The sequence below is a fragment of the Nomascus leucogenys genome, chromosome 22a, assembly GCF_006542625.1.
Source record: "Nomascus leucogenys isolate Asia chromosome 22a, Asia_NLE_v1, whole genome shotgun sequence".
NCBI classification, from domain to species: Eukaryota; Metazoa; Chordata; class Mammalia; order Primates; family Hylobatidae; genus Nomascus; species Nomascus leucogenys.
The window spans coordinates 23851710-23923798 of record NC_044402.1 but is presented as its reverse complement, the minus strand read 5'-3'; the positions used below and the strand labels follow the sequence as shown (position 1 = coordinate 23923798).

Here is a 72089-nt window from a genome sequence, read left to right as displayed (position 1 = left end):
CTCTGGTTTACTGCTGACCACCGTTTTCTCACCTTCTGTTCCCTTATTTGGTTAGAGTTCTTTCCTAAGTAATTTCCTCAGTTGGGTTCTCTGGGTGACGTGCTCTCAGAATCTTTTATATGTCTGTAAATATACTTCAGTCTGGATAAAAGATGATTTTCTTATAATCTTTTTACATCATTAGCCAATAAAACTTATTCTTCTGTTTTCTAGTATCTAAAGTTACAGATGGAAAATTAGTGTTAGTTTCTGTATTAGTTTTCTAGGGCTGCCATAGTAAAGTACCACAGACTGGGTGGCTTATGTAATGAAAATTTATCTTCTCACAGTCCTGGAGGCTGTAGAAGTCTGAGATCAAGGTGTAGGCAGGGTTGGTTTCTCCTGAGTCCTCTCTCCTTGGTTTGCAGATGGCCCTCTTCTGCAACAGGTCTTCACATGCTTTTCCCTCTGTGTGTGTCTGTGTCCTTAGTTACTGATATGGTTAGGCTTTGTGTCCCCACCCAAATCTTATCTTGAATTACAATCCCCATGTGTCAAGGGAGAGAGACCAAGTGAAGGTAACTGGATCATGGGGATGGTTTCCCCCATGCTGTTCTCATGATAGTGAGTTCTTGCAAGATCTGATGGTTTTATAAGTGTTTGGTAGTTCCTCCTGCATCATTCTCTCTCCTGCTGCTTTGTGAAGAAGGTGCCTGCCTTCCCTTTATCTTCCGCCGTGATTGTAAGTTTCCTGAGGCCTCCCAAACCATATGGAACTGTGAGCCAATTAAACCTCTTTCCTTTATAAATTACTCAGTCTCAGGAAGTTTTTTATAGCACTGTGAGAATGAACCAATAATTACATTGGACTAGGGCCCACCCTAATGACTCCTTTCAACAAAATTGTCTCTTTAAGGTCCTGTCTCTAAATACAGTGACATTCTGAGGTATTGGGAGTTAGGAGTTCACTGTATGAATTTTGGGGTAACAAAATTCAGCCCTTAACAATTTTATTCTTTTCTTTTTGTAAATATACCTCTCTTTCCCTCTCTCTCTTGCTTGCTCTCTCCCTCCTCCTTTGCATCACTCTGGAACTCGGCCCTTTTAATCTGCAGCCTCAAGTGTTCAGCCAGAAACATTTCCTTAGTTATTTTTGCCTGTTCTCTAACTTTTTCTTTTTCTCTTTCTGAAACACCTATTACTTGTCCATCTTTTAAGACTTTTTTCTTCCTTATTTCCATCTCTAGGTGTATTTCTTCTAAGTTGTGAGGTATTTCTTACAATTAGTCTTCTAGATCACTAATTTTCAATAATAATCACTTTCAATTAATATATTCACTTTGTAAATTTGAAATGTATGTTTTCTAGTTAAGGAATACTTTTATTGTGTGAACACTGATTTACTTTCATTCTATTTGATTGCATTTTTGTTAAAATCCTCCTCTGGAAATCCTATCTCTCTTCAAAGTACATAATCACAAATTTCTATGTTTTTGTCCACTCTTAGATTGCTGGGTTGGTTCTCTTGGCTGCATTGTTAACTTCATTTACCTAGGTTTTACTTATTCTTAGTGCTTGGGTAAAACTAATGAGTACTAGTGCTTGTGTGCTTGGGTAAGACTAATGGGAAGCCCATGAGTGATGGTCACCACTTCAAAGACAGAAACAAAATCCATGCTCACTGTTCTATCTCATGCTCTTACCTCCATGGTGTCTCACATTTGAAAAGTGGCAGATTGGACTTAGAAAGGGCTGACATATTCTGCACTGAAGATTGAAATGGAAAGAAAGTGATAAAGATTTGGAAGTAGGTATAGGTACAGAATTAGAGATGGTTACCACATATCTGTAAAGGAAGCTTTGGAGTCACCTAGTAACCTCTGAATCTAGAAATGGAGTTAGAAAATAGCAGTTTAGCATGGGTTATGATACCTGATCCAGAAAGTAGCCCTCTGTTATGACTTTGTGTGGTTATTTTCTGGTAACTTTTATGCCCTGCAATGGACAATTCACTGCTTCTGTTGAGCAACCTCTAATATTCTGTAGCTTTCTTTCTGGGATTGTGACCTCTACTCATGCACATTGGTTTGGGTGGTTGAGACCCTGAGTGATGACAGGTGTTTCAGTTTCTGCAATGTGCTTTTGTTGTGGAGTCGTGCTTAAGGACATAATCTGCAAATCCGTGATATCATATGTGTGGAAATAGGCATGACGAAAATGCCTAAGGAATTTATCAGAAACATTTAGAGGTATCCCGAGAAAGATGAAGAAGGAAAGCATACCATTTCCCATTGCTTATTTACTGATCAATACAGGAAGTTTAGCATTGAAATTATGACCTAACTCTGTTTTTTAATTGCCATTACAATAGATTTTGAGATCATGGGCTTCCAGAGATAATCCTTAGCTATAATTTCATCTTCATTAGCTTGGGGGAAGTTTCACAAACTCTTTAATGTCAATTGCTATGTTGGTAAAGTGAAAATAACAATACAGGCGGGATATGCTAAAATAATGCAGAGGACCTTTTGACTGGCACATGGGGCACTCAATAGTATCAGCTATTGTTTTTTTTAATTTTATTGTTTATCTTACTGTTACATTAATAAATTATGCTTAGAATGCCTGTCTGCAAACGCTGGAAAGTCAAATTCACTTGGCTTAAGCAAAAAAGGAGACATTTATTAGATTATATAATGGAAAATTTCAGGAATAGATCAGACTTCAGGAATAACTGATTCACACTGATACAATGTGACAAGGATGTCTTTCTTCCTTCTTTATTTCTTGAGCCATAATAACTTCATTCTCAGTCTCTATGTGGTGGCAAGATTGTTCAACCAGTTCCAAGACCCATGTCATAAGAAAAATTCAGTATCTTAGTCCCAGCGGGCATAGATATGTGTTCAGAGTCTGACCAGCCAGCTTGGGTCAGTTGCCCACCTCTGAGGCAAACTACAGCCTCATGCACTGGATCAGATGTGGGAATGGAGCCCACCCTGACGGTGTTGGCTGAGGATAGGGCAGAGCTGTTGAGAGAAGGGGGAATGGGTGCTGGGGGAGATGAGCAACAAAGATCCAATCAGTTAAGAAACTGGAAGAGTAAGGAGAATTCTTCCCCAGTTGAACTTATAGTTCATCTTTTTGTACATTTGCAAATCAAGGATGGAAGAATAACTTCATAATGATCTCTGAATGTAAGCAATATTAAAAATTGGGGTTGAGGGCCTGTCATTTTCCATCTCCACTTAGGATAGCACTAACCAATGTGGTGACAGGCGAGCATTGTGAATTAATGAAGAGCTCAGGGAGGCAGTGGGAGACTTTTCACTTAACGGGGCCATTCTAAGCAATGAAATGGAAAAATGCAGGCATCGCCAGAACACAGGCTGAAAGGATTAGATGAATTTTGATCAGATTTAATTGTGACCAGATTGTGGGAGTGAAAGTTTCAGTTTGAGTCAAGTTAACTGTTTTATTTCATGTCCCATATTTTTTATGTTTCCATACAGCCCTCTTGCTTTTTCTAAATTACATGGCTTATTGTATTTGAGTTCCTCCTGCTTTTGACAGCTCCATGGCTTCCAATTTTGCTTCTGCTGCTTTGATTATTATTCCTGATTTTGTTGTTGATGAGACATGTGGTTTTCTTCAATTAGCTCTGTCACTCTTACAAATGTGTGTGTCTCGCAAGTGTCCTAATTAAAGTCAGGAGGAGGAGGGGGGAAGATTACAGGCAATTACAACAGTGCCATCCTCCTCTCTCAATGTGCTTTTCTCATCATTGGGGCACATTCTTCTGTATCTCCATTTTGCAAGCACATTGAGCAGCCTCTCTGTTTAAAATCCCATTAATTTTTTCAGAACGTGTTATGCAGCTGTGTCAGTGTGTCATACATTAGCTCTCAGGAAGCCCCATAGATTTCATTTAGTTTTATTAAGTACCACCTCCTCCCTACCCATTTCCACCATGCTTTGAATTCATCCTGAGACAGAAGGCTACCATCACCACCACATATGGTCCTGCAAAGTCTCCCCAAATCTGTGGCCTTGTGAGTTCAGTCTCCTCTTGTGTGGGCTCACATTCAGCTCACTCCAATTCGATATTACAAATATTTATTGAGCATCGGAGCCTACATAATGTGCCATGCATTGTGCTAGGAGCCAGAACTACAAAGATGAATAAGTGCACAGAGGTTAAGATGATGTGGGATAGTGAAAAGAGGTTGGATTTCAGAGGCAGACAAGACATAGATTCAAATGCCTGCTTTGCCACATGCTAGCTTTTTGGCCTTGGGTAAATCACTTAGTTGGTTTTTCCATCTGTAAAGTTATCCTAATAATACTTACCTTGCAGGGTTGTTGTGAAGATTGGAGATAATGTATGCAAAGTAGCCAGCTTAGTGCCTAGTATAGCTCAATAAATGGGAGCTATAATTATTATCATGAATAAGATATAGTGTACTTAAGGAAGTCTACTCAAAGAGAGAGAAGAGTAAATTAACTTTAGAATATATTGTTATATGTATAATAATGGAAGTATGTAGGTGGTAATGGGGTAGACTCCCTAGGGCTCTCCATGCTCTCTTCCACCCACTTCTCTGTCTCCTACTACTCTACCCGCAACATACTCCAGCCTCCTAACCCCTCGTTATCTTGTCTCTTTGCATTTGCTCTGCTTCTTTACCTGAAAGCCCCCTTCTCAGGTCCTTACCTGGCTGGCTCTTCTCATTATTTAGATTTCAGTTTAAATGTCACCCTCTAGAGAACCTTTCTATCACCATCCAATCTAAAGTAGGCCCATCCCTTCACCCTTATTTTTTAAAACCATTTTTTTTTTTACATCATAGAAATTATCTGCAATGATCGAATTTGTTGATCTACATGTTTATCTTGTGGCTCTCCCCACCAGGATGTAAATGCTGTGAAGGCGGGGACCAACCTTGTTTTTGTCCATAGCTGTATCTCCAGTGACTAGAACAGTGGCTGTGGCACAGCACATGCTCAATAAATATTTGGGGTAAACAGAGGTGAGGAGATGTAAGCCAGAGATTACAAACAAAGGGGATTCTGTAGTGGTTTGTCTGCATTTTGCTGTGGCTGCCAATATTGAGAACTACCTACTACCCTACACATCCTCTGTCATGGACTCCTACGTCTAAGGCAAGAGGTCAAAGTGATGATGATACAGGAGAATTCCCTGACCTCCTTGTGGGACTTGCAACAGGGATGTGGCTTGTTTGTTTAGCCCCTTACGGGAGAGGGAGCATGCAAACTGGCAGGTGCAGGAGCCAGGGTGAGTGCTTTTGGGCTCCAGCCCCATGGTAGTGTCTAGGGATGTGTTACCATTAATGATCCTTTAGCAGTTGCTGTCTGAGGATGGCTAAATGTTCACTAGCTCAGTGGAGAGTCAGGGTGACAGCCTTTTACACCCCACCCTCTTGGTACCTGGGTCCTTGTCTGGTGTCCAGGAAGAATCAGGTCACACGGACTTGGAGGATGGTGAATGTGGGGATTTTATTGAGTGATGGAGGTGGCTCTCAGCAGGATGGATGGGGAGCTGGAAAGGGGATGGATTGGGAGGATGATCTTCCCCTGGAGTGCAGCTGTCCCGCAGCTGATCTCCTCTTTGACTGTCCCCAGTGGAACTCCTCTTGATGTTCAGACACTCCTTCTCTTCTCTCCTTCTCTGCCACACTGCTCTGTTGCTCTTCTGCTCATGGAGCCTGGGATTTGAGGTTTTCATGGGTACAGGATGGGGGGTGTGGCAGGCCAGGGTGGTTTTGGCAAAAGCAACATTTGGGTGGGAAACAGGGATAACTATTCTCATTCAGGGCCGTGGATCCAGGCTTGAGGGTGGAACCCTTGCCAGAGACCCTGCCCTCCTGCCTCCTGTCTGTATCAATGGGAGGTTTGCAAGGTGGTATCTGATTTTGTATCATCTCTCAACCTAATTTTGGAAAACTGGATTTAAATAAACATCCTTCTTAGGTCATCTGCAAAGTGATTTTTTACATGACTTAGTCATTGATATAGGACTCAAATCACATTGCCTACAGGGACCTGATCTAGGAACCAAAAGGTGGCCCAAAATAAGTTCTCATGAAATCCATCTTTTATTGACACTTTTCTTACAGCTTACCAAGGGGAATATGAGAACGTTTATAGGAGGAAGGTAGGTTGGAATTTGGGACTTTGAGGCTGAGTATTTAGCTTTTTAGCTTTATGAGCACTAGGCATGGACTTCTTGAAGCAAATGCAACTTTAACAGCTGATATTTCTCCCCTAGCATTTGAGTTGGGCTTATAATGTCAAGGCATCAAGGAGTCCTAGCCACACATTTAAAAATGTGCATGACCTTGATCAAAAGCAGAGACTGCAAAAGATACAGAAGGCCCAGTAAGAATCTATTCTACTGGTAGGAAAAACAATTAAAAGGTAAGAAGCACACATTGAAGCTTCCAATATACTGAGAAGATCAGTCACACCATTTTCCCATAAAGAGGACAAAGTTTTTTAGTTCTACCAAGGTTTGCATCTCTTTTATGCAAAAGTATCTGCAAGCCATCCACTTAGCTTCCAGTAAGTGCTCAAGTACGTCTTTATGGTTACTTCATTGGTGCTTCTGGAGCTTCTCCTGACTCACTCACAATTTTAACATGCATTCAAATATATTTATGCTTTTTCTTAATTGTCTCTCTGTCTCAATCCAAAAAAGAGCCTGAAGACTTAATGCAACTTAAGTTTTATCTTTGCATGATTACATTTAAGTCTAAGTATAGGTTTTATTATGACATGGGGCAAATAGATAGATATGGCTAGAACTTAATCTAATTCATTGCAATTCATCTTTAGGCCTTGGCACTGCCATAAGCTGATCATAGTCTGGCTGGCTTTATGTGGTCAGCTGTAGTCCTGCCATGGGATTTTCTTTCTTTCTTTTTTTTTTTTTATTATACTTTAAGTTCTAGGGTACATGTGCACAACGTGCAGGTTTGTTACATATGTATACATGTGCCATGTTGGTGTGCTGCACTCGTTAACTTGTCATTTACATTAGGTATATCTCCTAATGCTATCTCTCCCCCCTCCCCCCACCCCACGACAGGCCCTGGTGTGTGATGTTCCCCACCCTGTGTCCAAGTGTTCTCATTGTTCAATTCCCACCTATGAGTGGGAACATGCAGTGTTTGGTTTTCTGTCCTTGCGATAGTTTGTCAGGATGATGGTTTCTAGCTTCATCCATGTCCCTACAAAGGACATGAACTCATCCTTTTTTATGGCTGCGTAGTATTTCATGGTGTATTTGTGCCACATTTTCTTAATCCGGTCTCTCATTGATGGACATTTGGGTTAGTTCCAAGTCTTTGCTATTGTGAATAGTGCCACAGTAAACATATGTGTGCATGTGTCTTCATAGCAGCATGATTTATAATCTTTTGGGTATATGCCCAATAATGGGATGGCTAGGTCAAATGGTATTTCTAGTTCTAGATCCTTGAGGAATCGCCACACTGTCTTCCACAATGGTTGAACTAGTTTACAGTCCCACCAACAATGTAGAAGTATTCCTATTTCTCTGTATCCTCTCCAGCATCTGTTGTTTCCTGACTTTTTAATGATCACCATTCTAACTGGTGTGAGCTGGTATCTCATTGTGGTTTTGATTTGCATTTCTGTGATGGCCAGTGATGATGAGCATTTTTTCATGTGTCTGTTGGCTGCATAAATGTCTTCTTTTGAGAAGTGTCTGTTCATATCCTTTGCCCACTTTTTGATGGGGTTGTTTGATTTTTTTCTTGTAAATTTGTTTAAGTTGTTTGTAGATTCTGGATATTAGCTCTTTGTCAGATGGGTAGATTGTAAAAATTTTCTCCCATTCTGTAGGTTGCCTGTTCACTCTGATGGTAGTTTCCTTTACTGTGCAGAAGCTGTTTAGTTTAATTAGATCCCATTTGTCAATTTTGGCTTTTGTTGCCATTGCTTTTGGTGTTTTAGTCATGAAGTCCTTGTCCATGCCTATGTCCTGAATGGTATTGCCTAGGTTTTCTTCTAAGGTTTTTGTGGTTTTAGGTCTAACATTTAAGTCTTTAATCCATCTTGAATTAATTTTTGTATAAGGTGTAAGGAAGGGATCCAGTTTCAGCTTTCTACATATGGCTAGCCAGTTTTCCTAGCACCATTTATTAAATAGAGAATCCTTTCCCCATTGTTTGTTTTTGTCAGGTTTGTCAAAGATCAGATGGTTGTAGATGTGTGGTATTATTTCCGAGGGCTCTATTCTGTTCCATTGGTCTATATCTCTGTTTTGTTACCAGTACCATGTGGTTTTGGTTACTGTAGCCTTGTAATATAGTTTGAAGTCAGGCAGTGTGATGCCTCCAGCTTTGTTCTTTTCTGTCATGGGATTTTCTTAAACTCAAGCTTGGAGAGAGAAACACTTTTGTCTTTGAGTCAGGTAACTGTTAGAATGTGAGTCCATTGATCTAGGCAGCCACATTTACCACAGTGTGGAGGAAATCTGTTTACAGTAAAAGAAAATCAAAGCTAGTATTCAGAGAGAAGCAGAGACAAGAGATCTGGCAGCACTTTGAGTGTCTGGTCTGGTCATCCCAGCCACACCTTTGTCTGTGCAGGACATATGAGCCCATAATTTGTATTTGTTTGAGGTAATTTGTGTAGGGACTTCTGACAAGCAATCAAGGAGTCTTTCGCTAACACAAACGCCAATTCACACCAAAGAGTCAGTAGGAACAAGGTTGCCCTATACTGCCTATGAAATCAGCATAGAGCATTGACACTTTGATTAGGATAGAGAAAGTGAAACACAAACCCAAAGTTAGAGACAGACAAAACTTTGGGCATTTTATGAAAATAACAAAGGCCTGGAAATAGAAGGAAACATTTCCCCACATATGGTAAGTAGAAACCCGGGACTACTTGCTCAGATACATGGGCTAAGTAAGGTTCCTACCATCCCACCGAGAAGAGTTGCTGAACATTTACACAACCTTCTGCATACTAGAGCTATTACATAGCTATAAAGAAAATTGTTAATACCCAAATGGCTTTTATCTGTAAAGCCTTTTTATTAACTTTCGATGGTTGCCTAATGTCTAAATTCTTGATATTTTGAATTTGTCAACCAATTATTTTTAAGCAATAAATAATAAACATTCTTTTAAATATTCACATATTGGTAGATTATGATAGATAAAAACATACTGATTTAATGAATTTTCCCAAATTGTTAGACATTGGCTGCAAACTTAAATTTGTCCCATAAAACCCTTCTGATGATTTAATTAAAAGCACACATCTCCAGAAGTTTTTCAAAATGCTTTAAACATGCTAGGATGCAGACAGAAGACACACAAAATACTTCAATGATTAATAAATTAGCACACTTAAAACTTATTACCATAATGCAAATAGCATGAATTGAAATGTCATGTTCCATGTCTTTATTCTCATGTTATTTTTATTCTTATTTCTATTTTCATTGTAATTCTTATTTCTATTCTTATTCTTACACCTTAATTTCGGTTTCTTCTGAGTTATCTTTCTAGGATTACAGTAAATTTACCACATACAGTATTCTATTTTCATCCTAGGCTTGTGATAATCTTAGCACCCTCAACTGAAAAATAATAGTCTCCCAGACTAGCTAAGATGAAGAGTTTGGGCTGCTGACCAATTGGTTGCACAGACCAGAATTAGACATGAGTGTTGGGAAAAGGTGAAGCTGCTGCTTTTGGATCATTGACAGGGATGGAAAATATATTTACTGTTTAAAATGATGAGTTCAGATTGATTATTTCAATGTAACAATTTCTATTTCTGTCTTCCTCTACTTTAAGTATGGATTTTCATTTTTCACTCAGACTCTCTATCATATTGAAAATTCATTTGCAGTTTCATGTACATTAAAATATATTTAGTTCTTGTTCTGTAAGATAGTAAATCCAGTCATTCTCCAAAATCTTCTGCCATCTTCATGAATCCCAAGTTATATTGTGATAGAGGGGTTCTTTCACCATGCCGGGTTGGGCTTTCTTCACTATTGGAGAGAAGCCTGAATTCAGCAGTCTTCTCCAGCTGCTTTATTTCTGTCCAAGTGTGTGGGACAATGGCCTTGCACTTAGAGCTCCATTGACTTTCTGCAGACAGATACTCATATGAAAATAGGTAGGTTTCTGCTTAAGGACCTGAAATAAAACTATCGCCTCATTTCCTGGATGTAGGTCAATCACATTCCCTATTTTTATAAGAACTTTGGAATACCTCCATAGGAAAGTTACCATGGAAATGAAAAGTGCAAACGGCTAGTTATTAGTTTTTATTGCCCTGTGGAATGTCTAAGTAGAATGTTTTAAGAAGGAAACCAAAGAGGAGTCAGAGCCTTTGTCTCTTCATAAATTCTGGGAGTAAAACTCTTGTCCTTTTGAGAGTGACCACAGAGTCTGAGATGCCTTGGAAAGATGTTCTGCAAGGCCATATGTACAATTCCTGCAACCAGTTGCTGCTACAGCTCCTTACACCAGTAGACCCAGTTTTCTGTCTCAAGAGTTTCAAAATGCCACACTCCCTCCAATTCTGATAATCAGTCCACAGCTTGCTCTAAATGTTTTCATTTTATGTCTGGAAGTTAATAAGAGCATGGTTTGTTACATGCAAAACACATTTGGACTAATGAAAAATGGATAAGACCACCTGGTGGGCGTTCCCTTAATCTAGACCTGGGGCTCATTTCTGCCCCATTTATTCAAGGTTGGGGCAGAATTCTACTTGCCAAGTACAACAAGTGCAATCATTTCTGTTTATTTTTTTTCCAGCCTGTACATTTTCTGACTTTAGTCCAGGTGAATACAGATTTAAGAAAAGGCAAAACCAGAGTATGTGACTTGAAGGAAGCTTCAAATTCATTCAGCTCTGCCATTAGGTGGCAGCAGTACAACACGGAAAACGTTTAAGGCACTAATGGAGTAAAAATGGTGATGATCATATCATGATGGTGAGGATGGTGATGATAGTGAGTGAGGCATATCTTCTTGGTTTTTATACACTGTCTCTATTCTAATACAATGTATCACTGTTTCTTATTGATTCTCACAACACATGGAAGATGGAGAACTTAATCTTTATATATATTTCATGATGAGATTAATTAAGCTCAAAGTTGTCGAGTGACTTCCCTGATCCAGTCCTTGACTTTAGATCTTGGGATCCACATCCAGCATTTCTATTCACCTGCACTTCTTTCCACAAGGCATTAATCCTTTTGCATGGATTTAAATTTGCCAATTATATTTCACCGTCTAGATACAAGAACAAAGTAGAGGAAGGCATGAATGTGTAGGGTTAAAAAAAGGATCTGCTATGCCTAAAAAAGTGGAAGAAAAATGTTGTCTTAGGGTAACAACATCTGTGAACTTTTTGAGGCCAGATCGCCTAGTTTACTGAATACCAGGCATTTGTAGTTTCAGAGTCTGTTTCTTCCATGTCATTTATGACACGTAGGAGTTCCTGTGTGACCTTCAGTCCACCTGAAATAACATTTGGTGGCCTATTGCAGGGGCTGGGGGTTGTAGGAGTGTATAATGCTTATACTGGCCAATGGATTTGCATAATGGAAGGAAAGAAGCAATGCATGTAAGAGGGCAACAAGCCACCCTAAGGATAAGAACCACACTTCTCCCACATTTACTTTGCAGTCTGTGAGTGGGATGAACTCTGAACCACATCCGGGTATCAGGTGCCTGGGCTTAAGGGAATTGGAAATAGAAAAAGTTATCTTTAGTTTCTGTTTTCATTCCTCGCTTTGATTTTGGAGTCTTGAGTCCAAACCAGGAATTTTTTCCTCCTTTTGAGTAAAAGTCCAGTCCAAGATCTGTGTCATGAACTCATAAAGGTAACATCAGGGTAGCTGGAAGCAGAACCTTTTCCAAGTTTATTGAGAGGTGCTATAGCACACACACAAGTGGGAATGAAACAGTTAAACTACAAAGGCTGAGGCACCACAGGTATGTTAAGGCCTTTGGGCAACACATCATTTAGTAGTCAACGAAAGAACCTCAACTCAAAAGAACTTAAGCAAGAGGGAGAGTTTATGACCTACACTGATTGCTTTCTTTGAACCACATTTCACATTTCTATCAAAAAAAAAAAAAGCTACCCTAAGTGCCTGAGTGGAGTGGCTTCATCTTGAAGGCTTTTGTCTTTCTCTCTCTTTCAGTGTTAGACACTGATCAAGTAGAGGGTTGATTGCTCCTAGTTTGCCCAGTCCACACCCCACGTGTGTATATAGGCAATGCTCATTTACAAGTCTTTCTTTCCTAGTCATTTTTGGTTTTATCTTTTTTAAAAAAATGATTCATCTCATCATTAGACTTAAAGAAATCTCTGCTTATCATCCTCCACATTCTTCTTCAAAGCCATATTGAGAGGTGAAGCCAGCTGGACTTCTGGGTCGGGTGGAGACTTAGAGAACTTTTTGGTCTTACAAGAGGATTGTAAAATGCACCAATCAGCACTCTGTAGCTAGGATTGTAAAATGCACCAATCAGCACTCTGTGGCTAGCTAGAGGTTTGTAAAATGCGCCAATCAGTGTTCTGTAAAAATGCACCAATCAGCGCCCTGTAAAATGGACCAATCAGCAGGACGTGGGCGGGGACAAATAAAGGAATAAAAGCTGGCCACCCCAGCCAGCAGTGGAAGCTTTGTTGTTTTGCTCTTCACAATAAATCTTGATGTTGCTCAATCTTTGGGTCTGTGCCATCTTTAAGAGTTGGAACACTCACTGTGAAGGTCCATGGCTCCATTCTTGAAGTCAGCGGGACCACGAAACCACCAGAAGGAACTAACTCCAGACACAATATGTTTGGGAAAATCGAAGTAGCTACTCAATAAAAAAGAAGGAAAGTTCTTTCAGACTTACTGCTTGGTTCTCATTGTATCCTTTCCTACCAGACAGACCCTGAAGTAGGGATGCTTTTGTGTCACTGATTTATCAATATAGAACTGAAACTCCACATGTTTTGGCCCATTGTCCCTGTGGGATACTTTGTCCCTGTAAGTCTAGATGTCCTGGTGGTGTCATTATAATATAATCCACAAGGGAAGAGTAAGGAGTTTCCCTTTTTTTTTTTTTTTTTTAGATGGAGTCTTGCTCTGTTGCTCATGCTGGAGCGCAGTGGCATGATCTTGGCTCACCGCAACCTCTGCCTCCGGGGTTCAAGTGATCCTCCTGTCTCAGCCTCCTGAGTAGCTGGGATTACAGGTGCACACCACCGCGCCTGGCTAGTTTTTGTATTTTTAGTGGAGACGGGGTTTCACCATGTTGGCCAGGCTGGTCTTGAACTCCTGATCTCAGGTGATCTGCCCGCCTTGGCCTCCCAAAGTGCTGGGATTACAGGCATGAGCCACTGTGCCTGGCCAGGAGTTTCCATTCTTAAAAGCTGAGTGGATGGTCCTGATGCCCTGCTACTTTTGGGGCCAGTGATTTGAAGCAGACACCTCTTGTCTAATCTTTGCTCTTTCTCTCTGGCATTCACCAGTGCCTTAAACCTATACTTGTCTATAATGGAAGCACTGTGTTTGTGGGGTGTGCATCCTCTGCAGTGGAAAATAGATGATGGGAGTTTTGATTGCTGTGATCTTCATTGACTTTGGGGTGTCTAAACTTCTAGAGGAATGTCCTAAGGTTAGAGATTTAGAATAGAGTAGAATGCAACATGAGTTTGCATAATGTTATTCATAGAAGCTGTGTCACAAAAATGCTTCAGCTGTAAGCAGAGAGCAAATGGAGAATGCATTATAGAAGGCAGCTTGATTGAAGCATTTATAAAAAGTGGAAGCTGCAGAGAGCAATGGAGAGACCTGAACAAAGGAGAAAGATGTGCTCCCTGAGATTTTTTCTTTTCCCATTGGGAAAATAAATTATTGACAGTTAGCAGCCCCTAAGTGAGCAGAGAGGGAGAAAGGGAAATTCTAATGGCTGGGTGGGGTTTGGATGGCTGGTAAATATGGTGAAGGGGTGGGGCTCTGATCCAGCACCTAAGGACATCCTGGCTTGGGGCTAAGATCTTCCCAACTACTGTGCTACAGGGAGACCCAGGTATTCATGTCAGGCTCTAGGAAGGGATATGGCAGCTTTGAACAAGAACCCCATTTCCTCTGACCACGTTTGTGCCAGGCATTGAAATGATCATTTTACTTACATTATCTCATTTAATCCTCAGAACAAATATATGGGGGTAGATTATTTTAGTCCATTTCTACAGGAGAGAAAACTAAAGATCTGAGAGATTCATTCATTTATTCAACAAAAAATAATAATTATAATAACAGTTAACATTTATTGGGTACATGCTATGTGCCAGATACTGTTGGAAATACTTACATGAATTATTTCATTTCAATCTTCATAACAACCCCAATGAAATAATCACCATTTGTATAACCACTTTACAGATGAAGAAGCTAAGCAGAAAATGTTTAAGTAACTCACCTCAGTTCCCATGGTAAATGTCAGCCAGAGTTCAAATCCAGACCGTCTGACTCCAATTCCAAGACCTTACTATGACATAGCTTGAGTGTCAGTCATGCTCCCAGAACTACGCTGGGCACTGGGGACAAAGCATAAACAAGGCAGACAGGATCCCTCCCTTCATGAAATGTGATTGTCAGTGCCAGAGAGGTTAAGTGAGTTGTCTGGGGTCAGGCAGATATTCAGGGTTTGAACTGAGATGTCTCAAAAAAGCCACATCTTACAAGACAGCTACCTCTCTGCCTCTAATATTCCACGCACTTCTGATGGGGATGCTGAGCCCTCAGAGCTCCCGGAAGCCTTCCTTACTTTCCTAGTCTTTGCTCTGCCATTTTGCACTGTGTTTTCATCTTCCTTCTGCTTGTGCCTCTGACTTTTTCTCATTTTCCGTAACCGAATGCAGCAAACCTAAAGCTCCTGGAGAGCTGTGTAGGACTTCTTAGGGGGAAGAGATGCATTGCAGTTTTTTTTTTTTTTTTCCCTCTGTAGCCTGAGGCACTTTGGAGCATACAAACTTCCCGCACTGGGTCCAGCTCTGACATTATGACTTTAGGTGTGTGAAGCAGGTATACCTCAGTCTGAATGAAACAGCCCACTATGCTCAAGATAGCTCCTCTCAACAGTAACCTCCTAGGAGTTAGCTACACTCTTCTAAGGACTTTCACGCTGTCACTCAGTTACTTACTCTTCCAATTGCCATTTATTAAGCTCTTACTACATACCAACCAAACACTGAATTGTAATCACAACGAAGCCATTGATGGTGCCCCCAAGGAGCTCACTTTCTAGAGAGGCTGACACCCTTGATTAATGCCACATTAGAGAGACAGAGAGAGAAAGAGAGAAAACACACTGTGGGATGGTAAAATATAGCTATTATTTATTGAGAGGTTCAGGCAACCTTGGAAATGCATTGCTCAGACCTTCCTTCAAAAAAGACCCCAAGGTAAGAGGCACAGTTAGCTGACAGTCTCCAGCTCCACCTTTGGGGTCCAGGGCATTGTTCACCTTAAGGCCACATTCTCCCTAGTTTGCTCCCAGCCAACAACTGAGGACCTTGGGGAGCTAGAGGTGGGATGTTTCTGCACAATACAGGACTACCCTGTGGGCCGTCTTTGCTTTGGAGTTCCCTTGGCCTAGACCTCCACAGAGCTGCACCATACAGTCTGAGACTCCTGCTACCCAATCCTCCACCTCTGCCCTCACCTTCTGAGTTTGTCAGACCTGCATCACAGCCTCCAGGCCCTCACTCCTTACTCCTGCTCCCTCTCCTCTTTATCTATTGCAGGGGCTTCCTCCCATAAATCTCTTGTGCTTCTAACTCTGTCTTGCTGTCTGCTTCTTGGAGGACTTGAACTGACCCAGGGAACATTTGTCAGAAAAGGCTTGACTGTGTTGCAGTAACAAGTTAATTTCAAAATCTCAATAGCTTAATACGAAAAGGTTGATATCTCTCATGCTGTATGTTTGATGTTGGTGGGTGGGTAGGCCTTGCTTCTCATAGATGCCCAAGCTGACAGGGGCCCAGGCCTATACATGACTTCAAGGCTTGCCGGAGAGATATGGAGGAAGAGAGAACCTTTATAGCAGGGTCTGGAAGTGGCTTAAATTACTTCTGCTTGCATCCAGAGCTCAGTGTCATGGTCCCAACTCTATTAGTCTGTGACATGCCCTCTTCTTTGTGCCCTGGACAAGGCAATATAGCAGGAAACAAGCATATTATTTGCCTTAAGTGGTAACCATGTGCTAAGCTCTATCTATTCACTGAGTGCTAAGTTGTCGTGTTTTATAAATGGGGCACCTGAGGTGGAGAGAAGCCAAGTATTTTTCCCAAGGTCACAAGATTAGCAAGAGATAAGAGCCCGAATTTGGAGTCACATATGTCTGACTACAAATCATGCCTTTATCCACTCTGCTATGGGTACAAAAGAAATGACTAAGTGCCAGAGGGTTGTTGGTGGCTGACAGGTCTCTAAATCTAGACTATCCACACCCTAATCTGTCCAGAGTATTTTGAAGCTTCTGTGAAATGTCTGAGGCACAGGAAACAGGTCTGAGATTTATGCCAACTCCATTAGACCAAGTGCCTTCCTTTACTGTTACGTGTTCATTTGTGAATAGGAAGATAGCTTTTGAGTGACTCTTCTCCCCACAGCTCCCTATTCTGGGGGCAGGATGAGAATATCTGTTTGGCTTTCACTTCTTTAAGTAAAACAGCCTAAGTGTCAAAAAAAAAATTGTTGAACAAGTTTGGGGATTTTTTTTTTTTTGGTCTTTTTTGATTGTGTTTAATAGTTTTGAAGAGTGCTACAAAATAATGTTGCTGTTGAAAGAAATGCTTTTTGCCCAATTTCTTTCTGGCCACGGTTTTGAGAAAAGAAAACTATAAATAGCTGACAATAAAAGAAAATTGCTGCTGTGATCTGAGAAGAAAGAAAGGGAAATACAAAAGGACCGCCCTGAGAGGTTTTCAAATAAAAATTATGGTTCCCCTCCCAGGGCCTAAGATTGCTACTTCTTGGAAGACAGAAAGGGTGAGGATGTGCTGGATGTTTCATCTCTCTTGTTTGTTTTCAAAGATGTTTTGACTTAGTTGCTTTTTTTCTACAAACCTCAGAGCTCTTCACATCTATTAAACATTTTAAATGAGCTTAATTTTCTCTAAACACAGGTAATTTACAAATAGAGGTTTATTATTCATAAGGCAGCCATCCAGTTCTTTTATTTCTCTGTCTAAATTTACATGTTTCTCCTTTCTTCTCCCGTTCTTACTTGCCTTGTAGAACAGATATGTTGGGTGGAGGACAAGTAAAAACTAAGGTGGAAGGAAAAATTGGCGCCAGTTTGACTGTTAAACACATAATGCCCTCTTGTTTATTTCTCATCAATAAACCATTTTCAATTTTCTGCCAAAATGTTTGTCATTGATTAAACTTTACATTTTTATTACCTAGAGTTGACTATAATGCTTATAAAAATGGAAGGTGGAAAGAGACAATTTCTCTGCGAGTTGTTATATTTTTCTGTAACCAAAGCCTCACTAAGCAGAACCGTCTCCCTTCCGTTTGAAATGCAGTTCTTATCAACTGGAGGTAATTGGGCCACAGTTCAGATGTGCAGCCACTGTTTTGAATATCATATGGAGCTCTTTTGACTGAGTGTTTTCCGTTTGATATAAAAGTTGGTTTCCAGAGGTTGTCTTAAAATAGTCCGGGAAACTGTGATCTCCAGATTCAATGAAGACAAACTGCTTTTGGTTTTTATGGACCCATTGATATGCATACACATTTACCCTTTTCTTTCGAATTACATCTATCTTCTGTGCTGGGGACCCTCCCTGCCCCTATGGAAATTGAGCAGGGACTGATCTTAGACTTGAAAGAATTAATAGGTTTCAGTAGAACTGTCTCATGGTGGCAGGTGGGAGTCAGGAAGGGAGAAAAAGTGTGTCTCTGAGATCAAAGTCATCCTGACAATTTGACATGGAGAAAGGAAAAAAAAAAAAAAGGAAGTTGAAAATGAGACAAAGTAAAGTCAGAGAGGAAACTTGCCCAGGGGCATTTCAGACACAGATCTTGTGATATTAACATTTCCTTTATTTTTTAAAAAATGAAATAAATTGCTTCCCAGTGACCCTAAAGGTCATTAGTACCAGCTGCTTTGTACTGCTGAGAGCAAATGAGTGAGGAGAAATGATGTAGGTGAGGACTTGGCAGCAGAATCAGATGAGTGCACGGCTTAGTAAGCCTGAACATTTGCAGCAAGTTCAGAATGATTCAAACTGAGCTGTCCCTAGAATCCAGTTAGGTGTCACCTCTGGGTCCAATTAGAGGGCACACTGGATTAGGAGGCAGAAGACAGGGATGTAACCTTAATTCTGTCCCTAGTTGTATCATTTGTTGTATAACTTTGCATATTTGTGTCTCAGTGTCTTTATCCATAAAGCTAAAGATTTGGACTAGATAATGAATAATCCCTGAGGTTCTAGCTAACTGTAAGATGGAGAGATCTATATGATTAGACTTATTATTTGTTTTTGTTAAGAGGCTGATCAGAGAACGCAAATACTTTATGCACTTTCTCTGTGCTAGGCACTGGTGGTGGGAAGGTTGTGTAAGGAAATAAAGAAACCTCGTTCTTATATGTGAGACAGAACTGTGACTTTTTAAAACCACTGTGTCCCCAGAGCCTGGCACAGTGCCTGACATGCAGAAGTCACTCCAGAGATATCTGTTGGTTGATGAAGACATATTATTTTGTATCTAATTAGAGAGATAAGACATAAAGAAAAGATGCCCAACAATGCAATACTTACAAAATTGGTACCAAATCAGAAGGCACAGTGTAACTGTTAAAGAACTGCTGAGAAGGTGGCTGTCTTTGGGGAGAAAGGGTATGAACATTTTCCATAGAGAAGGGGAGATTTATCCTAAATGGCTAAAAACCAGACATCAAATTCCTTGTGGATCCTGGAGGTAGAAATCAGTTTCAAAGTTTAGACAGACAGATGGCACAAGTCTTGTTTGGCTACTTTCTTACCACAACAGGTATTCAGGGCTTTGCAGCCTTACTTTGTTATACAGAATGGATCGCCGTGAGACTTTGAAGATGTAAGTCTGGGGACTGTAGGCAGAAAGCAGCAAATGTTTTCTATATCAAGATACAGACAGGTTTATTTCTTAGGGCCGATTATGTGAGAGTGATGGACACACTTAGGTCCAGGAGTCTCTCCATTAAGTATCAATGGAGCTTGGGTCACCTTCTCATGCCCCTTTTCTTCATCTCCTCTCTCCTTTGCTCTGGGCTTGGACATCCCTGTAGGCCAAGCATGGTGCCAGGTGCTAGAGACATAGAAATGAGAAAAAAATATGGTATCTCTCCTGGAGAGACTAGGTCAGTGGAGGAGGGAGACATGAAATCAGAAAAGCGACAATGCTTTGGGTGCCATAATAGATGTAAATAAATAACTGCTGAGAAAGCTGGGAGCTCCAGGGAACGAAGGGCCTCCGCAAATTGGGAAAGATGTCTGAGTGCCAAACTTGTGCTTAGTGTGGTGAACAAATGCAAAGATGCAGTTGCCATGAGGTGAGTTTGCTGCCTCCCTACCTGGCATCTGAGGCACACTGCTTTGAGATGCCTCTGCAGTGTGCAAACAAACACTGCATGTCATTAGCATGGGGAAAAAAATCAGTCCATGCTTTTTCTTTGTAAAGGGACCTTATTAGTTTTCTATTTTGCTATTGTAACCAATTACCACAGATGTAGTGTTTTAAAACAACACAGATGTATTCTTGTGTAGTTCTGGAGGTCCGAAGTCCCCAAATCAAGGTTATCAGAGGGCTGTACTCCTCCAGGCGGCTCTAGGGAGAATCCATTTCCTGCCTTTTCTGGCTTCTGAAGGCTGCCTGCTTTCCTTGACTTATGGTTTCCTTCGTCTATCTTCAAAGCCAGCAGTGTAGAATCTTCCAGTCTTTCTGTGTCTCTGACCCACCTGCCTTCCTCTTATAAGGACCCTTGGGATTACATTGGGTCCACCTGATAATATATGAGAATTGCCCCATCTTGGGATTCTTAATGAAATCATATCTGCAAAGTTTCTTTCGCCATATAAGGTAATATATTCATCGGTTTGGGGCATTAGGGCATGGACATTTTGGGGGGGCCATTTTTCAGCTACCACAGTACCCAAGTGTTCTCCTGAGAGCTGGCTTCTGCTTCCTCTCTCCTCTCCCTGATTTCTCAGTTACATTATCTGGATCTATCCACAGAAAATGTGGAATGGAAGCATAGCTCAATGGGTTCTGGATTCAACTGCTAGTGCAACAATGGACAACTGAACCTTTCAGAGCCTCAGCTTCCTTATCTGTAAGGTAGCAATAATAAAGGTGATTATTCATAGGACTGTGGTGAGGAGCGAATGAGGTGCCATATATAGTATATATTTTTTTGGTTCAGGAGTCTTGCAATGTAGAATGTGTTCAATTAATGTTGGTTATTATTTTTGTTATAATTATTAGGAAGCAGGGAAAGGATATAGACAGAGAAGAAGAAGGTCTCCCCAAAACCTGAACTGTACTTAGAACTCAGCTTCATCTTGGTTATGGTTTCATAAAAGCCAATTCCCATTAACTCCTTCCCTCATCATCCTAGGTATAGAAAGTCAACTTCTTCAGGTTGTCATCACCCCATCCTGCACTCCCAGTCGAGCTTCGGGGACCTACAAAAGAAAGGGTCACTTTAAGGCTTTCGGTGTTGTGGGAATTTTAATGCTAGATGCTCTTTGGAAGCATCCCTACATTTATCTTCTGATTTTAGCCTGATATTATGGGGAAAACAGTCTTATTAATTTATTCACTCCAATATGTGCCTATCTGATAGTTCAGCAACACTTTATCTTTTTATAAATGTTTGTCATTAAACTAATAAAATCTCTGAATGGTGAGATTTCAAGAAGAATAACAAAGAGAGACAAACATAGTCTGGAAATGTAGAGGAAAACATATTTCGGCAATGTATCTGCCTGGTAATTAGGTATGTTTTTGCCTAAGGGTGCAGCTCTGGCAGTTGGTTCCTTTGAACTGTTCTTGCTTTTTCAACTTCTGCATTCCTCCAATTTTGTGAACCTACATTTTCTCTATTTCAGTTTTGTCAAAGTGGTTCCAAAGCTGAGTGAAAACTGGGAGGAATGGGTTATTTAGCACTTGGGATTGGAGTGATGGTGGGTGTCTCTTTGTAAGAATATTGTAGATCCTGAGTTTGTAAGTAAAGGGCTTGCCTCTTCTGCAGTTTGCTTCCTGTTTATTTTCCTCTGCTTTAACTGAAGATGTTTTAAATTCTGCTCAGTTATTAAATATCCCATATCTCAGGATCACACAAGCAGCTATAACTTCAAAAATTTTATTAATTTTTTTAAGCTATCTTTCTGCAAATGAAATGTTACAGTAATCTTCAGGCACCAGGTTTGATAAGCCCAATAAGGACATGAAATTTGCACCAGTAGCTGTAGCAAATGACTAGGAAGCACATGGGGTTTTAAACTCTAAAGAATCTCTCAGAGGAGAGGAGATAGTACATTTATTGATGGTGCAAGGTGTTCGTTGGAAAGGCCTAAGAATCCCGAATCCCATTCAACAGTGAAGAGACCTTGCCGGCTCCCAACAGATATGACTTGCTTTGGAGTCATAGGGGGTCCTTCCTAAAGGGTATAATCAGAGTTTGCGTCAGAACTTTCACTGATGCACAGTTTTATCTGTAGCAGAGAATTTTGATGCCCTCTTTTACATGGATATCTGAGAATGCCTTAAAAATATTAACTGATGGTTCTCCTAGCGGTCTAAGATGATAGTAAAAGTTATCATTGTGCTGGGTGTGGTGGCTCATGCCTGTAATGCCAGCACTTTTGGAGGCTGAGGTGGGCAGACTGCTTGAGCCCAGGAGTTCCAGACCAGCCTGGGAAACTTGGTGAAATCCCATCTCTACAAAAAATACAAAAGATTAGCCAAGTATAGTGGCATGTGCCTGTAGCCCCAGCTACGTGGGAGGCTGAGACAGAAGGATCACCTGGGCTGGGGATGTTAAGGCTGCAGTGAGCCCTGATTGTGCCACTGCACTCCAGCTCAGGCGACAAAGTGAGACCCTGTTTCAAAAAACAAAACAAAAACACACAAAAAAACAAACAAAAAAATTGGTTGAGCATCTATGGCCAAGTGCTTTTAATGCATTTTCTCTACTCCTCCACTAAGCTGTATAAGAGGTGGATTAGGACTCTTACAGCTAAGGAAAGCAGCACTCAAGATGGTTAAATAATTTGTCCAAAGTCACATGATACTAAGCTATAGAACTGGGATTTCTGGAAAATTTGGCTGCAGAGTTGTTAGTGGTGGAGGACTGCATTAATGCTCTCTACTTTTGGAAGATAAAGGGTAGATAAAATTTTGGAACAAGTAATTTGAAAAACTACTCATTTAGTTAAAAACAAAGTAAAATAAAACCAAACTCCACTTAAGTACATTAATAATGATATGATACATTATATAGTATAGTACTTTTAAAACCGTAGTTTGCAACCAGATGGCAAATCATGAAATTTACTTAGTGTATCACAAACACTTTAATTTTAGGGAAAAAGGATAATATAAAATAGAAGAGCAAATACCAGAGAGTAACATATGGCATAGAATGAGTGGCTTCTGAAAACATATGTGTATATGTCTGTGTATATGTTTATTGGGGCAAAAGGGAAAATGTACTATTTTACCATGAGTTGTGGTGAAAACAGTATGAAAAACACATAAGGGATTTCCTTAATAACACTGACCCTCATCTATCCATTTTTTAGAAAGATCCCAGTCTTTGCTTTTTGAAGTTACCATTGCCAATAAAACAACCCTCCCCGCGTGTGATGTGATGCAGTAGTCTGAAGCAAAGTCCACTTTCACAGGAAACCTGAGGGTCAGAGAATTGCTTGAAAAGGACTAAACAGTCGTGAGCAGCTGCCTATTGGGTTAATAGATGTAAACACTTGGCTCCTAGGATGATTCATTGATGAAACCTTTTGATTTTCATTGTCTTTGTCTTGGTTATTTGGTTTAATTTTGGTTACGTTGTACTTATATGAGTGATGTAGTTTGGATATTTGTCTCCACCCAAATCTTATGTTGAATTGTAATCCTCAGTGTTGGAGGTGGGGCCTGGTGGAAGGTGGTTGGATCACGGGGGCTGATCTCTCATGGCTTGATGCGGTCTTTGCAACAGTGAGTTCTCAGGAGATCTGGTCATTTAAAAATGTGTGGCATCCCACCCCCCCAACTGCTACCCCTTGTTCCTGCTTTCACCATGTGCCATGCCAACTCCCTCTTTGCCTTCCACCATGATTGTGAGCTTCCTGAGACCTTATCAGAAGCAGAGCAGATGGCTGGTGCCATGCTTCCCACACAGCCTGCAGAACTGTAAGCCAATTAAACCTCTTTTGTGTATACATTACCCAGTTCAGGTATTTCTTTATACCAGTTCAGAAACGACCTAATACAATGAGCATACTTATATAAGACTTCATTTATTTGAAGAAGTACGATACAAATTAAATACATCAAATACACAAATGTCAATGTATCTGTAATTCATTTGATGTTTACTGAGTACCTGTTTTTGCCTGCCACTATGCTAAATGTGAGAAATGGAAAAAAGGGTACCCCATGATCGATGTTTTGGATGAGTTTATATGTTTATAGAAGAGGTACATACATAAAGAAATAATAACACAAAAAATGTGGTGCACACTCTGGTGGATGCAAGTTTGGAAGGACACCAACAACCTAGCTGTGTGAGCATGTATGATACGTGTGTTGTGGATGGAGGTGGGAGAGGGGGCAGATGTTTAGCTATAGAAGCCTTCTGGTAGGAGGTGATGGCTGGGGCTCATACAGTGCAGACGTTCTCAAACTGTAGAATGCATCAAAATGTCTGGAGTGCTTTTTAAAACACGCTGCTGGGCCCTACCTAGAGTGTCTGATTCTGTAGATCTGAGATAAGGCCTGAAAATTTGCTTTTCTAACAAGTTTCCAGGTGGTGCTGTACTGTTGGTCTGGGGACCATACTTTGAGGACCACTTTCAAAATGATTTTAGCTGCAGATACTTCGTTTTTTCATGTGAAGTCTTATATGGAATATTTAAGTATAAAACAGAGAAAATGGAGATGGTTGGAAGGAACCCTCAGGCTCTCTCTGGCCAATGCTCTTCCATGGTGCTGGCTCCTAAAACCCCTTTATGGAATTCCATTTTTATGAAAATCACAAATCTAGAGAAAAATCTAGTTCTACAATTTTGCAGTTTTCTCTTTGTTTCCTCTCCCAGTTCCTCTCCCCCACCCCCACTGAGTTGAATCAAGTTGTTTGAAAAAGAAGCTGTTAAAGTGATTTTAAAAGAGCCCGGTAGATCAGTAGGCAAAAGTTTTGGCAAAGAATATGTAGATTTCAGTTTTGATTTTTGCTTTTTTTTTTTTTTTTTTTAATTAATGTGTATGTTCTTGGACGTTTTCTTCCAAAACTTTGCTTTTTGATCCTTTATTTAGAAAAGTTGTGGCATTTGTTTACAAAATCTATAGATCCTAGCACCCCATCATAATCTTCTGAAGACTGCTTTAACTCTGCATTAGTAAATACCAGTGCGAGAAAAATGCTTTGGGTAAAAAACATAGCACAGCTTGAAAACTCTTTCTTTGAGGACCACTTAAAGTTAGTCCACAGGAAGGCGTGGTCTATTTGATGCCTGAAGTCTTGATGTAAATGGAAAAAAAGATTAATTATCCAGATATCCAGAATGTTAGAAAAGGTTTAATAATTAATTGAGGTGTTCATTGTCCAACCAGACGTTTTGCATCACAGAGCAAATGTAGTTCATTTTTTAAAGTGGAGAACTGGCTGTAGTATAAACCTTTGTGTCCATATTAACGATCTGTAACTGTAATCACCAAATAACCTTTCACTGTCTTCATTTTCATCATTGGTTGAAATGAAGACTCTACTGCAGAGAAAAAAGATAGATGCTTTCTACATTGGGGAAAAAAACTCAAACTCTTGATAGCTTGCTTTGGGATAATTTCAAGTTTGGCTTAATTAGAATATTTATGTTGTCTTGGTGTAGACATTGTTATATTTATCAAAAATTAAGGGTTTTCAAAAGCCTGGAGTTTTAACTAAGTTTTAATAAATACTTGGAAGCTTGGATGCTTAGCTGAAAGTTGTCCAAACTTCTTGTCTGGTTTGGGACTGTGCAAGACTCATCTATTAAGGTACTTGGCACTTTTGCGTGGAATCAAGAAATTCAAAGGTTTGTAGAAATAAAAATTGATTATTAAATAAAACATGATCAGTGTTTTTATGAAATGTCTAGGTCTAGCTTACTTCCACACAGTTTGAGATGCTTATTATATGCTATTCACTATGTCTGTCTCCGATGGCAACATTAATTCATTTTGAGTTAAGCCTGGGGCCCGATCATTTTTAATTTTACAGTTTCACCAAGTTATTATTTATACAAGATATAAAAATGATGGGACCAGGTTACTACCCTTTGCTAATTTGCATCTGTTTTTCATTTTCTAAAATCAACTGGTGACATTGGCGAGAGAGTGGTGGTTAGCATGTTCTGATGTTTATAGAAGCCACTGTTCAATTTTATTTCTCTAGAAGAGGGGGCACTTATGCCACAGAGATGTCTATGAGAGATTAATCAGTGGTCATTGATTTAGAAAAGCACTCACATCCTCTTTTGGAGTTAACAGAGATGTGTGGAAACCTAACACATCTGGAAGAACATCAATCCTTACAATTAGTCAACATCTGGGAATGTAACCACTCAGGGTTGACAAGACTGGTGATTAAATGTGATGGAAGTTCACCATCCATAGACAAGTACAGAGTAACTGGCTGTGAATTGTGAGAACATATATGCATCTTGCATGCTATAATGAGCCATTAGCACCCAGCTTGCTTGAGTTGGAAAGCCATCAGAACACTGAGGTATGTATGGCGACGTTTTCAAAGCTTTTCCAATTTGTTTTTCTTTCAGAGCAATGTATAAAGCCACACTATGAATTCAGACAGAGCTAAACATAAAGTCTAGCCTCTCTTGCTTCCTCACTCCTTATTCTTCATGTTTCAACTTGCCATTTTCATTTTCTGGTGCCATGCTCATTCTCAATCCATTTTCTTTTGTGTTTGAGTGTCAAATACCAACATTCCTGCTACTTCTGGGTCTTTCCTCAGATGCATTTTATCACCCTTAGGGCAATTTCAGATGCCTCTTAACATTAGCCAATATTCATATTTTATTCTGTTTTAAACATAAAATAATTCACGTTATTAGGTAACCATTTAATTACTCTTTAGCAGAACACTGGCTGAACAATAATGAAAATGATTTAACAGCTTCTCTCTCTTCTGTGATTTTAAAACACCATTATTTTACCCTTTTCTTTCTGTTATTTCCCCTTTAAGTTTCTCTCTAGGATTTTTGTAGCTCAAAAGATCAGCACAAAACCACATAAGAGACATGCTGTTTTGACTTTTATCTTTTCTCATTTTTTTCCTTGCTGGAACAAGAAAATCAGTGCCTTGTGGCTAAATGAGAAAGAAGTCCAACTTTCTTATTGAAGCTGAATTTGCTCCAGTAGAAGAAACGGTTTTGTTGTCCGCAGTTAATGGCTAAAGACAGGAGGTTCACAAAAGTTATTCCCACCACTTCGTGTTCAACAGAATCTTACAAAATGCGACAAATGTTTCAAAATGAAGGAAGTAAAATCGTGAAAAACCTTAACTGTGTTCTCAGTAAGCACATTCTAAAGTGCATCCTTGTGGAAAGTTTCCATGGAACAAACTCTCAACTTCATTGAAATAATAGAATTCGTGGTCCTATCTGTTGTGCCTTTAAAATCAGGTGTCCCCACCAGCTGGTAGACAAAGAAGAACCTCACTGAGAATGAAAAATTTCATAAAGCTTTCAGAAGTTGCTGACCCCTGATTTAATCACGAATATCAAGCGTTTAGGAAGAATAGAGAGAAAAGATCTTTGAACTAGTGCGAGGTATTGAGTTAAAACTCCAGGAAAAAGTGGTGAATACTTTGATTAACAGAACCTGGAGTCTCATTCTCTGATTGAGATATACCTTTTGGAATGGGAGAAAAGCACTGAACCACAAATGGGATGAATGTAGTAGGCCTAATTCTCTAGTTCTTTCTTTTGCTCTCTTTTCCTTTTTGCCTTTCTGCTTTTTCCTTCTTGTTCCAATTTTCTCCTTATTATTTCCCACAACTTTTTAGACTTGTGTTCATCTCATTCATATATATATGAATTCTTTGAGAATGAGGTTGGAAGAAGACTTCTGCATATAAAAACAAAGTTTTTGTCGGTCAATTTAAATAGTTTGTATGACTAGCGGCAATGAAGAAAGACACATATTCATGTCAACACTCTTTCCTAGTGCCACTTCAATGACTGAAGAGTCTGCAATCAATTATGTGATAAAACATTTTCTAATTGATGGGCATCTGTGTATGTTAGTCTATCATAATAGATTAGCTCTTAACAAGATAAAACCATCATGTGGAACTCTCTGCCTGCCAAAAACAGGCTTCTGCCAAACCATCTGATCGATGTTATAGAATTTTTAGGCATTTATACTCTGAAAAGTGACTGTAGAAAAACAGAAGCTTTATACTCGGCATATTTGCCCTCTCTCTCCCTTGCTTTGAGTCACATCTGCTGATTTCATGGTTTGACACTTTTTTTAAAAAGAAATTCTTGTTAGCTCAGTTGAGCTTGTTGGATCCCATCCAGCCTCCTAACCTTACACACTAAATCAACAAAGTTCAGATCAGGCTCTCTGTTAAGCAGGAAGAAAGAAATAAGCAGAGAGGAGCATGGAAACATTGTACTGAACTCTGGTAGACTTGCAGAATAATTGCACTAAATTGACCCCTCACACTTTGAACCCAGCAAACTTGTGTGGTATTCATAGTCATATTGTGGTAAGTGCAGTATTGAACTGGACTTGGTTCAGACCATACCCCTAACTACTTCTAGGATGGCAAGTGAGTCACAGAACATCTCTGTTCCTCAGGTTTTTACAAAATGTAAAAGATGGATTGTGAAGTTTTTGAGGACACATTTCAGCTTTGTATTTTGAAAATCTCAGATGACATCCTTTGAGAACCTTTTTTGATTCTAAACTTGGTAGCATTGCATTTAATTTCCGAGATTCCATGTTCTGGTTATCTATTATGTAACAAACCACCCCAAAATTTTGTGGCTTAAAACATTAACAGCACATACTTTGCGTACAAATCTGCAATTTGGGCAGGAACCTGAGGACAGTCATCTCTACTCCAGTCAGCATTACCTAAGACAGCTTGAAGGCTGGAGGCTGGAATTATCTGAAGGCTTGTTCACTCTCACACTTGGTGGTTCGTGCTTGCTGCTTAGCTAAAACCTTAGCTGGTTTTAGCCAGTGTTCCTATTGGCTGGTATATCTAAATGTCGCATTTTTATGTGTTCTGAGCGTCCTTACAACATGGTGGCTGGGTTCCCAGAAGAAGCATCTAGATAAAGAAAGTTAGGAGCAAGTTGTATTGCTTTTTGTGAGCTAGTCTTGAAAGTCATGCAGAGTCCTTCCTACCACATAGTGTTTGTCCAGGAAGTCACAGAGGTCTGCCCAGATCAGCAGAAAAGGAAACAGACTCCCCTCTTGATAGGGGTTGGCAAGGTGCTGGAAGAGCAGATGAGACTGGAAATATTGCCATGGCCATTTTTGGAAAACATGATCTGTTACATTCTGCTTATATACAGTCATAAGCCATATAATAATGCTTGGGTCAATGACAGACTGCATATACAGTGGTGGACCTGTGTGATTATAATGGAGCTGAAAAATTCCTATCACCTGGTGGTGATGTAGCCATCTTAACATTGTAGCGCAACACATTAGTCATGTGTTTGTGGTGACGCCACTGTGCACAAACCTACTGTGCTGCCAGTCATACAAAAGTTTACAGTAATGTCCTAGGCCTTCACATTCACTCACCACTGACTCACTGACTCACCAGAGCAACTTCTAGTTGTATAAGCTTCCTTCATGGTAAATGCCCTAGACAGGCATTCCATTTTTAATCTTTTTTTTGCCATATTTTTACTGCACCTTTTCTATGTTTAGATAGATTTAGATACACCAATACTTACCTTTTTGTTACAATTGCCTACAGCATTCAGTAAAGTAACATGCTATACAGGTTTGTAGTCTAGGAGCAATAGGCTAGACCATATAGCCTAGATGTGTAGTAGGCTATCCAATTTAGGCTTGTGTAAGTACACACTATGATGTTTGCACAGCGATGAAATCACCTGACACAGTCCTTAGAATTTATCCCCATCAGGCACTAAGTTATGTATGACTGTATTTGAATAAAACTACTATCGCTGCTTTCTCATCAAAAATTTAAAAAGAAAAAAGTGACTCTATATTCTAAAGTCCCTGCTTGTGTCCCAATGTGCCTTCTCTCATTTAATCCTCATTTTTACAAATAAGGAAACTGAAGCAGGAGGCGCTCAAGTAACTTACATAAGCCCTCATAGCAGTCAAGTGCATAATGGAAAGGTGACCTTGAGAATCAAGCTCACCTAGTTTCAAAGCCCATGCTGCTTCTGCTACCCCACACTGCCTCACTCATAAAACTCTTGTTCTCATGTCTCAGCTTTATTTTTTTTGCTGAAAGAGTGTAGAATTCAGATGAGATTTTAGGTGGGACTTATGAAGGAGGAGAGTTGCCAGATATTTCAACAACGGAAGCAACCCTATATCTAAAGTTTGATTTTGCACAAGAATTGACTGCTAATATCCTTTTTTTTTCTTTCACTGGAGAAGGCAAAGCAAGACGGTGGTCTGGCTGCTTACTGGTACAGTAAAGATTGGAGAGAATAGTGAAATGTGTTTCTGATTCATAGCTGATGATTTATAGGACCATAATGTGAGTACAAAATTATACACGAGTGTTCAACAAGGGCTAATGATGAATGAGTACATAAAGTGTCTTCAGAGTCAGATATAGGACATAGAAGAGTAGACCAAAGCTGGCCAGTAGCCTGGACTAGAAAGGAGTCTTTTGTGTACATTGGCCAGACCCATGTAAGGGAATGGAGCAGGAATTGCTTGTCCCTGGATTAGGTTCTTCTACTGAACTCGTGTGTCAGGCACGTGCCCAAGATTGTCAGCAATTTTAAACAGAGGACTTGGCAAAGACCCTCTGCCTACACAGGATAACACTTTTGACAATTGCTTACCCCGTTCATGCAGGAAAAGCAAAAACCAAAATCAACAACAATAACAAAACAAAAACCGGCTTACTTGATCCAAGAATTTTTTCATCTATTTGCCATTAAATTGACCCCACCAACAGTGTTACGGTATCGTATGAACAGTCTTCTGAAATTGACCCTCCCCGGTTTCTTTTTCCTTGCATATTAGCTATAGATAAATCTATGGTCTTTAGGAAATTTATTATAAGAATTTTTGGGCCAGGCACGGTGGCTCATGCCTGTAATCCCAGCACTTTGGGAGTCCAAGGTGGGCGGATCACAAGGTCAGGAGTTTGAGACCAGCTTGGCCAATATGGTGAAACCCAGTCTCTACTAAAAAATACAAAAACTAGTCGGGCGTGGTGGCACGCGCCTGTAGTCACAGGTACTCAGGAACCTGAGGCAGGAGAATCACTTGAACCCAGGAGGCGGAGGTTGCAGTGAGCCAAGATCATGCCACTGCACTCTGGCCTGGGTGACAGAGTGAGACTGTGTCTCAAAAAAAAAATAAAAATAAAAATAAATAAATTGTTTTTGTAACAATAGGTTGTCTGTTAAAAACCCTTATGAGTTCAGTTGACAAAACGTTTTGCTTTGCCAAAAACATCAGCACACTCCTCAAACGCAAATGGTCTCCCGAAGACAATTTGTGAGTCTTAATTGTGGAATTTTCTTTTTTTTTTACCACGTGCTTGCAGCAATCACAACTGCTTCATAGCTCAACATCTGGAAGCACATTTGGCTTCATTGTTAGAAAATAAATTAGCATCCCTGTTCATAAGTAAGAGACTGACCTTACACTGGACAGTGGGGACTGTGTCTCTGGTTGACAGACCAGTCATCCTTGACAACAAGGAAAAAGCTGAAATGCATCTAATTTCTGGCATTCGTGCACATCTCTCAGAACACCCTGAGTCTACTCACTATAAAATGGACTTTTGCCCTAGGACATGGAGCAAAAGATGACACTAATTGGAAATTGGCATCCTGGAAAACATTGTCAGAGTCATCTCCTCCAGGAAGATAACCATTATCTTGTGCCAGCACTGAACTGTGGGCTCCAAGGACTTGCCCGTGTCTGCTCACACCTGTTCCAACACGGATGCCAATAAATGGGGGGTCAGGAGGAAATTAGACACACAGAAAAGCCACCAGAAGCCAGAGGGCCCTTTGAAAGTCTTTTGGAATTGTAATAGATTGGACAAATAAGGGATGACTTATGTAGGTGTATTTGGCTGTGGTCATGACCATTGAGAATCCCGTATCAATAACTAATCTGAACAAACTGAACTGTAAAAGAAAAAAAGATTTTTACGGAGCCAGAAATAGATACTATGAAAGAGACAGGATTTAAATAACCAATATGTTTTTAAAAATATTGCAGCCTTTTCTTTTTAAATTAGGTGTGATAAACAAATATGGAGATTGAAATATGCATATGTATTTGCATTAGTATAAATAGATTTATACCCACTAGTATCTTGTGCCATCTCATGAATTTGGGCAGATTGTAAGTCAAATCATGTCCCAAGAAACATAAATTATGCACACATATAAAATGGAGAACATCACAATTAGCATAAAAGAGGATGTTAATTCTGTTAAGCACCAGTAATATAAAGTGATTACACTTTGTGATCACACTTTTCTTATTTTATCTCCCTACCTTACTCTCATACAGGGTTCCCAAAACTTTTAATTTTATGACTCCATAAGATGCAAAAGTGAGAAACAGATATAGATGACTGTTGGGTAGACAGCAGAGATGCTGCTTCTTTTTCACTATGGTATGTTAATTCTTTTTCCTACTATTTAAGTAGTTAAACAAATGTTTAGGTTCAGAGACTGTGCACTGAGCATTTGGGATACTAAGTATACAGGCCACTGTTGACTGTTTATCAGATTATTGTACCACTCTCTTCGCCAAGGGTCTTGCTTCTGGTCTCACCACTTCATCATTACACCTCCTCCTAATTCGTTCTTTGCATTACAGTTTGTTATATTTTAAAAATGCAAATTCTATTATGTTACTTGCATGAATAAAACTCTTTATTGGTTCTCAATTGGTCTCAGGATACAGTGTTATCTCCTTGGCAGAGTACCTGAGATTCTTGTGAGAGGGCTTTGGCTTGCCCTCCATCCTCACCTTGGGCCACACTCAGCATCCCTCTGATTTGATGTCACAGTTAAACAGAACTACTTGCAATTACCTGAAAGCATCACATGGTTTCTTATCTCTAGGTCTTTGGAAAAGGTATTACCCCAACCCGGGCTGCCTTCTGCCCCTCTTTGTGTAGTTAATGCTTACTCATCTTTCCTGTCTCAACTGAGATACCATTTCCTTTGGGAAGTCTTCCATTACTTTCTTCCTACATTGCTTCAGCTCACATTGGCTTAATCAAGTACCATCTCTTGGTAAATAAAATGATATATTTCACAATTCACTAGAACATGTATCATACCTTTATATCTTTCTCAGTTAAGTTTTAGATTAAAATATAATAAATCTATGTGCCTCTCCTTATTTGTTTTGTCAGTGTTTGTGCACACACCACCAGTATTTTATCATAGCTTTGTGCAGATTGTCATATTTATTTAGCACTTACTATAGGCAAGAACAGCTTTTCATCATCATCATCATTTAATCGTTAAAACAATTCTTTGAAGTAGGTATTATCACTGTCATTGCATTTTCAGCTACATTTAATTAATTGTCCCAGTATTATAGAAATGGCAGAAGTAACATCAGAGCCTACTGTCTCATGATACAGTATTATAAGGTTCTTCTTCTCTCAAATTTAAGATTTAACTTTTTTTTTTTTAAATTATGATTATACTTTAGGTTTTAGGGTACATGTGCACAATGTGCAGGTTTGTTACATATGTATCCATGTGCCATGTTGTTTTGCTGCACCCATTAACTCGTCATTTAGCATTAGGTATATCTCCTAATGCTGTCCCTCCCCCCTCCCCCCACCCCACAACAGTCCCTGGAGTGTGATGTTCCCCTTCCTGTGTCCGTGAGTTCTCATTGTTCAATTCCCACCTATGAGTGAGAACATGCAGTGTTTGGTTTTTTGTCCTTGCGATAGTTTACTGAGAATGATGTTTTCCAGTTTCATCCATGTCCCTACAAAGGACATGAACTCATCATTTTTTAAGGCTGCATAGTATTCCATGGTGTATATGTGCCACATTTTCTTAATCCAGTCTATCGTTGTTGGACATTTGGGTTGGTTCCAACTCTTTGCTATTGTGAATAGTGCCGCAATAAACATATGTGTGCATGTGTCTTTATAGCAGCATGATTTATAGTCCTTTGGGTATATACCCAGTAATGGGATGGCTGGGTCAAATGGTATTTCTAGTTCTAGATCCCTGAGGAATCGCCACGCTGACTTCCACAATAGTTGAACTAGTTTACAGTCCCACCAACAGTGGAAAAGTGTTCCTATTTCTCCACATCCTCTCCAGCACCTGTTGTTTCCTGACTTTTTAATGATGGCCATTCTAACTGGTGTGAGATGGTATCTCACTGTGGTTTTGATTTGTGTTTCTCTGATGGCCAGTGATGATGAGAATTTTTTCATGTGTTTTTTGGCTGCATAAATGTCTTCTTTTGAGAAGTGTCTGTTCATGTCCTTTGCCCCCTTTTTGATGGGGTTGTTTGTTTTTTTCTTATAAATTTGTTTGAGTTCATTGTAGATTCTGGATATTAGCCCTTTGTCAGATGAATAGGTTGCAAAAATTTTCTCCCATTCTGTAGGTTGCCTGTTCACTCTGATGGTAGTTTCTTTTGCTGTGCAGAAGCTCTTTAGTTTAATTAGATCTCATTTGTCAATTTTGGCTTTTGTTGCCATTGCTTTTGACATTTTAGACATGAAGTCCTTGCCCACGCCTATGTCCTGAATGGTATTGCCTAGGTTTTCTTGTAGGATTTTAATGGTTTTAGGTCTAACATTTAAGTCTTTAATCCATCTTGAATTAATTTTTGTATAAGGTGTAAGGAAGGGATCCAGTTGCAGCTTTCTACATATGGCTAGCCAGTTTTCCCAGCACCATTTATTAAATAGGGAATCCTTTCCCCATTTCTTGTTTTTGTCAGGTTTGTCAAAGATCAGATAGTTGTAGATATGCGGCATTATTTCTGATGGCTCTGTTCTGTTCCATTGATCTATGTCTCTGTTGTGGTACCAGTACCATGCTGTTTTGGTTACTGTAGCCTTGTAGTATAGTTTGAAGTCAGGTAGCGTGATGCCTCCAGCTTTGTTCTTTTGGCTTAGGATTGACTTGGTGATGCCAGCTCTTTTTTGGTTCCATATGAACTTTAAAGTAGTTTTTTCCAATTCTGTGAAGAAAGTCATTGGTGGCTTGATGGGGATGGCATTGAATCTATAAATTACCTTGGGCAGTATGGCCATTTTCACGATATTGATTCTTGCAACCCATGAGCATGGAATGTTCTTCCATTTGTTTGTATCCTCTTTTATTTCACTGAGCAGTGGTTTGTAGTTCTCCTTGAAGAGGTCCTTCACATCCCTTGTAAGTTGGATTCCTAGGTATTTTATTCTCTTTGAAGCAATTGTGAATGGGAGTTCACTCATGATTTGGCTCTCTGTTTGTCTGTGATTGGTGTACAAGAATGCATGTGATTTTTGTACATTGATTTTGTATCCTGAGACTTTGCTGAAGTTGCTAATCAGCTTAAGGAGATTTTGGGCTGAGACGATGGGGTTTTCTAGATATACAATCATGTCATCTGCAAACAGGGACAATTTGACTTCCTCTTTTCCTAATTGAATACCCTTTATTTCCTTCTCCTGCCTGATTGCCCTGGCCAGAACTTCCAACACTATGTTGAATAGGAGTGGTGAGAGAGGGCATCCCTGTCTTGTGCCAGTTTTCAAAGGGAATGCTTCCAGTTTTTGCCCATTCAGTATGATATTGGCTGTGGGTTTGTCATAGATAGCTCTTATTATTTTGAGATACGTCCCATCAATACCTAATTTATTGATAGTTTTTAGCATGAAGGGTTGTTGAATTTTGTCAAAGGCCTTTTCTGCATCTATTGAGATAATCATGTGGGTTTTGTCTTTGGTTCTGTTTATATGCTGGATTACATTTATTGATTTGCATATGTTGAACCAGCCTTGCATCCCAGGGGTGAAGCCCACTTAATCATGATGTATAAGCTTTTTGATGTGCTGCTGGATTCGGTTTGCCAGTATTTTATTGAGGATTTTTACATCAATGTTCATCAAGGATATTGGTCTGAAATTCTCTTTTTTGGTTATGTCTCTGCCAGGCTTTGGTATCAGGACGATGCTGGCCTCATAAAATGTGTTAAGGAGGATTCCCTCTTTTTCTATTGATTGGAATAGTTTCAGAAGGAATGGTACCAGTTCCTCCTTGTACCTCTGGTAGAATTCGGCTGTGAATCCATCAGATCCTGGACTCTTTTTGGTTGGTAAGCTATTGATTATTGCCACAATTTCAGAGCCTGTTATTGGTCTATTCAGAGATTCAACTTCTTCCTGGTTTAGTCTTGGAAGGGTGTATTTGTCGAGGAATTTATCCATTTCTTCTAGATTTTCCAGTTTATTTGCATAGAGGTGTTTGTAGTATTCTCTGGTGGTAGATTGTATTTCTGTGGGATCGGTGGTGATATCCCCTTTTTCATTTTTTATTGCATCTATTTGAGTCTTCTCTCTTTTCTTCATTTTTAGTCTTGCTAGCGGTCTATCAATTTTGTTGATCTTTTCAAAAAACCAGCTCCTGGATTCATTAATTTTTTGAAGGGTTTTTTGTGTCTCTATTTCCTTCAGTTCTGCTCTGATTTTAGTTATTTCTAGCCCTCTTCTAGCTTTTGAATGTGTTTGCTCTTGCTTTTCTAGTTCTTTTAATTATGATGTTAGGGTGTCAATTTTGGATCTTTCCTGCTTTCTCTTGTGGGCATTTAGTGCTATAAATTTCCCTCTACACACTGCTTTGAACGTGTCCCAGAGATTCTGGTATGTTGTGTCTTTGTTCTTGTTGGTTTCAAAGAATATCTTTATTTCTGCCTTCATTTCATTATGTACCCAATAGTCATTCAGGAGCAGGTTGTTCAGTTTCCATGTAGTTGAGCGGTTTTGAGTGAGTTTCTTAATCCCGAGTTCTAGTTTGATTGTGCTTTGGTCTGAGAGACAGTTTGTTATAATTTCTGTTCTTTTACATTTGCTGAGGAGAGCTTTACTTCCAACTATGTGGTCAATTTTGGAATAGGTGTGGTGTGGTGCTGAAAAAAATGTATATTCTGTTGATTTGAGGTGGAGAGTTCTGTAGATGTCTATTGGGTCCACTTTGTGCAGAGCTGAGTTCAATTCCTGGATATCCTTGTTAACTTTCTGTCTCGTTGATCTGTCTAATGTTGACAGTGGGGTGTTCAAATCTCCCATTATTATTGTGTGGGAGTTTAAGTCCCTTTGTAGGTCACTGAGGACTTGCTTTATGAATCTGGGTGCTCTTGTGTTGGGTGCATATATATTTAGGATAGTTAGCTCTTCTTGCTGAATTGATCCCTTTACCATTATGTAATGGCCTTCTTTGTCTGTTTTGATCTTTGTTGGTTTAAAGTCTATTTTATCAGAGACTAGGATTGCAACCCCTGCCTTTTTTTGTTTTCCATTTGCTTGATAGACCTTCCTCCATCCCTTTATTTTGAGTGTATGTGCGTCTCTGCACGTGAGATGGGTTTCCTGAATACAGCACACTGATGGGTCCTGACTCATTATCCAGTTTGCCAGTCTGTGTCTTTTAATTGGAGCATTTAGCCCATTTACATTTAAAGTTAATATTGTTATGTGTGAATCTGATCCTGTCATTATGATGTTAGTTGGTTATTTTGCTTGTTAGTTGATGCGGTTTCTTCCTAGCTTTGATGGTCTTTACAATTTGGCATGTTTTTGCAGGGGCTGGTACCGGTTGTTCCTTTCCATGTTTAGTGCTTCCTTCAGGAGATCTTTTAGGGCAGGCCTGGTGGTGACAAAATCACTCAGCATTTGCTTGTCTGTAAAGTATTTTATTTCTCCTTCACTTATGAAGCTTAGTTTGGCTGGATATGAAATTCTGGGTTGAAAATTCTTTTCTTTAAGAATGTTGAATATCGGTCCCCCACTCTCTTCTGGCTTGTAGCGTTTCTGCCGAGAGATCAGCTGTTAGTCTGATGGGCTTCCCTTTGTGGGTAACCCGACCTTTCTCTCTGGCTGCCCTTAACATTTTTTCCTTCATTTCAACTTTGGTGAATCTGACAATTATGTGTCTTGGAGTTGCTCTTCTCGAGGAGTATCTTTGTGGCATTCTCTGTATTTCCTGAATCTGAATGTTGGCCTGCCTTGCTAGATTGGGGAAGTTCTCCTGGATAATATCTTGCAGAGTGTTTTCCAACTTGGTTCCATTCTCCCCATCATTTTCAGGTACACCAATCAGACGTAGGTTTGGTCTTTTCACATAGTCCCAAATTTCTTGGAGGCTTTGTTCATTTCTTTTTATTCTTTTTTCTCTAAACTTCCCTTCTCACTTCATTTCATTCATTTCATCTTCCATCAGTGATACCCTTTCTTCCAGTTGATCGCATCTGCTACCGAGGCTTCTGCAATCTTCGCGTAGTTCTTGAAACTTGGCTTTCAGCTCCATCAGCTCCTTTAAGCCCTTCTCTCCATTGGTTATTCTAGTTATCCATTCGTCTAATTTTTTTTCAAAGTTTTTAACTTCTTTGCTATTGTTTTGAATTTCCTCCCGTAGCTTGGAGTAGTTTGATCATCTGAAGCCTTCTTCTCTCAACTCGTCAAAGTCGTCCTCCGTCCAGCTTTGTTCTGTTGCTGGTGAGGAACTGTGTTCCTTTGGAGGAGGAGAGGTGCTCTGCTTTTTAGAGTTTCCAGTTTTTCTGCTCTGTTTTTTCCCCATCTTGTGGTTTTATCTACTTTGGTCTTTGATGATGGTGATGTACAGATGGGTTTTTGGTGTGGATGTCCTTTCTGTTTGTTAGTTTTCCTTCTACCAGACAGGACCCTTGGCTGCAGGTCTGTTGGAGTTTACTAGAGGTCCACTCTAGACTCTGTTTGGCTGGGTGTCAGCAGCCGTGGCTACACAACAGCGGATTTTCCTGAGACCACAAATTCAGCTGTCTGATAGTTCCTCTGGAAGTTTTGTCTCAGAGGAGTACCTGGCCGAGTGAGGTGTCAGTCTGTGCCTACTGGGGGGTGCCTCCCAGTTAGGCTGCTTGGGGTCAGGGACCCACTTTAAGAGGCAGTCTGTCCGTTCTCAGATCTCCAGCTGCGTGCTGGAAGAACCACTACTCTCTTCAAAACTGTCAGTCAGACAGGGACATTTAAGTCTGCAGAAGTTCCTGCTGAATTTTTGTTTGTCTGTGCCCTGCCCCCAGAGGTGGAGCCTACAGAGGCAGGCAGGCCTCCTTGAGCTGTGGTGGCCTCCACCCAGTTCGAGATTTCTGTCTGCTTTGTTTACCTAAGCAAGCCTGGGTAATGGCGGGCGCCCCTCCCCCAGCCTCGCTGCTGCCTTGCAGTTTGATCTCAGACTGCTGTGCTAGCAATCAGCGAGACTCCGTGGGCATAGGACCCTCCGAGCCAGGTGCAGGACACAATCTCCTGGTGTGCCGTTTTCCAGGCCCATTGGAAAAGCGCAGTATTAGGGTGGGACTGACCGGATTTTCCAGGTGCCGTCTGTTACCCCTTTCTTTGACTAGGAAAGGGAACTCCCTGACCCCTTGTGCTTCCCGAGTGAGGCAATGCCTCGCCCTGCTTTGGCTGGCACAGAGTGCACTGCACCGACTGTCCTGCACCCACTGTTTGGCACTCCCTAGTGAGATGAACCCGGTACCTCAAGCAGAAATGCAGAAATCACCCGTCTTCTGTGTCGCTCAGGCTGGGAGCAGTAGACCGGAGCTGTTCCTATTCGGCCATCTTGGCTCCACTCCCCAAGATTTAACTTTTTGAGGTAAGGAATAATGTCTTAATCATAGTTATGTCTTCCATCAAGCAGCACATTTTGAGAGCATAGAGAATGATTGAAAATAAAGTTCTTTGCACTTGTCCTTAAGTTGCTCATAGGACTAGAGGGCAGACACCTAAAATAATAATTTGATATAATGAGATAAATGTATTATTATAAATAGTTGCAGGGCCCTACAATATGAAGAGGAGGGATCCATAGCCCAGACTTCAACTGCCTGGCCTTGTAGAAGAGACAATTCCTGAATTGAATATGAATGCAGTGACTTATGAGACACATTTTCACTAAATTTGTATCTAGTAGCAATTCAGGTAAAATAATCCCCTTTATGAAAAAAATTAAGGATAAACTTGAGTTATATTTTGGTAAAGGTGACAGATGGAGTATGGAGCTCTTGGTCGTGTTTTTGAAAAGAATGTTTCATAAGCTGTATAACATTGTCAAGCTATTGTTAAAAAATGGCAACGTGTAATTATCAAGGACTAGATTTTCTCTAGCTTTTTTGTTTTGACACTTTTTCTTTAACTTTTTTGTTTCGGCATTTTTTATTTCACAAATGATTTCACAGGACTCTCAGGTGCTCTGCCAAGGAGCTAGCACTGTATCCTGAGACCAATTGAGAACCAATAAAGAGTTTTATTCATGCAAGTAACATAATAGTATTTGCACTTTTGAAATATAACAAACTGTAAGGCAAAGAATGAATTAGGAGGAGGTGTAATGATGAAGTGGTGAGACCAGAAGCAAGACCCTTGGCTAAGAGACTGGTACAATAATCTGAGAAACAGCTAAACATAAATTATGTACACATATAAAATGGAAAACATCACAATTAGCATAAGAGGATGTTAATTCTAACTGTTAAGCACCAGTAATATAAAGTGATTACACTTTGTGATCACACTTTTCTTATTTTATCTTCCTACCTTACTGTCATACAGGGTTCCCAAAACTTTTAATTTTATGACTCCATAAGATGCAGAAGTGAGAAAGAGATGTAGATCACTGTTGGGTAGACAGCAGAGATGCGCTTCTTTTTCACCATGGCATTTTAATTCTCTTTCCTACTATTTAATTAGTTCAACAAATGTTTAGTGTCAGAAACTGTGTGCTGAGCACTTGGGATACAAAGGATTTTTATGGTTTTAGGTCTTATATTTAAATCTTTTTAATCCATCTTGAGTTAATTTTTATATAAGGTGTAAGGAAAGGGTCCAGTTTCAGTTTTCTGTATATGGTTAGCCAGTTTTCCCAACAGCATTTATTAAATAGGGTATTCTTTTCCCATTGCTTGTGTTTGTCAGGTTTGTCAAAGATCAGATGGTTGTAGATGTGTGGTGGTATTTCTGAGGCCTCTGTTCTGTCCCATTGATCTATATATCAGTTTGGGTACCAGTACCATGCTGCTTTGGTTACTTTAGCCTTGCAGTATAGTTTGAAGTCAGGTAGCGTGATGCCTCCAGCTTTGTTCTTTTTGCTTAGGATTGTCTTGGGTATACAGGCCCTTTTTTGGTTCTATATGAAATTTAAAGTAGTTTTTTCTAATTCTATCAAGAAAGTCAATGGTAGCTTTATGGGAATAGCATTGAATCTATAAATTACTTTGGACAGTATGGCCATTTTCACGATATTGATTCCTCCTATCCATGAGCATGGAATGTTTTTCATTTGTTTGTATCCTCTCTTATTTCCTGGAGCAGTAGTTTGGTCACTGGCACCCACGTGAAACTGAGAGCTGCTGTCTTTGGTCCTGATGGCAGTTTTTACAGAGATGTTCATGGGGGATGTGGAGAAAGATGGCAGAGTCTGAACATTTTCTAAGATGCAGAAAAAATTCTCCTCTCTCATTCATTTAACTAGTAAGCCTTACCTTTATTCTGCTAAGCCTGTGAACATAACTTGGAAGATTTTTCTGGAATTCTTGTCTTTTTTAATACTGACCAAATTCTTAGATGAGTGGTTCAAAATGCTTTCTCCCTTAGTTTTGCATTTTCCACACTGATTTCTCTGCCTTGATAGTCTTTGTATGTGTATCATGTTAGGGAGTTTCATATTACATTATTCCTTCGTGTTCTTTTCTCCACAGACATCAGTTCAGCCTCTGTGAATTTAAAAATAAATCAAGCTGTAATTAACCTATTTATGTAAATGAAAAATTCTCTATCACATCTCCTTTCCTCCCCTACAACAAGGTATCTGCTCCTCCTGTTTGTTCTCAATAACAAACAAAATTCCTTGGGCTGATGATATTACTTGTCAGCCAGCATGGAAGAATACTGTGAGTCATTGTATTTCCTGCTACCTGTTTCTGTCCTTTTTAAATATATGAAGCTTTTGCTCATCTCTTTATTTCCTTAATATTTCCCTCATTGTAGGTCAGTAAGCTTTACACCAGACACTATCTTTCTGGTCAGTTTACTCACTCCTTCTTTAACTTTCTTTATGTCTAAAGAAATAAAAAAATCACAGATTTTTTTGTTTCCAATTCTTTTCCAGTTATCTTAGAAATATTTTTCTCCCTCTCTTTGTTCCACTTGTGAGAAAAAGGGGGCTAATCCAGACTATTCTATGTAGAGTATTGCTGGCAATATCTCTATAGTAAAGAGAGTGAACACTGGAAGCTTTGATATGGAATTAGGGAGAATAAAGAACCAGTGCCTTGTAAACCCAATGAAAATACACAGTAAATGCATTCAGGGTCTTTGGAAGTCAACGTTTGCTTCCTTATCTTTCTCTAATTAAATCTACTCTCACAGAACAGAATCTTGATTTTTGTTTTGTGTTTCTCTTTTCTGTTTCAAGTATATTGTTTGCTACAATTGTTCTAACACAGTTGTACAATATTTCAGTTCCTATTGAGGTTAAAAATACTTTTGCTAACTGGACACTTACAGATGATGCATAACATTTCATTTTGTCTTTGAGGTCAAAGCAATCAGCATATGACTTTTTGAAAACATTTATTTCCATCAAGGGACTACTGTGCACTAATTTCTTATGCTTGATGAATTTTATTAAATATTTTATTGCCAATCGTTTATTTTAAAAACTGAATGCCTCCACTTCCTTTGCATCAAACAAATAACCACCTTAATGGGTAGGTTACTAACACTCCAGTTTTTAATGTCTATTCATTTATTCATATGGCAATTCTTTACAACAGTTATTCATAGAATGCTTAGTACATACCAGGCATCATGCTAAGTCCTGAGACAGAGATATTTAAGAACTCCAAATTTCAGGTGCTCACATTCCAGTGGAGGATGTCAAATGAGTAAAAAGAATTACAAGATAGTGACAATTATAAGATAGTGACTAAATGATAACAGAGATACAAAGTGCCCTAGGAACACAGAAGAAGGTACTAACTTATGCACTGGGGTCCAGACCTGGAAACTTTACTATCAGAAGGGTTTTACTTGTATGGTAGGCGGTGGAAAAAACCTGACAATTGTAACGTAATCTTGAAGAATTAACCTCATTGGACTAATAGCTGAGCAGGGATTTCTAGGCCTGATTGTCATACATCTGGTGTAGTAGTATGGGCTTTGGAATTAGACACCTGAAAATAAATTCTGGCTCAGCCACTTACTAAGTAGTGGCCCCTCTAAGATTCAGTTTTCTCATCTACAAAATGGGAATGATGACACCTGCCTCATATAATATGGCTTGAATGAGATAATGATGTTTCTATCTTTTCTTTAAGCCCCTCCTGATGGAATTTACAAATAACAAGAGTAGTGGAAAAATTGAACTCTGATAATCACACTTGGTAAACTCAAACTCCAGGTTAAGCAATTTATATACCTAATTCTTTAGATCATCATCACAACCTTATTAGGTACATATTATTATTTCTATTATCTTCAAATAACAAGAATGAAAATGAAGCTTACGAAAGTTCAATGATTTGCCTAAAGACGTGGTTAGTAAAAGATATTGCAAGAGATTGAATTTACACCTGCATGGCACTGAAGTCCAGGTTCTTACCCACTCTTTTACTCTTGTTCTGTCTTGGTTTATTTTGATTGATGAGTATGGCCACACTTGTCTCACATGTTTTGTTCTCAGACAGAAGACTATGGTAGACATTAGATTATACTTTCCATGGGGACATGCACCATGTGTGTTTTGCTAAGCAGAATTGTCATCTTATTGCACAGAATCTAGTACCAAGAAGGCACACCTATTTGTAAAGGTGCAGGCTATGCTGATGTAACAAAGGGACTCTAAAACACAGATATTTATTTTCCTCTCCCATAATAGTTTATGGCTGGTAGGTAGGCTTGACTTTGCCATTTTCAGTAAGTAGGCAACAGTGAGCAAAAGTCCAGGTCAAGGATTTTCTTTAAGGTAAGTGATGCTGAAATTGCCCCCACTCTTCCCACTCAGTTGCCATTAGTGCATACTTAGGTCACACACCTGTAAGATCAACTGGAAAATGTAGGTTCTAGTTGGACAGCTACCTGCTCAGGAAGGAAGTGTGATGGTTCATTTTAGGTGTCAACTTGTCTGAATTCAGGAATACCTAGCAACTTGGTAAAGCATGATTTTGGGGTGTGTCTGTGAGGGTGTTATCAGAGGAGATTAGATATGAGTCTGAAGGATTAGGTGGAGAAGATCTGCCCTCAATCTTCATTGGCATGAACCATCTAATCTACTGGGGGCTGGGAGAAAACAAAAACAGAGAAAAAGTGAGTATGTTGATTTTGCTGCTGGGGCTGGGATAACTTCGTCCTCTCCTACTCTAGGACAATAACTGCAGGCTCCCCAGCCTTTGGACTCCAGTGCTTAACAAGAAGGCCCTTTCAGGATTTCAGAGCTTTGGCCTTGGACTGAGAAATACACCATTGACTTTCCTGGTTCTGAGGCTTTTGGTCTTGGACTGAGCCATGCCGTCAGCATCCCAGGGTTTGCAGCTTGCAGATCACCTGTCATGGGACTACTCAGCCTCCATAATCATATATAAATAATAATATAAATCCTATATTTATATAATAAATATAATAAATCATATCTCATATATTTATATTTATCTATATATATTCTATTGGTTCTCTCTCTCTGGAGACCCCTGAGTAATACAGGAGGTGAGAATAGATTTGGGGATACTACCAGCAATTTCCATTACAGTGCTCAATGAATATTTATAGAATGAATGAATGAAGACAATCAAAGCATGTAAGTCAACCTGGGCCCCAATGAGATTGAGGCAAAGATGTTAGTTTGATCCACTAGCTTAGAAATCTATGCCAGCATGCCAATGTGTCTTGCCAGCTAATTCTTGCCAAAACACATTTTTAGTCAGAGCTACCTATTGTAAGTATCTCTTCACTGTAGTGTTTTCCTCTAATCTATTACTGTCAACTTTTCTCCTGAATGTCAGAATGGGATCGAAGCCACAGAAGAGTTTATGTGATCTCCGTGGATTATGCTGCCCTCTTAAGGAAGATAAAGTGACAGGTTATACAGTACTTATCTATATCACCTGTCAGAGGCTCTGCATCTGGGGGCAGAGAGAAGATCAGGAGTTTTAGCTGGTTATTTGTGATTCTCTTTCACAACTACTTTGTGAAACTACCTTGTGTATCTCTGACATTGGCAAAATATAGTTTTAGTTCTCCTAAAGAAAGTGCTGGAAGTTTATTCCCTATGAACTTCTAGACTCTATCAGATCAATATTCTGGTGGGAAGTCTGTCCTAGCAACTTCTTCTTTTCTGCAATGTGACATTTTCTTTATCTTATTACAATTTTTTTTTTAACAGCCAGTGTAGGAGCCTGTATAGTGTGATGTCCAACTGGTGGCAGATAATTTGTCCCACACAGAGTGTGACCACTCTTCTTTGTTGTCCAAGTATATGGCAGAGTTTTAAAAATTTCACTGAGTCAGTAGTTAGAATTACAATAGACTTTATGAATGTAGAAGGGGCAAAGCCACAGATCTGGGGGGGCTAGTAAGCGAGGCGGTATTCTTCAAAACTTACCAAGGTGGAACCTTTCTCACTTGCAAGGCTGAAAAAATAAAGAATAACTACGGAAACCTTATATCTCTTTAAGCTCTTTCATTCCTAAGAGCTTAAAGTGACACTCTAGACCTACATCTCATTTATTTTCACAACATCCCTGTGGAGTCAGAGGCTAGTTTTTCTTCACTGTTCATGCTGTTCAGAGGGAAGCAATGCCCTGAGAACTCAAATGACTTGCATTCAAGGTCAAAAAGTGAGAAGTTGTAAAGCCAACGCTTGAATTCAGGTGTTCTGACTCTTCCCCTAGTAGCTGCTTTAAGATTATCACATTTGGGAAAGGAATTTAGCTGGGAGAACTAAAAATATATCATAAATAAACATGATGTCATGATACATCAAGGTTCAGATCTGGAAATGTTTCTTAGTCTGCAGATTAAAAAATGCTTTTGATGAGTCAACAACATTCAATGCTGTGAACTGTTCTCACTCCATCAAGCCATAGGCACAGAGATCATTCTGTATTTAGTTTGGAATGTTGCCCCAGAATCAGAGTTCCTAAATAGCACTAATGATTTCACAGATTTCAGGAAGAATAGGGGACATTGACCATGACACATAACGATTCTCATTACATGGTTGCAGAATAGAATACTTGTTATTACCAATTAAAAAGTGGGGTGAACAGAATCTAAATTCATGAACGTGTAGGGTTGGAGCAGAGTCTCCTTAGCCCTAATGGTAGCTTTGTGTGAATCAGAAAGTGTGCTTTTCTTCCAGGTGGACACAACCTTAAGCCAGGGTACACAGGTTAGTGAGCAAAGCTCTGGCTGGATTCAGCTTTGTTTATTCATCTCCTCACATGGATGGTCTTTGTGGCCATCTAAGATAGAAAAACACCCTTCAAAGTCGCCTAACTCACTTTCCCACATTCAGGTAATATAATACCATGTCTACCTCACAATAGAAATTAGTTCACTTTTTAAAAACTCTTGGCAAAAATATTTTCACAACTGCATCATATTGCTTCTCATAATACTTTGAACTCCTTGATGTTAGGATATGTTGAGGAGGAGGAGAAATAGATGCAACTATAAAATAAAAAATGGTTTGAATATTTTGACTAGCTTTTTACCAGAAAAAAAAAAGGACTTAAAAGATACTTGAGGTGACCTGGCCCAAGTTGTCTGAAAATTCCTTCTCTTAAATAAAAAAATATGGGTATGGTTCATCTTTATATGAAGGAAGATATAATGAATGTCCAATATTGAGAGGAAGCTGACATTTACACGTAATTTCTTAGGAAGTCAACCTTAGGCGGGACACAACTTTCAGCATTGAAAGGCCAGAGAGAGGGAAAACCTATGTTGTAGTAGGTCCATCTGATACATTCATCCTTGTAAGTAAAGGGATAATTTGTCCTACTTTTCTGAAAATCTAAAATTACCAACTTTCACTTGGGACCTGAGTTCGTGTGATCAATCATAAAACAGATGGGACAAAAAGGAGATTAAAAGAAATAAACTACATTAAAAGTAGACTCTTAGCCAATCTCTTTGATCCCACTTACCTCAAATTAAAGCACTGTATGATGGACAGTGACTTCCTCTCTGAAAAGACAGCAACAATCAGTTTTATATAGATTATGAATTTGCAGCATATTTAAGACGCTTCACAAGAGGTGCGTTTATAATGTGCTCCCCATTGAAAGTGAAGAATAGCAGAGGGAAGTGCTGGGATATAGATGTGTAACCTGGACAAACTTCAGACAGCCCAATAAAAGAAGAGGGCCTAAATTTTCCATGAATCAGGATTTTAGATAAACGTAGGCCTGAAGATCAAGAACGACTAGTGCCTCCAAAATATAAGTAGTTGTGATAAACAAAACAAAACAAAACAGAACAAATAAAACCTAGTTCCTACAAAAGTTGCTCTCTTTTTTTAGACTCTATTATTTTTGTAAGAATATTATTATGAACATGTGGTCATGCAGATGTTTGATGGGTATATCATAATTCACAGCTTAAGAAAAGGAGGTGGGCAGAAATTAATTGATTTGTTCAAATGGCATTAGCAAACAAAATTTCCAATTTCTGATTTCCATATGTTTCCATAAACTTGACAATTTCTAGAGTTTGCCAAATAAATCCATGAAATACCAATAGGTACTATTTGTTAAGTGGATACAATATACTAAGGTTTGTGTCCCCTGCAAATTCATATGTTAAAACCTCATCATGAATGTGTTGGAACTAATAGGTGGAGCCTTTGGCAGGCAATTAGGTCATTAAGGAGGAGTACTGATGAATGGAATTAGTGCCCTTATAAAAGAGATTCCAGAGATCTAACTAGTTCCTTTCACCATGTGAGGACACAGCAAGAAGGCACCATTCATGAACCAGAAAATAAGTCTCACCAGACATCTTAATCTGCTGGTACTTTGACCTTGGACTTCTCAGCCTCCATGACTGTGAGATTTTTCTGTTGTTTATAAGCCACTCAGTTTATGGTATTTTGTCATAGCATACTGAACATTCTAAGACATTATGTGAATAATTATTGTGTGTATTAATTACTATGCTAAATTCTTTACATAGTATGATGGACTGAATTATGTCCCCAGTAAAATATATATGTTGAAGCTCTAGCCTCCGATGTGACTGTTTTTGGAGATAGGGACTTTAGGCAGGTAACTAAGATTGAATGAGGGGCCGGGTGCAGTGGCTCATGCCTGTAATCCTAGCACTTTGGGAGGCCGAAGAGGGTGGATCATTTGAGGTCAGGAGTTCAAGAGCAGCCTGGCCAACATGGCGAAACCTGTACTAAAAATACAAAAATTAGCCAGCTGTGGTGGTGAGTGCCTGTAATCCCAGCTACTAGGGAGGCTGAGGCAGGAGAATTGCTTGAACCTGGGAGACAGAGGTTGCAGTGAGCTGAGATGCGCCACTGCACTCCACCCTGGACGACAGAGCAAGACTTTGTCTCAAAAAAAAGATTGAGTGAGGTCATGGGGTAGGGCCCTAATCTGGTAAGGCTGGTATCATAATAAGAGAAAGAGACTCCAGAGATCTCTCTCTCTCTCTCTCTCTCTCCTTGCATGAGCACAGAAGAAGAGCCACACAAGGACACTGCAAGACAGAGGTCCTCTATAAGCCAGGACAAGAGGCCCCACTAGAAACCAATCCTGATGACACCTTGGTCTTAGACTTCTGCCTTCCAGAACTGTGAGAGTATATATTTTTGTTGTTTAAATCACCCAGTCTCTGGTGTTTTGTTATGGCAGTCCCAGTAGACAAATATATATAATTAGCTCAACTTAGCTTCTTAATGGAAATGTGGTATTATTTTAGAAATTCAATATAGTGACTAGCAGTAAGGCTGTGTAGATCCCAGTTGCCTGACCTCCAATCCCAGCCCTACCACTTCCTACCCATGTGACCTGGGAAAGTTCTCAATCTCTCTATTCACATGATTTTTTCATCTGCAAAATGAAAGTAATAAGAAGTATCTTTCTCATTGGGTATAGAGAGGGTTAAATGCATTAATGTTTAGTATGATAGTGACAGGCATAGAGAAAACACTCAATATGAATAAGCTATTTTTATTAGCCCCATTTTCAGATGGAGAAACTGAGGCCTAGAGAGATTAAAGATCAAGATCAAAATGCTCAGCTACTAAGCTATTAATCTGGGAAGTACCATTATTAGAGCCAGATTCCTTATTTTTAGAAACCAAGGCCTCCATCTTTATACTGTATTGACCTTCAGGCAAAGCACAATCAAATGAGATATGCAGTTAAATTTTTTTCTAAGTAGACTAACAATCTACACATTTTGCAATTTGCCTGCTTGCATTGCAGAGCCAGAGCTCTAGTGGGGCATTTTGAACCACTTTACCTTGCTAAAATTACCAGGGCTTTGAATGTCAGGCAGGAAGAAATCTATTATTTCTCCCCAACATAATCCCAACTTGCTTTCTCTTGTTTCAGCAGTTCTAGGAAATGTCCAAAATACAGGCTAAGCACTCTGGTAAGTGCTTAAAGTATATAAGGAAATTTAGCTATAGAAAATGCTACATAAAAAACATGCAGTGGGCACTGAGAATTCCAAGGTAACCTTAGTCTACTAAGTTTATTTTACTTCATTCCATCGGGCAGTGAGACCTAGATGGGTTTGTAAGACATTAAGAGATGTTGGTCTTTTGGCAGCTTATTCATCTCTATGGTAAGTACTGCATACTGGGAACAATTAGGAAATTCCTCCCATCTTTGTCTCAGGTAAACCATTATCTCTGCCCACTTGGTTGGATTTCTGTTGGCTGTGGCCTTGGTTCTCTGGTTGCTTATGGTATGATTTGTAAGACATGACTTACCTTCTGGAAAGCCAGAGGCCACATCACTGTCAACTATTTAATATACTCTTGACCTGAGACCATGATGCATGTTAAGTGCTCTTTGGTATGGCCAGAGGGAGAGGAATTTAATTGCTTTGGCTTATGATGGGCCATCTTCTCTTTGCTCTTGATGTTTTGCCAGAGGTGCTCAGTTGATCTTCCATGATCTTGTCTCTGTACACACTTGGTCCTCCAACTCCTACTTCTCTTCATGGTATATCTTTGTGTTTCCATCATTTAGCACATAATAATTATTTGCTGTACTTCGAGGTCATTGAAGGTAGGAAGTATATATATATATTGCTATATATATTCATATATATATATATATATATATATATATATATATACACACACACATATATATAGTCTAGATGCTATGGGCTATGCTGGGCATTGGAGATAGTTTCAAGGCACTCAAAATGTATATCCTGAATGAATGCACCAGTGAAGGGATTAATGGGTTCTACTCAGTTGCTGTTGAATGAAGAGGACCTAGCAATATACATTTCCATGTTATAGGATATTGGAAGATAAAGGATTGAATAGATATTTATATATGTGCACTTCTTTGAAACATGGCCAGAAGTCAGTATCTTCTTAGACCAAATGGCAATACTTAAGAACTGGATAACTTTCAAATTTGTAGGTGCTGGAAGATACTAAGTATGTTGGCTTAGTTGAAATTCTCCAGCTTCTTCAATTGTCAGAACTAAATGCTATTCTGAGAAGGAGCTCTGATGTCCCCATGGTAACAGGGCCCCATTAAAGGCATGACATCACAAAGCTGTCCTTGTTTGAAGACACTTGGGAATTTCAGGTATAAACAGAAATACTGTTAAAGGCAAATTATACATACATATTCTGTGTAATTATGTGCACAGGTATAGATATGTCTAATTTAGCCACATCTCTCATTTAGTTTTGTTTATCATTAGGCTTTTTAGTGACTTAAATCTCAGACATGGATATAGCTCCAGGTGCTTAAATAAAAGCTCATTTAAATTTTGGAGTAAATCTCAATTCATTTGCTTATTTACTTATCATTACTCTTAATACAATGAAGAGAATGTTGATTCTTAAGATAACCTCTGAAATGGACACATATACTGTCTGTATGCAAAATCACCCAGCACCTTTGCTGGCCATTCGTAGCCTGGGCCAGTACTAGCAGCATGCCTGAAAGAGGGTATTTTAGAGCTAAGAGAAAGAATTGTCCAGACAACTTGGGCAAGGTCACCTCAAATACCTTTTTTTTTTCTTTTTTTGAGATAGGGTCTCACTCTGTCACCCAGGCTGGAGTGCAGTGGCACGATCTCGGCTCAGTGCAATCTCTGCCTCCTGATCTCAAGCGATTCTTATGCCTCAGCCTCCTGAGTAGCTGGGAATACAGGCGTGCATCACCATGCCTAGCTAATTTTTATATTTTTAGTAAAGCTGGGGTTTCACCATGTTGGCCAGGCTGGCCTCAAACTCCTGACCTCAGGACGCTCGCCTCAGCCTCCCAAAGTGCTGGGATTACAGGCATGTACCTCAAGTATCTTTTAAGTCTTTTTTTTTCTGATAAAAGCTAGTCAAAATATTTAAAAAATTATTTTGTAGCTGCATCTACTTTGCAGTGTCAGGAAAAGAACACAATTTTTTTTTTTTTAAAGAAAGAAAACATAAGGTCCATGGATTTGGGAAGGGTCTTGATTCCCTCACCAATAGCATTATCCCTTTGCCTAGTTATGGATTCCCTTCCTATCAGAGACAATGCTTTTAATGGCTCCATTTTTATGTTATACAATGCAGCCAGGAAATATGTTAGGCAGACTGGATTAGCTCTGAAAATGCAGAAAAATATGACAAGGTGAAAGGCTAGTCATGAAGCTGATTAGCTCATAAATAATAAAAACTTGACAGAACTTGTAAGAAGAAAATGTGAACAATTTGCATAACTGTGTTGTAGGAACAAGTGTGTCTAAGTGTTTATGCTGGCTAAAGAAATGCTCTGAGCTGGAATATTTGCCAAGGTGACTCTTCTCTCCATGGTGCTTTTTTAAAGGTTCTTGCTGTACTTCCCCCCACTGGCCCCACTCTCACCCTCCCACTGGCCCAGCAAATTCTTTGGAATTGTTAAAGATATGAAGCTGAATGTTTTTGGCTTTGTTTATGACATTGAGCCACACTAAATTTTTCTGAATGAAAGTCTAATGCTGTTTTTCTAAATAATATCTATGTATTGTTCCTTCACTAACATTCATATAAGGAAAAATGTGTTACATTTTCTATATTTCGAATGACTCCAGAGAAGCGGGCTCTGTGAGGATTTTCCTGAGGGCTAGCGTGAACAAAATACCTGAGGATCAAAAATCACTTTCTCTATATTTCTCAAATCCCGTGCAATTATAAGTAAATTTCTGTTTCTTCCCAGTGGAAAAAAGTTCAAATAGGAAACTAAAGCTGGGAGGAAACTTAGAAAACATATTGTACAATGCCCTCATTTTCTAAAATGAAGAAATGAAGCCAGAAGAAGAAACTAAGCCATGATATGAATTTGTGGCAGAACCAGAGCAGGAAAATAGGAATCCCAGCTACAAATTTATTGCTAGCATGAGGGAATATCTATATCTATATATGTATACATATAATATATGCATATGTATGCATACAATATATGATACATATATCCCCGCATGTTCACAATAAACTAACTGCATATATATGTGAGTTCACATATATGTAAATATAGCTTAAATTCTAATTTAATCTAACCTCCCTTACTACTCAAAATGTGATCTGGGAACCAGCAGTATTGCTGCCACCAGGAGCTTGTTAGAGATGCAGAATCTCAGGCTGTACCCCAGACCTACTAAATCAGAAGCTGCGTCCTAATAGGACCCCCAGGAGATCCACATGTATTAAATTTAAAAAGCACTGTTCTAACAATTCCTGATTTTTATGTTAATAAAGTATAGTTATTGAGAGTCCCCAAATAATCCAAACTTTCATTTTATGTGTTGATTTTGCATCTATCGTTTCTCTCCTTCACTAAATTTTACAGGCACTTTAAATGACTACAAAATGAAATGATATTGAAATTCGTCACTTCCATTCCATCCTTGCCTTTTAGTAGAAAGGGTTATCTTCAGTTCAGATTTTGCCTCCTCCTATTTAAATAATTGTTAATAGTATTGCATGTTTGTTCTTCTCTCAAAAGTGTGCTAAGTACATTGTACCCATTATCTCATTTAATCCATGCAACAATGGTAAGAGGTAATAATGATCACAATCTCCATTTTACATAAGAGAAGACTGAGGTTGGAAGAGATCAACCGACAGCTGCAATGTGTCAGAGCCTGGACTCGAACCTTGATTTAACTTAGTCCAGAGTATGAACAATAACTACAATATATAATGCTTCTGTAGTCCAAAATTCTAATTTTTTATTTTTTCCAACATTTGTGCCTCTAAAAAATTTAGTTATCTTACCAAGTAAAAATTAGATGTCAAATTTAGCACAATTCTGAGTGCCTTGTGGCTACTTGAGCAGTATTTGTCAGATAAATATGTGAATAAATGAAAAGACCCAAGTCTCTCTGATAAGAAAGCACATGGTCTCTCCATAACACCAGGAGAAAGAAGAGATGTCCATCAGAACAGACATTTCCCATTTGGGGGTTGTGTTCACTTGTCTCTAATCCTTCCACCCCCTTTCTGCTTTTCCTTACCTCTGACCTATATGTTACGGCAATACCCTATAGTTCTACTAAATTTTCAGTTTTTACTCTCCTATTGTAGAAAGTAGCCTGCCTGGGGGACTAAGGCCAAATGTAGTGACATCCTTCCTTGGAAGCCCTGAGCTACTATTTTAGGGATTCTCAGAAAACCCTGTGAAGTCTGAATCCTCTTTCATCTCCTGGGAATTTTAGAGCTAGAGCATCAGGCTTTAAGGCTTTGAGACCTTTGCACTCTAGTGTCAGTAAAAAGATCAAGAACCAGTCTCTGGGGAGGGAAGAAAAATATAGGGACCCTGAATGCGTAGGGCCTGAGAGGGATGGGGGATGAGGAGAAACCGGGGCTGAACCATTTCAGAGTCATTCCATGAGGACTGATGATAAGTGCAGGGCTGGCTTTGACAGGGTAGAAGGTGGCAGGAGTCAGGGCAGTGCCGGGAACCCCTGAGTACCCAACTGTATAGCTGCCACTTTCCAAAGATGTGATACAGGAAGACAAGGATCACACCTCTCTGAGCATTACTTCTTAATCTAAAAAGCGATGGGCTAGGATGTTTTTAGTTCCTTTTGTTTGGGAAGGTTTTTGTTTGTTTGTTTGTTTTTGGTAAAGGAGCAAGCCGCATTCTGGAGACAACTTCCCTGGGGCCAGCTCAATTTGGTCTGTGGTCTCTCCTCTGGCCTGGCCTTTTACCCTGATCAGTGGTTCTCTTGATTCTGGCGAACAGTCTCAGCACCCTATGATGCCCATTGCACCAGCTGATTTTCAGACCTTGAAAGGCATTGCAGTATGTTATGTTTCCACCTCCTGGGGAAACAAGAGAACAGGTACACCTAGCTTAAAGGGATGTTTCAAGATTTGCTGAAGGAATTTTTTTTTAAACTTCTGAGCTGACAATGCTGATCTGAATGTCAACCATTATTTTACTATTTTATTTTGTAAATGATTAGTATATTAAAGAGTCCTTGCCACATATGCATTCATTGATTCCGTGTGTGTGTGTGTGTGTGTGTGTGTGTGTGAGAGAGAGAGATTTGATTTAGTTTCCAGAGTGGAAAAAACCTCTTTGCTTACAAATTTATAGTCCTACAGCAAGGAATATATGAGAAATTGATTTAGGTATCCTCATTCATTCAACCCAGATATGTGGAGCATCAGCCATGTGTAGATATTATGCAGGAGTTGGAGATAAAGATAAACAAAAAATACAGCCTTTGATTTTAAGGAACTCCTACTACAGTGGAGAAGAGATAGATATGCAAACAGGTAATTATAATACAAAGTCAGAAATCATATAGAGGAGATGGCAATAGAGTGTTGTGGGAACACACAGGAGGGTGGAGCAGGCTCTGTTTGGGAAATTAGCTGAAGTTTCATGGAGGACATGCTATCTGCAGATGGTGAAGCTGCAAAAGTGGAATTGTACATTATTTCTCTAACCTTGAGATGACATTTGATTGCATAAGGGCTTAGCAATGAATCTTTCTCCTTCTCTGTGCTCTCTCTAGTCAGCAAACAATTGCAATTAGCTGAAATGAATCAAAGTAAATTGTGTAGGGTTAAAAGTAAAAGCTACCTTTTGCCAACATAGGTTGGCTCCTGGAAGTGCAGAGAGCACTCCATTTTATAGTTTTTGTGATTAAAGTTTTCTCCAGCAGTCCCTTTACTGGAAATAGGTAAGCAAAGCAAGTGGGCTAGCATGCAACATCACAGATCGTAGTATTTCATTCTTCCCTGCTTCTGGCGGACTTAGCAGGATGTCATCTGCCCGGCACACAAGGAAAATAAAATTGCTTGTTATGAGGCCCTGGTTACAGTGAAGAAGGGAGGAAGAAGGAGGAATTCAATCTTTGGCTTAGAAAAATCTAATTCTCTCAAGGTATATTGAAGTTTGCAAGGCAGTTATCTTTCTGAGCAGCTAGATGCAACCTAGAAATGTAGCTTCTAATAACCTTGGTGAGATTAAGTGAAGTTTCTGCGACTGTTGTCATCGCACACAGGTCACGAAGGTTTTGATGCCTTTCTCCCCCTCCCCTCAACCCGAGTCAGCTGTATTTGTGGTCTCTTCCAGGCTCCTCTACCCCGTGCCTTCCACCTCTTCCCCGCTGCCCCCAATCCACTGACACTCTCCATAGCAGGAAGGAGAAATAAGGGGCTAGACAGCTTTGAAGCATAAGTTTAATAGAAATTGATGGAAGTGGTTCAAGAGGGCCACCATTCTATTATTCTTGCTGCAAGAAAGGTTATCAGGGATTGATGGAGCCATACTCTCTTTCTGAAGTATTTTGTGACTGAGGAGTCTTGATGTTTACTGGACTTGCAAGGGAATTGGGACAGAAGGGAATTGAAAAGGAAATTGAACTGTAATTGATACAAGTTCAGTCACAGGATGGTGGGAGGGAATAGAGCTATGGGATGGTTTTTGGATGGGGTGGGAAATTACTGCTCCAAAGTTGGCATGAAGACCCTTTGTTGTAAAAAGTGTAATTTGAGAAGTCAATTTGTGGGTCTAGTTTCATGATAGAGGATGTAGTCTTTCAAATTGAAATATATATTGGTAAATATGCAAACAGACTTGGTGGCACTATCTTATGTCTAATATTCTTTGCATGTAACAGTTAATCTCTGAAGAAATTTAGGCTTCTTAGACAAAAGACACTTTAGCAGCCACCGCCTGGAATTCTGTATAATTGTATTTGGATTTTGATTTAAATTTAGTGTTTCTTCTTTTGTTTTTACTTATTTCCTTACTTTCATCCTCTCTTCCTCACTTCCTCCCTCTTTCTCTCCTATGTCTATATTTCTTTCTTATTTACTTATAACTTCAGTTACCCCTTCAAACCATACAGAAGGGAATAATGTTTTATAAGTATACCCCCAAAGTCCTTGCCTATACCACAATTCAGGCTGAGAAGTGACCTTCCTGAAAAATGAGATACCCACAGACTCACAAGTAGCATAGCTTTTCTTTTTTCATCATTTGCAAAACAGGCATAAATTTATTATTACCTAATGATTCTTGTAATTCTCAATGAAAGAAACCAATTTAAATTGCATAAGAAAGACAAAGGGAGAACTATTGCCTTACAAAAATGGGAAGTTCAACAATAGCTCTAAGGTTCCCTCTGCTAGAGGGAAGGTCTCCAAGTATACTGTTGGAGCTGTCTCTGCCATCATCTCTAGACTCTGTTTCTGTTTGTGTTCTTCATGATGATAAGCTGATGGCAGCGTTAAGCTCATATCCCACAGTAAAGAGTCAAAAAGAAGGGTTCTTTTTCTGAGTTTTAGGTAGTATTCTCTTGGAAGGAAACTGACATGCTCTGACTGGCTAATGTGCCCACGGTGGCTTAGAGAGTGGAGGACAGTGATAGGTCAGGTCTTTATTCCACTCTTACAGCCAGTGAACAGGTGGGCATTGTGATGAACAGTCTTGCTGGAATCAAATGGAATAGGAAAGAGACAGTGCCCAAAAGGAAAGAGCAGGGCTAAAAAGACAAATATAACAGATGTCTACTATTTTACTCTCCTGGTAGTCTCTCTTTTACGTGGCTTTCACTCTGGGAAAGGATAACATTCTCTTGGTAGGAATATATTTTGGTTCTTCCCTTTAGAAATCCCAAGTCTTATATAGACTCTGACCTCAACTTAACTTTTTGCCTTTATTTTCTTTTATTCCTAGAGTCACATCTAGGCTCCAACCAAACATGATCAGTCATTATTCTCTTAATATTTCCTTCTCCATGGCTTTGTTTTGAGGGTTCTAGGTTGTCAGACTAGGGTGCTTTCACAAATTAAAGAATAAAATTTTTAAAAGCTTCTATTTCTTTATTTCTGAAATTGCACCAAGGGTTAGAATTTTTTTCAAGATGCAATAACCCTGACTAGCATTTGAATAATGTCATTTTTTTCTGGTTCTTTTGTTGCTCTTCCAGCAAATTAAAGACTGTTGTGTTATATACCACATTGTCCTAATTTGTTATATGGCCCTCTAATTTTTTTCATATTTCTTTTTAGAAATATTTTTATATCTTTTTTTCTTTCATTGTAAGTATTCTGAACAATAGCAAAATACATAAAGGACGTAAATTATTGTGTTGTCAGAGGAGACTGAAATAGAGATAGTGCCCATGAATGTCTAAGAACAAAATCAGGCCCTAGATAAGAAAATCCCCCAAATCTTCTATAGCATTTTGGCTAATAGTGCCTGTTTTTCATTTTTGAGTGTGGATTGCCACTGTGACAGATGCAACAAAAGAGGTAGGAGATTCAATAAATATATTGCAAAATTAGGATCTGGGGGAACTCCTTGGAAAGTTTGCTTTTTTTGAGTTTTTCAAGCAATGTGAAAATGGGAACATCTTCATTTCCTGTATTGTATTCTTAGATCTTTAATAACCACAGTAGTATGGGGGCAGGGAAAACATTTTGCAGTTTTAGCTTATTAACTAGTACTTCTTTCGTTTCTAATACCCTCTTTCTCTTATTTCCCACACTGCAGTCTTCAGTCCTTCAGGATTCAATTTGTGCTTAACGGTCTCACTGAAGCTATCTCAGATAGCCTGGGCTGAAAATACTGTTTCTGTCTGTCATCTTCTAAAAAAGTTGTTCTCAAACTGTGGTCACTGGGTCAGCAGCATCAGTAACACCTGGGTACTTGTTAGAGCTGCAAATTCTTGGGCCTTGCTCCAGACCTACTGAATCAGAAACTCTGGAGGTGGGGCTTGGCAAGTCCTCCAGGTGATTCTGATGCACACTAAAATCCAAGTACCCCAACTCTAAAACTTAGCATTCTGCCTCATATTTACATGGGGAATGTATTATATCTGCCCTAGTAGATAACATGCTACCGGGAGGAGCTTTATGTCCTATTGCTTTTTTAGGCCCATATAAAAGGTAAAGGACATTGCAAACTGAAAGTTTGTAGATGAGCGGGCCTAACAGGGTGTAGGGCTTACATAAGAAAGAGATAAGGGATCAGGATCCTATTCCAGTTTCTCAGTTTTCCAAATTGCCTTCTTTTTTGACTGAATGGACTGGATAATTGTTAAATTCCTATTAAACTTTATGGCCAGATCCCTATTTTGCTTTATGTGGTGTCTGCCTGAACACAGAATAGATGTGCTCTCACGCTGTAGGCACTAGATGTACATTCGTTGATGATAATCTGCTCCATTTTTGTATTGTAGCAATTGCAGTACTATTGTTTAGAGCTTTTGTGGAGTCTGCTGGTCAAGTTTAAGTAAAGGGCAAATCCCCTTTAATTTAAATATATAGGACAATCTATTAAACATTTTTGTTCTTCAGAAGACACTGTTCCATTCCATCAAAACAGACTGTCACTCATTACAGGTGTTGCCGTAAGGCTGCTGAGCTCTCTGGGTGTCTAACCTTGCCTTCTTGTCATCAGCTATTAAAACTACCAAAACAGAAGAATACTTAACCACTGCAGCTGTTAAAACATTAATACATGCTTTGGTGAGTGCAAATTTAAATACTTTGAATGGACCTTTAGGGGATCTTCCTTCTCTTTTTTAACTTACAGTTCCACCAGAATTCAGCCATAGTGTTACCTTTCTCACTCCCTGAATGTACTCATATTTCTCTGCTATTCCCAGAAAAGGTTCAGTTAGCCGTTGGTCTAAGGAATAATGTTTAAGCTGTTAGTTTCTTATTTAAAATTCCTCAGCCAAAACTCCAGTGACTTATTGGCATTGCCTTCTGTCTTTGACTCCAAGCTTTTATTACCCTAAAATTTCAAGTGATGCTTATAGAATGGGTCAGGATAAGACTAGCAAAAAGGGAATCAAACGGGATTGTTTTTCATCTTACCTGCCTTTTGGAACTATAGTGCAATATCCAGCTCACAATCTATTTCTGATTCTTGAATTCTACATTTATCCCTGTTTCTCTCTTCTTATTTTAAATTCACATTCTGTCTTATACAAATGTTGGCTTCTTATACATTGTCTACTAAATTTTATAGGATTTTCTTCTAAACTTTCTGGTTTGCTAATTCTTCTGTATTTTCTCAATTAATTTGGGCTTTAAGGAATATATCAAATGTTACCAAATTTTATAACTCAGTTTCTTACCTTTCTATACAGCTCTAGATCACTATTTTAACTATAATCCACTTGGTTAACTAAGAACTTGCTACTGAAAACATGGTCTGTGTAGCGGTATCACTGACATCATCCCAGAAATGTTGTTAGAAATGTTGACCCCTGGGCCTACTGAAGACTTAACTGAATCAGAATCTGAATTGTAAAATTTGATAAAAACAGTTCTAATGGGCACCTTCCAATTAATGAAGCCTAGACAGAATTTTTGACTTTGTTCTCCATCCAGTTCCCCACTGGGTGTCCTCCCTTCCCATTCTCTATCTCTCGCTGTCCCAACCCCATTTCTTTCTTTCCTTCACTCCTCTCATACAATCTATTGAAAGGTCTCATGATATCTACCTGCAATGTACATTGCAAATGCATCCATTTATATCATTCTTCATGATAACCACTTTCTATCACTGTATGGTGTTCACTATATATGGTCACTCATCATGAATTAAAGTTATATTTCTACACTTGTCTTTCATCTTCAGTGCCTCCCTTCCTCTCATCCCAACGAAAAGGTAAAATCCTTCAGAGCAGGATCTTGTCTGCCTTGTTCACCTCTGTATCTCTAGCAAATAGAATGATAAATGGTGTGGAGAAGATGGCCAAAAAACATTAATTGAATTACTAAATGAATTGTGAGGGTTTTCACTTTCTCAAACAACATCGATCACAAGTTAGATGCTCCTTGATAGTAGGAATAGTTGAATTGGGACTCAACAGTGGCTTCTCTCTGGGTCTCATATTCTGATATGGAGAAATGATTCCACATTGAAAAGGGCATTTCCTTTATGAGAAAACAAACAAGTAAATTAATAATCAATACGGAGGATAAAAAGATTTGGGTCATATCCATATTTAGTAATGCACCAACTGTGTGACTCGAGATGTTATTTAAGTTTGGGTTTCAGTTTCCTCATCTATAAAAGGAAGACATTGCACTACATGCAGGCTGTTTACCATGTGTCATCCTGACCAAAGGTATTCTATGGTAAATGTTTTACCTACCCATCTCCCCCATTTTTCAAAACTTTTCTGACATACGTCAATGAGTAGGTCATTTGTGCTCATGTGTTATTGCTATCAGGGGTCATGTTAGCAGCTTTGAATCAATTATAATTTTTAATTGAAGCTGAATGTATTTAATTATATAATTTTGAGCTGTCCAGTTTTAATTCCACCAAAATTACCTCAAGAAACTGGGACACTGAAAGATGACTGACAAAGAGAAAAAATAGCATGACTAAAGCTTTTATATGCATGAACTCATATGTTATGTCCTATTTTTGTTATGTGTTCTAGGGGTGAGATTTCTCTATTTATTAATCTTATCAACAAAATAAGCTTAGTGTAGCCCACATACACAAAGATTACTGATCATGTAGCCTACAGTTTAAAAAACAATAAATTTTGAAGCCTTTGAACTGATGATTCTCTAGGATCTCTCTTTTGAAACACATAAACATGTACATACATGAACATACGCATTGCTTTCAATGGTTTATTGAATATCTTACAGCAAATTAAAGATGAGTCTGTCATTCAATTATGAAAGATGTTGATGTAAATAAGTTTATTCATATATTTCAAGAAGTATGTAGGGCTTCCAGCCAAGGTAAAGAAACAGAGAACACATTTACCCTCTTCCCCATAATAATAAAAATAACCCAGAAAATTTATGAAATGACTGTTTTTTAGACATTGGACAACAAAGAACAGTGACCTCTGAGACATGGGATGCAAGATGAGCCCTAAAAGTGCCCAAGATTACTGCCTGTTGAAAGCTTCAGGCTGTAGCTCAGGGAAGGAGAGACCAACTAAGCACAATAACCTCCCAGAGTTGTGATGGAGCTGGGAGTCTGGGGAGGCTAAGGCAGCTGGAACAATGGAAGGGGGAGATCTGCAGAGAAAGGAGCTTTGGAGATCCAAAAAAGACCCTATCGAGTCTTCATCTGAATATTGAGCAGTGTATGTATGAAGAAACTAGTCAAGACTGGGAAAATAACCATCCAAAACGATTAGCAGGAAGCATGCTGAGAACTGACACAGGACCAGAAATAGTTCCTGCCCCATTAGCCAAAGCAGAAAACTTCATAATTCATGGTACATTGGATAGAATACTCAGAAGAGTTTTGCTTCAATGGTGGGTTAAAATCAGACCTAGCCCTACATGCTGCAATGTTATTGCATAACAAAGCTTAAAAGTGGGCCGGGAAGTTGATTCTCTGTAACCTAACTTTGTCCCAGAACAAAGCTCAAGAATATGTACAGGAATACCAAAGTCTCCAGGACTCAATGAAATAAAATTCACAATGTCTGGCATTCAATAGAAAATAATTAAGCATGTGAAGAAGTAAGAATATACAGTCCATAACCCAAAATGTCACAGAAGACTGAATTAGTAGATAAGAATATTAAAACATATTTATTTTTCAAAATAAATTTTATTGTGTATATTTGAGGCTTAAAACATGACATTATAGAATACATATAGATAGTAAAATCTTATTAAAGTGAAGCTGACTGATACATCTATCATCTCACATAATTCCTTTCTTCTTGTAACAAGTGCAGCTAAATTCTACTTCCTTAACAGAAATCCCTAATGCAACATAATTTTATTAACGTTAGTCCTAATGTTGTATACTTGATCTCTAAACTTGTTCATCCTACATATCTGCCATTTTGTATCCTTTAACATACAGTATTTCATATTTTCAATAACTTAGAGGTAAGATTGTAGATGTTAAGTAGGAATATAGAAGATATAAAAAGATCCAAATTAAACTTCTGGTCATGTAAGCTGTAATGTCTGAGATAAAAAAAAAAAAAACTGCCCTGGATGTGACTAACATCAGATTAGGCATTGTAGAAGAAAAGATAAGTAAATTTAAAGATTTAGCAATAAACACTATCCAAAATGAAATACATAAAAGGCAAAAAAAATGAAAAATTCAAGATAACTTGAAGTTGTTTAATGTTGTGTAACTGAAATCCTCAAAAGAGAAGAGAGAAAGAATTGAGACAGACAGTTTTTAAATAAATAATTGTGGAGGAATTGAACGTGGACACAAACAATGGTCATCAAGTCCTGGAACAGGTAGCCGCTTGAGGCATTCATCTGGCACTGTTTCAGAGAAATCTTTATTTCAATCTATTCCTGTATGTTAGTTATTGAAAAATAACAGACAGTCGCAAAAGCAAGTTGATGTTTTTGTGTTCTTTGAGCCCAGTCATGAAGGGCCCTAGTGACTGGGCCTCACACCAAGCAAATAGTTAGAAAAGAGCTAGGGTCCCAGACCACGCCAAAGCTTCATGAGACCTCTCCTCATCTGTGCACGGATGGGCAGCTGACACTGGAGCCCAAGCTGTTGCTTCCTGGTCTGGTGATGCTTCCTCCATAGTCTGGTGAGTGTATATATATATGTGTATTTTTTCTTTTCTTCTCCCTTTCCCACTGTGATTTGCTTATTATATCCGTATTGACATATGCTTGGGATAAAGGCTGTTTACCCTCATACATTTCCAGCACAGAACAATAATGTCTGTTAATTTTTAGAATTTGAGGAAAACTTTAAACCCACAGATACAGGAAGTTCAAAGCATAAGAAACCCTAAATACATCATAATTAATTATTTAATGATTTTCCAGAGAAGAAAAATCAGACACTGGAATCCTAGAACATTATTGAACCTACGAGTGGTTTGGAGACTCCTGACACAATAAATCTCAAAAATACTATGCTGAGTGACAAAAGCTAGACCACCCCTCCCCACTAAAAGAGTACATACTATATGTTTCCATAAGTATAACATTCTAAAGAATAAAAAATATAATGACAGAAATAAAATAATTTGTTTTTCGAGATGCAATGTGGGGGAGTGATGGTGAGAACAGAAGGAAAGAAGTAGAGAAAATGACACAAGGTAACTTTTTGGGGGTGATGAGCGTGTTCATTTTTCTAATTGTGGAGATGGTTTAATGAGCCTATACATATGTTAAAACTCATAAAATTGTGCAACTTAAATATGTGTAGTTTATTATAGGTCAGTTATACCTGAATAAAGCATTTCCTTTAAGCAAAAGTGTATGGTACTTTCTATGTGTTGTTTAACATGTTAAGCACTTTATGTGGAGTATGTCATTTTGTCTTTATAAAACCTTGTGAGATAAACACTATTATTGTTCTCAGGAGGCTTAATGATATTGTTTGGCTTTGTGTCCCCACTCAAATCTCATCTTGAATTGTAATCCCTAGGTGTTGAGGGAAGAACCTGGTGGGAGGTGATTGAATCATGGGGGCAGTTTCCTCCATGCTATTCTCATGATAGTGAGTGAGTTCTCACAAGATCTGGTGGTTTTATAAGTGTTTGGCAAGTTCTTCCTTCACTTGCTTTTTTTTCCTGCTGACTTGTGAATATGTGCCTGCTTTCCCTTTGCCTTCTGCTATGATTGTAAGTTTCCTGAGGCCTCCCCATCCATGTGGAACTGTGAGTCAATTAAACCTCTTTCCTTTATAAATTACCCAGTTTTGGGTATTTTTTATGGCAATGTGTAAACAGACTGATAAACTGAGTCTTGGCTAAGCAAAGTTACTAACCAAAGCATACAAAGTCAGAGAAAATGTCTAGACCTCAACTCAAGTCTTGCAGAATTCCAAAACATCTTCCCCATCCACTATTTTACATTCTAGGGTTAAATAACTGAGAAATTATTTTTGGTAATTATTTAAAAATTTCTCTTCTATGAAAGATCTTCCATTAGCATTTCAGTTTGGGGATTATAGGACATTATTAGTTTCCATTCATATCCTCTAGCTCTTTGGCTTTTTCAACGTTAACTGCCCTGCCATGATGGCCTTAGGCCTTTGGGACGGCAGAGGCCAATGGGTTCTGTTTCACAATTTGCTTACACTGACTCCTGCCTGTACTTTATTCAAGGTTTCCTACTCTCCTCTCCTGTTCCTTCTCTCCTTGATTCTATGCTTCAAGCCCCAATTTTTGGTTCAGATTTTCTATTGAATTATTGCCTCATTAGGTCTCATTTTCCCAGAAAACTATCTTTGGCCCTCTCCACCTTATATTTTGACTATTGATTCCATGGGATTCTTGGCAGTGACAGCACACAATGCTCTGGGCAGGAGACCCTGTTTCCACCAACCTAGGCCACGCACAAATCCCGTGGCTCAAATATCTCTAGAGAACAAAAATCAGATACTGGAGTCAGTGAACCAGATAAACTTTCAGAGATTAAACAGATTTGTTTTAAAAAAGAGTGTCTGCTGTTGTGTTTTGATGGCTGTGACATTGCTGTTTGGAGCTGTGCTGTACATCATCTGCTATTGTTACATTTGTTATATCAATCAATCAGAGGCAATTATGAAACTGCCATCTCCATCCTTTTCATTTAGCAAGGCTGTCTAATTCTGCAACTATTAATAACCTTTTTATTCCTCTTAGTGTATCATCCTTTTTTTCTCTGCTTCTTTTCTGCAACTTTTTTGCTGGTACTGACCTGGCTTGTGAGACAGTTGCATGTAGAGGATGTTAAGAAATTAAAGAAGGCCGGGCGCGGTGGCTCACGCCTGTAATCCCAGCACTTTGGGAGTCTGAGGCGGGCGGATCACAAGGTCAAGAGATTGAGACCATCCTGGCCAACATGGTGAAACCCCATCTCCACTAAAATTAACAAAAATTAGCTGGGCATGGTGGCGCGCACTTGTAGTCCCAGCTACTTGGGAGGCTGAGGCAGGAGAATCGCTTGAACCCTGGAGGCGGAGGTTGCAGTGAGCTGAGATCACAGCACTGCACTCCAGCCTGGTGACAGAGGGAGACTCCGTCTCAAAAAAAAAAAAAATTCAACAATATTGGTTGCACCAGCTTGAAGTAATAGGGAATTATTTTCATAGTGCTGCCTAGTATGTACATGACACCATTGATTATGTAAGTATTTTTAGATGGAGAAAAAAAATTTTCTTAAAGTGTGTATCTCAATATGATCATTTGATTGTATAAGAAATCGTTTCACTGGTAGAGGAGAGTCGGGTGATTTCACCAAAAATTTCATGTCATGTCATAAACTTGCAGTCTGGCCAAGAAGCAGAGAGTTCACATTTATCCTTCTCACATCTAGTATACTAAGGAATAATAATGAAAATAAATGTTTGCTTCAGTAGCATGTGGAATTTTGAATTGGCACCTAAAATTCTGCCTCAGAAAGCTTCATTTCTGTGGCGCCAGAGATTTTAGAGATGAAAACCAAATGCTAAGTGTGTGCTTACACCTGGGCTGTAAGTCTCTCTGCCCAATGATCTGCTTTCACTTAACAAATGCTATGTAGGAAGAGAGGGATGCAACTTCATGGCAGCTGACAGGAAAGAGGAAAAATTGAATATCTAGAATTACAACTATCAATCTTGATTCTTTTGCTTATAAGCCATTAGACATTGGATGAGGTCCTTAACCTTTATAATTTCATTTCTTTATCTATAAAATAGTGGTATAATATGAGTGGTCTTCGAAAAGATCATGGGAATGTGTATTATGAATGGATTTCAAAAATTTTTTGCACCCAAATAAACTCATGCTAACATCTTATAACACGTCTGAACAGAATCTAGTTTGAAAGACTCAGAAGGATAAGGCATCAGTTTGAAAAGAGGCCCTCTAAGTGTAATGTGAATTCTGCTAAATATTTTTATTTATTTATTTTTTAAGACAGGTTCTTGCTCTGTCATCCAGGCTGGAGTGCAATGGTGTGACTATGGCTCACTGCAGCCTCAAAATCCCAGGCTTAAATAATCCTCCCACCTCAGTCTCCTTGGTAGCTGGGACTACAGATGCATGCCACCATGGCTGGCTATTTTTTTTATATTTTGTAGAGAAGAGGTCTCACTATTTTGCCCAGGCTGGTCTCAAACTCCTGAGCTCCAGTGACCCTCCTGCCTCGGCCTCCCAAAGTGCTGGAATTACAGGCATGAGCTACCATAGCTGGCCAAATTCTGCTAAAATTGAAACAAGAATGAATAGCAAATTTATGGTCAAGCTTGGGTGGAAGGGTGGCAAAATCATTGATGCTATATGAAAGTTTATGCGGACTATGCCCTAAAGGAATCAGAAGTTTACAAATGAATGATTTGTTTTAAGATCCACAGCAGCATACCATCCATATCAATTTTTGAGGAAAAAATTTATCTTGTTCATGTCCTAATTGAGGAGGACCAATGATTAACAACATTAACAATAGCCAATACCATAGACATCTCTATTGGTTCAGGTTACACAATTCTGCCGGAATAATTAAAGTTGGGCAACTTTCCACTCAATGGGTGCCAAAACTGTTGTGCCCAGATCAACTGCAGACAAGAGCAGAGCTTTCAATTGACATTTTTAAAAAGTAGGGTTAAGATTCTGATGCCTCTCTTCAAAGAATTGTTATAGGAGATGAAACATGACTTTACCAGTATAATTCTGAAGACAAAGCACAATCACAGCAATACCAAGAGGTGGAAGTGGTCCAATCAAAGCAAAAGCAGACGATCTATGAGGAAAGGTCATGGCAACAGTTTTTTTTTAGGATGCTCAAGGCATTTTGCTTGTTGACTTTCTGTAGGACCAAAGAATGATAACATCTGCTTATTATGAGACTGTTTTGAGAAAGCCAAATCTTCAGCAGAAGAATGCCCAGAAAAACTTCACCAGAGACTCCTTCATTATGACAATACTCCATTCTTCTCATCAAACAAGGGCAATTTTGCAAGAGTTTTGATGGAAAATCGTTAGGTATTCACCTTGCAATCCTGATTTGGCTGCTTCTGACTTCTTTTTGTTTCCTAATCTTACAAAATCTGTGAAAAACATCCATGTTAATAATGTAAAGAAGACCACATTGGTTAAATTCCCAGTACCCTCAATTCTTTAGAGATGGACTAAGTGGCTGTTATGATCATTTATGAAAGTGTCTTGAACTTCATGGAGCTTATGTTGAGAAAGTTTATATTTACATCTTTCAATTCAATTTTTCATGGAGTTTTTGAAGTTCCCTCATATTATCTGAAAGATTAAATAAATGAATATATTGCTGACAGATAATTGGCACTTGATCTGTAACTAAAATGACAATCATATTGACCTATCCTGGTGCTTTAAAAAAAATAACAATCGATTGAATTCCAAAAACACATCCACCACGGAACATGTTTTCTTCTCTACTCACAAAGAAAATGGTTAAAAAGTAGGTCTTAGGTTTTTATTCTCTTCCGCCTGATTTACATTTTAGTGATTGCCTCATCACTGATTTTATACTAAATTTAGAGGTGTGACTAAATAATTCTGTTTTGCAGCATAAATTAAAAAATAATACCCTTAGAATTGTACTTCTTATTTTTCTCTTACTTCTCCTTATCAACATAAAATATCATTTACTGAACACCTATACACAGTGCATGGCATACCATTCCTTGCTCTTTCTTAATTTTATTGGCTTTTTCTAAAATGTCTTTTATTAGAGAAAGGAAATAAAATCATTGAAATGTATGACATTTCTTTAAATAAATAGGGATTTATATAACTCTCGAAAAGAGATAGTATAAATATGTATTTTAGTAACATTTTTTCACAAACATTGGTGACAGTAGTTTCCCAAACAGTAACCATATATTCAAAATAATGAGACAAAACTGTTAGATGTTGGAAGAAAGAGGCAACTATTGTTTGTTTTCTAGTTTTTTTGGGTACTCATCAAAATATGTTTGTTTTTCTCCTTAGTGTATCATCTTGCTTTTCTCCTAAAAGAGAGAATTTTACCAACTTCCTTAAGAAGTAAAAGCAACAATATAAAAATATTATGGTGTGCTTCAAAGTTTGACTGTTTAACTAAAGTAGTTTATAATAATGAGGGATCAGAAAGTGGAGTTTCCTTCTTGTTTGATCAAAAGGATGTTTGGGAGATAATATTTAGCTGAAAATATGGAGAACACTAAATGGAAGCTTTATCCTTTAACACAAAATGTGGAAGCAACCCATAACATATTGCTTAACTGTTCTGATTATGTACTCAAAACCAAAATTTCACGTAACCTGGCACTGGGTAATCTATGGTCATGTAAAACTTGCTCAAGTAGACTAACCATGGTGGACTTTCCATTTGAGTTTCTTTGGCCTATATTCTCTAAAATCTTGCACCGAAAGGAGAATTGACTATGTCTGAAGGAGATTTTGGCTCTAAAACTGGCTGCCAGTATGTAACTGTGGGAAAATTGCCTAGGAAGCAGATCCATTGCAGATCCATCATCCTCCTGATGATCTGTTAACCAAATAACCAGTTCTGATCATTTTTAACAACGTTAGTCAGCTTAACAGGAATATGAATTAAACTAAGTCTAATATGGTAACTGAGAAAAATGGTCAAGAATTTAAAAAATCATAAGACGTTCAATTAAAAATGCTATTTTCCAGCCAACATTTTGACTTTTATACATGTTAGAATTGTTTCAGTTACTTCTTTTGGATGTGAATTTGGATGCTTTTGAATGTCATTTTATATTTTTTCAAACTTCAAGCACTTTTAATATTCTGTTGCCAATACCTCAAATGGCATATCAAGTTTCAATTTGTATCTGTAACAATTTAAAATTTAAATTTAATTCAAAAGCATGTGAAATAATCACAATTTTAAATTAAATTAAATTTTAATTTTAAATTAAGCTTCCATTTTAAGTGGAATTAAATCTTTATTTTAATTTAAGTTCAATTTTCAGTTATTTTGATTAAGGAAAGATTGAATTACATTAACTATTTAAATTAAGAATTTAAAATTAAATCCAAAAGCATCTTAAATAAACATAAATTGGAGAAAAATCTCATCAGATGGGAAACGCAGAAATTCTATTTGCCAATAAGAGACAATTGGGATAGTTATAAGTTAAATGACATACTGGACATAAAAGGGTTAAAAATTTCAAAGTGTGTAAAGAAAGTGGAGCTGTTCAGAATATTTTATTACAGTAGATTACATGATTAGTACCTCTAATATTCCTTGACTATAAATTAATAAATGCAAAGAATTTTAAAAATTGACTGAAAAATTCCTAAAACTGCTAAAATCTGACAAAACAGAAATAATGTTAAAATGGATCTAGAGATCAACAGAAACTGAGAAATTCCCATTTTAAATGTTGACATTTCCGTTTTGCTAGATCGTTTATTGTGAGACACCAAAATTCAACCTTCCTTTTAAGTTCTTAAAATATTCCTGTTTGATTTTTAGTTTTCTCATCACTTAAAGGTATAAAAAGCATTTTCATCAAACCAGTACACTTAGTAAATAAAACAAATTAGATGTTTAGAAAGTTGGGTTTTGCGGAGTTAATTTTCAGGAAAACATGCTGCCGGTTGCTAACATCTGTAACCATCGGTTTCTGTATCTGTAAAATGAGAATGATGAAAACGTTGCCATCTTCTTCCATATCTGACATTGTGAAAATGCTGTACCTAACTAATTGTCTCATTTAATCCTGACCACCAGCCAGTGAGAAAGGTATACATGAGGAAAGAGATACTCAGAAAAGTGATTTACGAAAAAAGAGGCACAGCTAGCAAATGATGGAGCTGAGCTTCAAACCCAAATGGTATCACTCCGGAGATCAGGTCTTTAGGTGTTGGGCTAAGGGGAGGCCATGTTTTTTTTGTTTTGTTTTGTTTTTTGAGACTTTTTTTTTTCTCTGTCACCCAGGCTGGAGTGCAGTGGTACAATCTCGGCTCACTGAAAGCTCCGCCTCCCGGGTTCACGCCATTCTCCTGTCTCAGCCTCCCAAGTAGCTGGGACTACAGGCACGCACCACCATGCCTGGCTAATTTTTTTCACCTTGTTAGCCATATGGTCTCGATCTCCTGACCTTGTGATCCACCCACCTCAGCCTCCCAAAGTGCTGGGATTACAGGTGTGAGCCACCACGCCCAGCCTCTAGGTCAGTCCATGTTTTTTGTATTGAATTCCTAATGATACCAATAAGCTAACTCTTTTTTTAGTTGGATGTATATATGCACATATATATATATATATATATATATATATATATCCATGTGCCTATATGTATATGTGCATGTATGTAAATGTACATATATATACACATATAAAACAGTACTATTAAATTTTCTGGTCATTTTTTTTCTCTTGAGACTAAAAATGTCAAATGTAAGCCCTCTCAAGAGGCTAATATGGTACATGAACACACACATTTCCTCTGATGTGTATGTGGACCATGTGAAGATGAGGGAGAGGGAATGGTGGGATGAATGATAGAAGCAAATTATTAATTACAAGGGAAAATGAAACGCCTACCAGCGGACAACTACCCAAAAGCATGTATGCCTTGAACAAAGTAAGATTGGCATGGATTATTCTGAAATCAAGAGAACTTCTGGGCCATTAGTCCTCATTGCTTCTCATTAGCTTCTGTGGAATTACATAAACTAGATTTTTCAGAGATGTGTAGTGAACTAGGGCCACAGACATCTCTTTTCTCTCTGTTTGCGGGGAGTTTTCCCTTGCCATCTGCAGTTTACTGCTGTGTATGTGGTGAACTTACCACGTTCTGAAAATTAACAGATAATACCTGGCTATTTTTTTCTAGGCTGAAAATCTGATGTAAAATGTTAGCTTGCCCAGTGAAAAAACTCTTTCATCCATTTATCCCTTAAAAATATAATGTATTAGTACTATGTTTCAGATACTGATAGGCTTCAGGGCTACAAAGATGAAAATGATATAGTCTCTGCCTTTTGGGGTTAATAGTTAATAGGAAAATCAGACAAACAGAAAATTATAGCATAATCTGATAAGTACAATGTAAAAGATTGAAGGTAATAATAACATCTAACGTTTATTGAGTGCTTACTTTGGGTTAGACTGTCCTAGCATTTTGCAGTACTAAGTGGTAGTTACTCTTATTATACTGAATTAAGATGAGAAAACCAAGACACACAGTTTTTAAATTACTTGTCAATACAGATAGCAAAGAGGTGGACTTAGATTTGAATCCAGATAATCTATTACCAAAATCAGGGTACAAGAGACACTTTGCAATATTGCCTCTTGTGTTGGAGTATAAGTAAAGGCCGTGATAGAAAGCACATTATCATTATGTTCAAGTTAAAATGAAGGTTGGAGACTTGAAATAAATTTCTGCCTTTGGGAAAAGAAATACAAAATTAAAGAAGCATGCTTCAATTCAGACAGTAATGTATAGTGCTTATGAGTCAGACTGGTCAACTGAATCTGGTTCAGCCACTTACTAGTAGCTGTGCAACCAAGAGAAGTTATTTAACCCCTCTAAGCCTTAGTTTGCTCATCTGTAAAGTGAGACAATATATAGTATATAGTATATGGTTTGTGAGGATGATTATATGAGATCATATTTGCAAAGTACTTAGAAAGAGGATTGGAGATTAGAGGGAATGACCAATAAATATTAATTTTTACTAAATGCAACCAATGAATTTACAAATTATTTCTTTATATCA

The 72089-nt window shown here is 38.7% G+C and overlaps 1 long non-coding RNA gene across 1 annotated transcript; it reads right to left on the bottom strand.

Annotated features, from left to right (window-relative positions):
• Positions 1–41235: 41235 nt before the first annotated feature.
• On the bottom strand, positions 41236–49819 carry LOC115832319. Its single transcript, XR_004027727.1, has 3 exons — positions 49720–49819; positions 46919–46958; positions 41236–41485 (listed from the first exon to the last, which is right to left on the bottom strand). It is a non-coding gene; the product is annotated as an uncharacterized LOC115832319 (long non-coding RNA).
• Between the last annotated feature and the right edge of the window lie 22270 nt (positions 49820–72089).